Source organism: Xenopus laevis, chromosome 9_10S (assembly GCF_017654675.1).
Source record: "Xenopus laevis strain J_2021 chromosome 9_10S, Xenopus_laevis_v10.1, whole genome shotgun sequence".
Classification (NCBI taxonomy): domain Eukaryota; kingdom Metazoa; phylum Chordata; class Amphibia; order Anura; family Pipidae; genus Xenopus; species Xenopus laevis.
This window is the reverse complement of record NC_054388.1, coordinates 73,573,822-73,644,154: the sequence shown is the minus strand read 5'-3', so window position 1 is coordinate 73,644,154 and position 70,333 is coordinate 73,573,822. Positions and strand designations below refer to the sequence as shown.

At 40.2% G+C, this 70,333-nt stretch overlaps 1 protein-coding gene across 2 annotated transcripts; it reads right to left on the bottom strand.

Annotated features, from left to right (window-relative positions):
* Positions 1 to 9,676: 9,676 nt before the first annotated feature.
* Positions 9,677 to 33,588, bottom strand: sh3bp4.S (SH3-domain binding protein 4 S homeolog). Of its 2 annotated transcripts, NM_001091203.1 has the most exon segments (6): positions 10,485 to 11,130; positions 11,236 to 11,646; positions 13,497 to 13,685; positions 15,527 to 17,871; positions 18,631 to 18,838; positions 33,433 to 33,488. In NM_001091203.1, coding segments are annotated over 4 exon segments (2,874 nt in total). In that variant the 5' UTR covers positions 18,746 to 18,838; positions 33,433 to 33,488; the 3' UTR covers positions 10,485 to 11,130; positions 11,236 to 11,421.
* Between the last annotated feature and the right edge of the window lie 36,745 nt (positions 33,589 to 70,333).

The following is a 70,333-nucleotide window of genomic DNA, read 5'->3' as shown; positions in this document are numbered from 1 at the left end:
CTACGGCATATGTGGTGTTTCTTTTCCTAATAAAATTACAGGTATTTTCAAGTACAAATATTATGCTCCCTAGAAATGGTGCAGATATTAAATTATTTACATTTCTTAAGTATTTTATGCTCAGCTGCAATTTGTGTTCCAATTGCCATTATCTTTATTTCTTCTTGTAACCTTGTGTCCCATTTTCTATTTCTAGTTTTACATATAAACTTTCTCTTTTATTTTCACCTAATTTTCCTGTCCAGAGTCGTAAGCCAGGCCTACCCTCACACATATTTGTCAGTGTCCCATTTTTTGTGGATAGGAGATGCAAGGGGGAAAGGGTGTAAATTTGGAGTAGAATGTCCATGTCCAAAGCAAAGTCCTACAGGTTCTAAACTTGTTATTTGTAAAACAGCCAACAGCCACTTCATCTGCATAGAGGTAAATCAGAGTCACATATCCACTAGGGGTCCTCAGCTGCTTATGATTTAATGCAGGTTTCCTTCTGCTCCCAATATGGATCAGCAGTGGTTTATGTATACTGGCAACATGTTAATGACATCAGCATGCAGATGCATTGGCACACTCAACATCTTGATGCCAGCTGCAGCTGTATTGATATTCTTTCACTTGCTAATTCACATTTTAGGCTTGGACTGGCAGTGGGCTGTTTGTGACTGGTAGAACTGTGTACTTGGAATGCCAGGGCCGATATTGACTCCTATTTCAGAACTAAGTGTAGGAGAAGCTTTACCTCTATGGACACTCCAGTCAAGATCCTATGGCATACTCAGGCAGAATTGTTGGTTGTCCCATGCTGTTTGGAAACTGACAATATTAAAAATACTACAAAACCTTGAATGCAAGCAAATTGCAAGGAAAACCTAGTTCCTGTGAAAAAGATATGAAGCGGTAGAGTTCTTAATGAATCAAACGAAATTAAGTATAGGATTGGCCAGACCAGGGATGATCTTGACATAGTTGACCAGCTTAAATATATGGACAAACAATCCCTCAGGGCTATATGGGTTCCCTTTTTATTTCTTAGTATTAAAAAGTTGCTTGGCATGAAAAGTGGATCATATGAAATCCTAAATCCATCATTGGCCTCATCCGATAGGCCTATGATCGATCAATCCAATTTGGCTCAGCACATAAAGGTGGCCATACACGGGCCGATAAAAGCTGCCGACAGACTGTGTCGGCAGCTTATTGGCCCGTGTATGGGGGCCCCCGACGGGCTTCCCCGATCGAGATCTGGCCGAAAGTCGGCCAGATCTCGATCGGATGGGTTTAAAAATCCCGTCGGATCGCGGCCGCATCTGTTCGTTGATGCGGTCCCGCGATCCGACCGCCCGTTTGCCGAATGCTAGGATCCGATCGTTGGGCCCTAGGGCCCACGATCGGATCTGCCCGATATTGCCCACCTCAAGGTGGGCATATCGGAGGGAGATCCGCTCGTTTGGCGACATCACCAAACGAGCGGATCTATCCATGTATGGCCACCTTAAGAGGCTAAATCTGGCTCTCCAGATAAGCAGACCTCAATGTTTATGGCCACTTTTAGCTTCTTTCTTGCCTTTGTGGCACTGGCATAACTGTGCATTGACATTTGCACATATATTGTTTTTAAACACACCGATTCGTGCAGTACTTTATTGTTTTACTTCAATTTAGGATCTCTTTCTCAACTCATAAGGACAATGATACACATAGTGCTTAGTCACCCATGAATAATCGCCTCTCTCCCAATCAACGAAGCAACCTTTTAATCTGTAAGGGCTCATAATGATGAGCACTTAAACCTGTTTTCCCATGCATTCCGTTTTTAATCCCTCAGTCGCAGGGAAGTGCAGGAAGCAACGCAGACTACAGTATTCATTTAAAGGGGCACATACTGACACAGGCTTATGTTCCGGTCCACCTGCGTTAGGCACTTACATGTGCCTGTGTCAGTACAGTCCCATTTAAAAGAGTTGGCTGCATTCTTGTCTGTGCTCCCCTGTGGCTGAGCGCTTTAAAACTGCAAGGGAGTACACTCAGGTTTAAGCACTCGTATGTACGAGCCCTAATAATTGTGATCCCCACATGTAAAACGCCTTGCTAAAAGAAGCCAATTTTCAGAAAAGTGTTTAACATACAATAATCACCATTCATCAATATTAAAAGCTTCATTGCCCAAGGGAGACTGGCAACACTAACATCAAAGTGTCATTGCCTTTTAAACTAGCCAAATTTGTAAAATTTTGCGGGTAATACAGAGCTGATGGCACTACTCTGTAGTTCTATAGTAGACAAAGCATAGATCTCTTGAGAGGGAACATTGCTAACTGAAGTGAGCACAGTAGTGGAGCATAGGTTCTCCTTACTAGTTATCACAGGTCATTGTGGATAAAAGAGGCAAGTATTATTACAGTTTCCATGGAAAGATGAAGAAAATAATTGTAGCCTACAGCAGATGGACAATAAAATAAAAATAGATGTTTAACCCTCAAAATTCCAGGCTACTATGAGTATAGTGTACAGTGCAACCCTACACTCTAGACAAAATTTATATTATTGTGAGGTAACTGAGGCTAATGTAGACCGATAGTACTACACTGAAATAAAGGATCTTTCCCCTAAATCCCTTTCAGATTGTAGCAAATGTTCATAGAAGCAGGGTTTAGTGACCCATAGCAGTGTTTCAAGGGTTAAGAGTTTTATCCTTCTCAGCTGTCAGAAGTTTGTTTGTGACGCACAAGCTTAGGAGATACTTCCAGTGAATTTTTAGAATGGATTTTCCATAGAACCTGGTGTCAAGTGCAAAAGGCTGTTCACTTGGTCAGTATAATAATCCTCACAATAAGATTTACTTGACTAGACAGGAGCAGGACTGGTAAAGTAAAGATAACATGCAAGTCATTGCACAAGAACAATGTAAACATATCTTTTACAGTAACAATAAAAGCTAAAAAACACATCACTTACCATTATCTTGATATGCATGTAGCAAGGAACTGTTGTACACTTGTGCTAGTTGTATATGTTTGTATAACCTATGTAACTTATCAATCATATTTCATTTCATTGTTATTTCACTAAAATAACTTCACTACACAATTGAAACATCTGGGCAGCCTTACTTTAAAAGATTGATTGGACATTCCAAAAGTTGTTTTCAAGGCATTGAATATGCTGGAGAGCCAGCCCACATGTTGGATTGTTTATTTGAAAATGTCACCTCAAAACCATAAAACACACAATGACTGTCACCCCTTTAATACAGATAAGGCTCCTCATCCACTGTAGTACTAATGGCAGCACCCCATGTAGTGGAATTAAGGATTATTCCTTTGACTATTGTCAGAGAGCTCTTTTGGAACAGGGGTGTTGTGGGTAGTCTAAAAAGGGGATGTGATTCCAAAGTGAAGGAGGATTTAACGTGACAGTAGCTCCTGGGACAATAGAGAAAGGGAATATGATGTAAAGGGTGCTCTATCTTGAGAACAACTGAAGCTATTTAAAGAAAAAGTAACATCAAACAATGAAAGTGTTTTAAAGGAATGATAATATAATGTTCCAGTGCCCTGCGCTGGTAAAACTGGTGTCTTTGCTTTAGAAACACTACTACAGTTTATATAAATGAGCTGCTGTGTAGCCAAGGGGGCAGCCATCCCAGCACAGGCTGCACAGTAGATAACAGTTACATTCTTAAGAATCCCATTGTATAACACGAGTTTATGTTATCTGCTGTGTATCCTGTGCCTTTTCTCTTTTTTTAGCTTAGCTTTGACTGGCTGCTCCATGGCTTCACAGCATATTTATATAAATGATTGTAGTGTTTCTGAAGGAAACACACCAGCTATACCATTACAGCAAAACAGTACATTATATTATCATTACTTTAAAACACTTTCATGTTTTGGTGTTACTGTTCCTTTAAGTAAAGCATACATCCATTTCACCATGGGATGGCATTAGAGTTTCCAGAATACGTTCCAGCTACATGTGAGAAAAATGCTATGTATGAGCAAAAATTATCTGCAAACTGAAGAAAACTGGGGCGACAATTGCACGTGCCAAAATGTCACTGTTAATGCACATGCATTGCATCGCGCCCTAAAATACAGAGCCATTCCATACTGTGGTAGCATAGAGCATGAGATGATGCAGGAATAGGTTGGGTACGGTTTCTACAATAGCAACAATTTGTGGGTTAGGGTTGGGTGCGGGTTGAGTTTTTCCTGCTACTCTGCAGCATAAGAAGAAGTTTTTTTATGTGAATCGTGGTGACATGCACATCACACACAAATATTCATGAATGTATTGGATGGTTCGCATGCAGAGTCATTGGTCACGAATATAGCATTGATGGTAGGTTTGCAAATATAAATTTACAGTTTGCCCAAACTGTTTAAAGAATATTTGTGGCTTAAAGGGAACCTGTCACCTTAAGAAATTATTCCAAATCCTATTTTTTGATGTAAGTCAAGCAAAATAAACTTCACTTACACTAAAACAATTATTTAAATCTTGTTTTATTAGTCTTGGAATTCACAATCACAGCAAGCAGACAGGTGCCATTTTGTAGACACTGTTATTAAGGCAAGCTTTGTATCATGCAAAAATCTTGTTTATGTGCGCAAATAGGGGGACCTAATACCCCTGCCCATTCACTGGCTACACAATTAGATGGTGAGGACTAGGGAATGGGAATGTGGGGAGTGCAATAAAATCCAGGAAGTGTAGAATGGAAAGGGAAAGTAATTGCCTGCGCCACCCCTATGTCAAAGGCATGGCATTGAGGAGGCAATATATGATTGACAGCTGAGAATTATAAACAAGTTTATAACAGGTATGGATGTTTTAATAACAAAAAGGTTTTGGGATTCATGTTTAATTCAAAAAGGACTTTTATTATACTGTTTTTATTTCTGGGTCCCTTTAATGCAAAGTGTGTGTGTGCATTAATATTCACAAAATTGTAATTATGCCATATTTAAAAGGCTCTTAAGGGCAGCTGCAATGCAAATACAAAATTACAATTATGTTTGAACATTAAATACAACAGTGTCAAGCTTTATAAAAATAAACATGTCGTGTAGGCAAATATGTTCGCTGTGCAAATCATTCTAAATGATCCCCAATGTGTTTTCCTGGTTGCCAACAAATTCTAGTAGTTCAGTTGAGTAGTGAACTGGGGCCTGTCCTTAACATTGGGCCCCTCTTCCCTCTATGGCAGAAACTTGCCACCTCATGGTTGTGGAACCAGTTCCTGCTGTAGTACTGCAAGACTATCTGTGGGACCCATGGGGGGCAGCCGATCTCTGTGCAGTTGTCCCTCCTGCTTGCCAAAGGTTCAGTTCAGATAGACCATGAGGGCAACAGGCTGGGCATATGTTTACAGTGGTGGATGTAATCCTACAAGACACAAGACATTGTATTTAGAAATTAATTAGAAATTTGCAATTTGTATTTCCACTGGTGGTTCTGACTTTTGAAACAATGTACCAGAAGCCAGCTGACTAACAATACTTGTAAATAACCATTCAAGTCTGACTTCTGCTACATTTAGTTTCAAAAGTCAGAAACAGAAAGGGACAGAGATATCAACATATATTTGAAAGTTGCTTGAAATTATATTGTATTTCTTTTTAATGTGTTTTGGGGTTTACATGCCATTTAACAGCAGAACCTAGTCTTACTCCTGCAGGAACCATGGCTGTCCGAGAGGGTTGTGAGCCCTACATGATGGCACAGTGCCTGTTCTACAGAAGGAGGAGACTGTGGCCTCTGTTCTTTCAGCAAGTCAGAATCATATGGACACATTGTTCTTCTGTCACCTTGTTTACAAACTCCCTTCCTCCCCAGCACGGTCTGTCTGTGTCCCCTGCAAGCACAGGAAACCTTTTCCCAGCCAAACTGAGTTGCAGCACAATGCCTTGTTTTCTCTCAACCCTTTCTGGAAAGAAGACACAAAAGCATTATAAGAATAATAACACCAAAAAAGTGCTCTTGGGTTTAAAAACAGGCCTACATCATATTAGAGTCAGCTGACCCCTGGTAAAACTCTGACAAAAGGCCACTGTAATGGGACCTGTAGCCGGGCACAGGTAAACGAATGCAGCTGTTGCCTAGCAACATGCAGTTGCCATTTTATTGTCTCTCAGTGAAACGAGGCAAGAGGAACACAAACAAGGCATCCAGTGCTTATTTACACTTCTGGGTGACCATGGCAATCTACTTAATGCGGAATTTTTAAAATCCTATTAGTCTTTTAACAAAAGGATGTTAAAGGATCCCCCCCCATTTCTTCTCTTCCTTCTTTGTTACTTTTTTATGTAAATTGAAGTGCATGCAATAGCAAACCCTTGCTTCATCTGCAGATATGGTAGTTACAGTTCAACAACAGATGAAAGACTGCCAATTATATCTGGTGATACGTTTTTTGTATTTTTATCCTCTATACACACATATAGCGTATAAATGCTGCTGCTTTGTGACAGTAATCAAATCATGCTTCCTTCCCCATGTCACTGGGGCACATTTATATCTCATTTATATTTATGAGAGCTGATCACATGGTTGACTTATGGTTATTTTAATACTGGGCAATCCATTCACTTACCTACTTGCCTATTGGCAATCATCTTTTTATCCCTCTATATATATATATATATATAATGTAGTTTACAGATTGTATGTCTAGCCTCCCCACATTACACAGTCTTTGGCTATTAGAAGCTATAAGAAAGCAACAATTAACAGTTGTGAGCATGGGATAGCAAAGCTTCCACCCTGGCTTCTCTATAAGGGTCAGTTCACACGAGCAGATTCGGGGAGATTTAGTTGCCAGGCGACTAATCGCCTCTACTTCTGGGCGACAATCTTCCTGAACTGCCTTTGCGTGTCTTCCCGTCTGCCATAATGAAAAGTCGCCTGCGCTAAAGCACACACGGCGCTTCGGTTTCCAAGGTCGCCCGGTTTCCTCGTGAGGCAACTTCACACGCAGCGCTTCATTTTCCAAAGTCGCCCGAAGTTGCCTCACGCGGAAACCGGGCGACTTCAGAAACTGAAGCACCGCGTATTCTTTAGCGCAGGTGACTTTTCATTGGAGACTAGCAACCATTACCCTAGCAACCATGTACTGATTTAAGTGAGAGACTGGCATATGAATAGAAGAGGAACTGAATAGAAAGCTCAGTTATAAAGAGTTGCAATAGCAAAAAAAGGTGTTGCCTTACGGAGCATTTGTTTTCTGGGGTCAGTGACCCCATTTTGAAAGCTGAAAAGAGTCAGAAGAAGGATGTCCAATTGAAAAGTGATAATATACTAAACGTTTTAGAAGTTAATACGTTTTAAGTTTAGTAAACCACCCCTTCAAATTCACTCATGTTGTACAGTGGTGTACATGTTGTATAGCAAACAGAGAATGAAGGTATGCTTTGGCAATTGCTTGTCTTGTTTCCATGCCCCAGAGCAGGAACTGGCACAGATGACTTGTATTTATGTGAAGCCAAGTGAGTGAACTTTGGGAAGGTCAGGGCCTATCAGGAAATCACTGCTGGTTTAATTGCCTGCAAAAACAATGCCATGTTTTCCCAATGGTTCAATGCAATAATTTTCCCAGGATGCTACATTTGAGTGAATCATTTCACCAGCCACAATACCCACTGTCATTAGTCACATGCCAAGTAGATGAGGGCATCTGTTATTTCAGTAGCTGCTGCTCCTTCATTCTTGGCTTATTCCTTATGGCTATACAGTAAATAGAACCAAATAAATTGATAGTAATCTTTAAATCTGAGAACCTTTAGAGAAATAACTGGCTGTAAAACAAATGTTTTAATTTGTATGTAACATGTGCATCTATCTTTTTTATGTGTTTGTTTTGGGCTAGAGCCAGACAATAGAGATGACTGCAAATTCTCAGCAAGCAGAGGATCCATTGCCCTGCTGCTCCCTTTGTATTCTGAAGGCAAGATGGGTTTTGGCATGAAATGCAAAATGTTGCGTTTCTGCACCGAATTCCGCTGCACCTGAGCGGAAACAATGCTTCCGGATGCAGGCAGAGCAGAAGCGGATTCTCGGCCTGCGTTCTGCAGTCGTCTGGCCCTAGCCTTATGCACTCTGGGGGATCAAAACACACAAACAAGAATCAGCATAAACTCACCTTAAAGGAAAACTATACCTCCAAAATGAATACTTAAGCAACAGATAGTTTATATCAAATTGAATGACATTAAAGAATCTTACCAAACTGGAATATATATTTACATAAATATTGCCCTTTTACATCTATTGCCTTGAACCACCATTTTGTGACTCTATCTGTGCTGCCTCAGAGATCACCTGACCAGAAATACTACAACACTAACTGTAACAGGAAGAAGTGAGGAAGCAAAAGGCAGAACTCTGTCTGTTAATTGGCTCATGTGACCTTACATGTGGTTTTTATGTGTGCACAGTGAATCTTACGATCTCAGGGGGCGGCCCTTTTTTTTTTTTTAAAACGGCAATTTTCTATTTATGATTACCCAATGGCACATACTACTAAAAAAGTATATTATTATGATAATGGTTCATTTACATGAAGCAGGGTTTTACACGTGAGCTATTTTACTCAGTATCTTTTAATAGAGACCTACATTGTTTGGGGGGTATAGTTTCCCTTTAAGCTATCCTTTACGTAACATTTGTGCAATTACACTAAATGCTCCATTGTGGTTTCTCAGATAGTTTTAGAAAACCAGTGGGCAGAGAGGAAGAGCAGACACTGGGAACACAAACAGCAAGTGGTAAAATAACTTTTCCACCTCGATGACCAGTTTTAAGTTGCAGAGTATGTACTCCGCCAAACACGTTTCCCTTAACAATAAGTCAGTGTAAGCCTATTGTGGGATCCGTTTCAGGTTATGTTAATATTTGATGTGAAGAGCTACAAAGCCTAGGGAAACACCAGAAACACAGGATAAGCACAACTTAAACAGAAACCAAAAATGCAAGACACACAAAAATGTCTATCTATTCCACCTCACCCTGCTTAACTACAGAAATGAAAAATAAAGAAACTGATGCATGCACCAATGTTAAAACATGTCTGAGACTCTTTCTTCTCTACCCAGGCAAGGGCAACTACAGCTCCTAGGAGACAAAATCTGACAGGGTTCTATGAAAGTTGTAGCCAAAACATTGTTGCTCCTGTTTTCTCTCTTTAATTCCACCATTCAAAATCAGTAATTGAATTAGGAATGTACTGTATAGATTGTCCATTTCCAAGATTTGACAAATTCCAAGGACTTTTCATGCTGCATTTATTAACTGAACTTAGGAAAATAAAGGTGGAAAACACCCGCCCCCCCCCTGATAATAAGCACAGACAGTTATGGCATCTGCAGCAGCGATTGTAATAGAAGTCCCAGACCACCCCTCCTTTCCCAGCATTCGTATGCCGAGACGTAACTTCACATTTTGATGAATTAGTGTATGCGCTGCGAATTAACGTCGACGTGGCGCGAAGTGTGGTAAAGCGTTTTGAGGCGAAAATTCACCCATTAGTGAATTTGCCCCATTGAATCAACCACATCCCTATTTTTATACAAATAGCTGCCCTGTAGCAATAAATTATTCCCACATGCATCCATCAAAAATTACGATAACCTCAGAGAATAATAGAATACAAAAACAATAAAAACCTAAATGCAACATTTGGTTCTGTGACGATAGAAGTTTATTAGATTGTTAAGGAAAATGAAGGTGAGGTAGTTAGAAATCTGTCAGAAATGAAAACAAAAGGTAAAGAAACATAAAAGAATCCAGTGACAGACACCTGGCACATTCCCCCTGATTGTCACTGCAGAAAAATAGGAGAAATCAGCTCTCAACTATAAGAATAGTGTAGGAGAAAGAACAGGCTCTATAGCTCCCCTCAACCAGGGAGCACAGGCAATGATTTCCATTCAAAAGTGAGTGTGTCACCAGCACAAGATGTTTAAGGCACAAGGAGAACCAGTGTCCTACAGAAACCTGAGGCGAGAGGTGTTATCGCCCATGTGTTTACACTTCTTTGCGGGTTTTCATTAACTCCGTTGTGTCCCCTGTTACAGTGTCGGTGTAATGATAACCTCACGTATTCCGTTATTGCTCCAGCAGTGTCTATGAGGAGCTCATTCTGATGCGGTCAGTAGAAGGAAGGGCTTCTGGATTTATATAAATATGTACATCTCTTATTGTCAGCTGAAGAGATAAATTAAAAACTGATAATCAGGTAATGTCTTTGTGAAACCATTGCACAGTACTATGCACATTAGGTATTTAGTCTCTAGGGTCTCTTTAAAGTCTAATCAAGTACAAAATATTTCTGGTACAAAAGTGGAAAAAAAAGAGTCCATAATTAACTCCTTTGTGCTTGTCAAAGATCCAGAGATGAAAGCACAAAGCTTGTGCCTTTGGCTTATGTCCACATTATTTTACACTATGCACATGTCACACATAAAACTGCTAATATTTATCTAAAATACTTTTTTTTTTTTTTTTTTACTGCAGGGCTCTTGCACTGCCAAAGAGGACAGTAGCTAAATGTATCAAAGTGTGCAGATCTATTTCTGGTTCATTCAACAGTTATGGTTCTTTGATATGTTCTTACTCCTTTTAGCTAGTCAAAACCAAAATCTTTCAGAAGCGGGTTAAACATCAGTCCTTAAAGTCAATTGTGCAGCAGCAAATACACCAGAGCAGATCCACAGGTTTCTGTCTCTGTGAGCAGTCCTCAGATGATGCAGTCCTCAGATGATGCAGTCCTCAGATGATGCAGTCCTCAGATGATGCAGTCCTCAGATGATGCAGTCCTCAGATGATGCAGTCCTCAGATGATGCAGTCCTCAGATGATGCAGTCCTCAGTCCTCAGATGATGCAGTCCTCAGTCCTCAGATGATGCAGTCCTCAGTCCTCAGATGATGCAGTCCTCAGTCCTCAGATGATGCAGTCCTCAGTCCTCAGATGATGCAGTCCTCAGTCCTCAGATGATGCAGTCCTCAGATGATGCAGTCCTCAGATGATGCAGTCCTCAGATGATGCAGTCCTCAGATGATGCAGTCCTCAGATGATGCAGTCCTCAGATGATGCAGTCCTCAGATGATGCAGTCCTCAGATGATGCAGTCCTCAGATGATGCAGTCCTCAGATGATGCAGTCCTCAGATGATGCAGTCCTCAGATGATGCAGTCCTCAGATGATGCAGTCCTCAGATGATGCAGTCCTCAGATGATGCAGTCCTCAGATGATGCAGTCCTCAGATGATGCAGTCCTCAGATGATGCAGTCCTCAGATGATGCAGTCCTCAGATGATGCAGTCCTCAGATGATGCAGTCCTCAGATGATGCAGTCCTCAGATGATGCAGTCCTCAGATGATGCAGTCCTCAGATGATGCAGTCCTCAGATGATGCAGTCCTCAGTCCTCAGATGATGCAGTCCTCTGGTGCCTCAGTACTGAAGGCTGTAGCTCTAAGAATGTCCAAAGAATTGACAAGGATAAGGGTTCCAGTCAGATGTTTCCACCGTTTGGTGATTGGACTTCGCATCTTGTCTAGACCTGTGTGTAACTCTTGGATGACATCTCGGTAACTTTCTCCTATTTGTGCACTCCATGTCAAGAGAAAGTCGTAAGCTGGTTTCCACATGGCCTTGTTAAAAACAAAAAAACACAAGACAAGTCAGAATAAGTGACAACTCATAATCCACAGTCTTAAACTGAACATACAAAGGAAAATAATTGAATTTAAATTTAAGATTACAACATGCAAGGAGATTGAAAGCATTAAATTAAAAGGAGCCACCACAATTTGATTTTTGCTGTTTTTAGATGTCTGAAATTTACAGATTTTTCTTCCTTTTTGACCTTTCTACTCTCGTCATAGAAAACTGCATTTGCAGCCAGCCACTGCATCCGTTTTTCTAAAGCTACAGTATTCATTTATGTACCACATATGCCACAGCTCCTCTTCACTTCCTGCTATGCCAAACTATTGGAACTACAGAAAGGCCACCATACAGTGTATGGCCCCACAGACAGCCTCCATAAATTTAGCCCATGGGTTGATGCGTCATACAGCAGGGCTTCCAATAATATAATGAACAGCACCTTAAGTTGAAATTAAAAAGCCTTTATTTAAATATGGCAACGTTTTAAGCCGTTCCCCATCTTTTTTTCCCAAGAGCAGACCCCCACATGAAAATCTACCTGCTGGGGTTCCTTAAAATTTAAAAGGTAACAGTACTGAGATTAACTGGTCCCTGCATTGTTTACACCTCAAATTCAGACTGTAAACTCCTGCATTAACACCATTAATCCCCCCTTCATTCATTGCTCATACCTGTAACACCTCTATTGCTCACACCCCCTAAAGCCCTGTACTGTTCACACCTCAGACCCAGACTGCAAATGCCCACATTATTCACACCTAAACTGCTGGAGGGGCATCAGCATTGTGTCACAGTATGTAGCAGAATATGAACTGTCCATTTTAGAGTCCTGATAGTTATCCGCGTCTCTTGCTCTATTCAGCCTGCCTGGATGCACCATACTTGGTCTGCCCTACTCTGTACCCTGTGGAATGTGAGCCTGGAAGGGTTTGATCTGGGGTGTGTTAGCATTTGGAAATTGTTGTTCGGGGACCCTAAGGTGTTTTAACATGTGCTGGGGGATGCTGTGTTATTCACAGGGGAAAAGACGGCATATGGATTTATATTTATGGTATATTTAAGGGTATGACTTACAATTTTGCACATATGAGTGATGAGTGAAATCCCTGCAGTGAGGTATATCACCAACCATTTGGTTTTTTTTGGTGTGTTATCACTATTAATGTGGACATGGTCTTAAAAGTTCTTTAGAAAACATGGGTGTGGTTGAAAAAGACTGGTCAACACTGGCTTCCATTATTGGCCCTCCACCATGTAGGCCAGAAAAATTCTGTCCCTCGGTACCACAGAAGTTGGACAGCACTGTCATAGAGCATAACAAATTGGCCAACACATCAGCATAAAGACATCCTACACAGCCCTCCTCCTCTAGGGCAGGGGTCCCTAACTTTTTTTTACCCGTGAGCCCCATTCAATTGTAAAAAGAGCTAGGGAGCAATACAAGCATGAAAAATTCCTGGGGATGCCAAATACATGATTGGCTATATGGCACCCCTATTTGGACTGGCAGCCTACAGGATGCAACAAAAAACGACCGCCACGCCAAGAATTAAAAAAAGCACCTGCTTCGAGGACACTGGAGCAACAGCCAATCGGTTGGTGAGCAACATGTTGCTCGAGTCACTAAAATACTATAGCAATGTAAGTAATTCCCTATACTATAAGGTTTTCAGAGGAAATTTTTATGCAAGATTATGATCCTTACTCAAGGGGGTTTAAATACTCTAAATAAAAAAATACTGTCAAATGCACATGTAACAGTGTACCACTGGAACTGAATTCCACTTTGCTTATACCTTTGGTTCATCACTTGCACATTGGTTACCCTTACCTCGCTATCCAACATTCCATTCCGATCACGATGTGGGGCTTCATAGCCATCCATTTGTTGCTTGGACACTCTTGCCAGTTTCTCCGATAGCTCTCTCCAACGCGCGGCAACTTCCACTGCTGTTGTAAGCAGAACAAAGTCCTGAATGAGCCGTACAACCAAACCCTGGCAGTCGATTTTTAGCAAGGCCTATGAGCAGAAAATATAGTGGTGAAGGAAAGACATGTGTCATGTTCCAAAGACAATTAGAATGCACAAGTACTATTATTAACTTTAAAAAGTTAACTTTTTTAAAGTCCTTTAATGTTAAGATACCCTTTTGTGGCCTAATCACCAAATATTCCCTATCACTTGATTCAAATTCTCCTATTTTCCTATTGGGCCATATACAAAGCACACAGGTGGAGGTGATATTTATCTGAAAACAGGGCCAACATCTGCTTGATCTCTTACTATCCTGAAATCCCATTTCTCTCCCCTTCAATCAATCTTAAATTCCACTACCAGGATCCTCCTGCTCTCTCCTAAGAGGGAACCTGTTCAACCCAAACTAAAATCTTTAGCATGGCTGTCTGTTTAGTAAAGGATAGCATATAAAATCCTTCTGCTAACATTCACTCCTAGCCCTTCACTCCTCTGCTCCTCACTACATTTCCTCACTTGTCTCACTGTAGGTTCCTGGTCATCTTCTCTGCTCCTCTCAGAGCCACCTTCTTCATCCACTGCAACCTCTCATCTCAAACCTTTCTATCTTGCTGAGCCTTACCTAATTCCATCCTTGAATTCCTCTGTAAGGAGTACTTGCTCAATCTCTTCAAGAAAATAAAAACCTAAAAGTCTTTGGAGCAATAAAACATAAGTCTAGTCCTGGTACCTATTAAACACTGGGGCTCATTTATCAACACTGGGCAAATTTGCCCATGGGCAGTTACCTATAGCAACCAATCAATGATTAGCTTTTTAAAGCCAGCTTCAAGCAGAACAATGAATGCAGCAATCTGATTGGTCGCCATGGGTTACTGCCCATGGGCAAATTTGCCCAGTGTTGATAAATAACCCCCAATGTCTTTACCTTGTGCACATTTTCCCTTCCAATTTGTGCCTGTATGTTATAGACCCATCCACCCACTTAGACTGTAAAGCTCTACAGGGCAGTGACCGCCTTCCCACTGTTTCTCTTACCAGATATCACTTAAGCTCTGTGTCCTATACGAGCTCTGTGTACTGTGCATATTTATTATGTTTTTTTATATATTGTACTTTTATGCATTGTATGGTGCTAGGGCTCCTTAACAGCGCTTTACAAATAAAAGTTATACATACATGTGCGGGCAGCTTAACGTTTTCCACAGTTTCTAGAAAAAAATGTAAATAGTCTTTGTGTTGCAATACCGGTGAAGGCAAAAATCCGAATGTAAGGTTCAAAGGACACCAAAAAGTCAAAGGGGCCAGTGAAAAGTCAGGCAGAAAGTTTTGTTTTAATCAACTGTATGCTGGGGGCAGGGCTCCCATAATTTTAAAACTGAAATGGAGGACAGATGGCAGCTGGGAGAAAATATAATGCGGCCACATATAGGTGCTGAAACACTACCTAAACTTCCAAAAAATTGTCAAAGGAGCTAAGGTGTGTGTGTGTGTGTGTGTGTGTGTGTGTGTGTGGACTTCATATGAGTATCATATGGCATTAGATCGGTGTACAAAAAAAATGCTTTTTACAAATTTACTTACGGATAGTGAGCTAATACCAAAAAATAACTATATTTTCCTTTTAAGACTACAAAAAACATACGATTCTATTAATAAAGTACAGTGTAACCTCAATTTTACATCCCCTGAAGTTTTCCCTAATTTTACATTCTTGTTTTGTGGTCCCACCTATTTATTACGCATAATACATTTGCCTGATTTTACACCATTTTTTTCTGGTCCCCTGAAAAATGTAAAATGGGGATTCTACTGTACATAACAAACCCCACAGGTAGAACTCCCAGAACAAACAAAATTGAACATTGCACCAGGATTCACTTTACCATGATCAACTCCTTCTGGAAGGATTTTTTCTCTTTGCCTTCACTGTTACACTCCTCTTTAAGTTTCTCCAGGACAGATGCCACTCTTTCTGTCTCGCTCTCCAATTCTACACGACAGAAGTAGGAAAGTGGTAAGTTTCCATAACCCAGGGCATCTGCAAAACATCTCCAGCTCCCAATGTTTTCCATTAGCAAGGTTCGGACAGAAGCATAGATGTAGGTTAGGAACTTGCAAGGACGCAAGATCTGTTCCAGCAGAAGCCCTGTAGTCAGTTCTGGGCCAGAGAAAAAGCTTGGCTTCACTTTACCCACAACAAGTACATTCTTGGCATGAACCAGTCCCAATTTACCCTGGTAATATCCTATATACCATTCCTTGTTCCACAATTGTCCTTTAAGTCTGATCTTCTCCTCACTCAGCAACCCTATTACATCACCTTTTTTGTACTCCAGCAGATAGGGATTCTTGCTTTGCCTCACCACAGTTTTTAAGAGTTTCCCATACTTCAGACTGGTCACTGGTCGGTCTTGGAAAGTTGGGTACTTGCATGTAATAGCAAGTGGAGACAGAACTATTTTTCCTAACTCCTTCTTCTTCAGGAATCTTCTTGGTCCAGTGGACTTGGTCCCAGTTTTTGGAAGTGGTCGAGGGGTTTGAACACAGTACTGGGATAGAACTCCTCCAAATTCATCTCTCACTTGAACTCTTAGCGTAAAATCAGAGAGCTGATCAGGGTCTTGGCAAATAATTGGAAAGATAAGTCTACTGACCTTACCAAGTTTTAGCTGAAAGCCACGCACGATTTTGCCCTGGTCACCAGCATCCACTCTATAGTTAGTCATATTAGAGAAAAGGCAAAGTTGTACGTCCTGAGGCTTGGGTAAGACAAATTGCTGTTTACCCCACAGCTGCAAGGTCACTGGAGCAGGGTTGTTGGCTTGCTGCCCTACCTCATTGACCAGCAGACTTTTTGGGGCACAGTCATGACCAAATATGGCTAAAACAGCCTTAAATGAGGGATGTATGTGTTTGGGGCCATAAAGTCCCACAGTAACCTTCTTATTAATATACTCCCACACAGAGGAAGGAGACACAATGCCCTGTCCTTGAGCCACCATTACTACATACATGACTGGCTCTAAGTTGTCTAGTTTTACCTGAACTGTATCTCCATACATATAAATCTGTGTCACTGGGTTGTATGGCCCTTCCCTAGCATCACTCCGCAGGCACTTTATTCCTACCATATTCAATGCAGAAGCATTACCCCCTAGTGCCACAGAAATTCTCAATTCCAAGGTAAGAGGACAATGCACATCCATATTGCTTAGTTTAATCTCCAGCACAGGGCTAACAGTAGTGCACTTGTCATTATTAAGTTCCAGTGGTGGATCAAGCAGGGCTTTTAGGGAGATCTGCTGAGTTTCACCTGAAGCAACATGTTTCTCTGGGACATGAATGCTGATGTTCGTGTCTGGCAGCTGAACGGCACCCCCTGAGCTGTCCAGCCTGCAGACTATGCTCGTCTCCACAGGCTGCGTTTGACCCCAGCCAGGATTTTGGCCAAGCAGGTCCAGATCATGGCAGGACCTGGCTAGTTTGCGATGGTTAAGCCAAGCAGTTCTGAAGTCCTCCCTACTCTGGAACTGCTCAGGTGCTGGGGACTTAAGGCCAGCAAAGAAGCTGCCTGTAGTTGGGCCCTCAGATTTTGCCTGGAGGACAGACAGCTCGGAGAGGCTGTAGGAACGCTTGCTCCGGAAAAATGAATTGTCCCTCTTAACCGCTACAGCTACTTTATTTGGGGTGGTGTTAGGGAGCAAATTTACAAGCATGTCTGTACTGGTTTCAGAAGCTATAACATGACTAGGAGCCAGTGGATCAAAGAGAAGTAAATCCACAGAGTTTTCGGTATCTGCAGCATGGGTTTGGGACACCAAAGGGCCGTTAAGAAATGGATTAGAAACAGAGGGTCGTAGGAAGGGATTATTGTGACTTTTTTTAACAGAGTCCTGATTGAAGGAATCAGTCCAGTCTCCCAAGAGGTCCAGTTCCTTTACTCCCTCATCCACATTTTCCAGAAGTCCATCTATCATTCCACTGTCACTTAGGCAGGAGTCTCTATAGTTGAGTGGCTGCACATAAGAAGAGGGAATGTAACCCATTTCTGTTGAGTTATGTGCATACCACCAGTCACCACCAGAAGCATCAAGTACATACAAGTGCTCCCCTTTGGAGAACTTCAGAGTAGTGAAATTGTTGGGGCAATAGTCCTTAATGGCCACAACCTCCTTTACATTTTCCAAAGATGCAGGATTGTCAATGCGCAGGGAACTAGGAGACAGCACTATGAAAAAAGGGGATAAGGAAAACAAGTGAGCAACCAGATATATGCCTATAATACCTGTGCTTTTGGTTAGAACAGTCATGAGTATTAATTTTGCTTTATGAAGTAGTTTCTTTTCAATTGTATAGTATAGTATTCTATTATTCCCAAAACAAAGTAAGGCTTATGTGAATATGATGTTCTTAAAATGACTATTTCACACCAAAAATCTCTCTCTCCAGCTGCAGTTTACTCCACTTTTGTGAATTCCCTCTTGGTGTGCCATTAGCCTAAGTGAGAGACAGTATAACCTGTATGCATTTCTAGACAAGGTTACATTTTTAATGGCCAAAGCAATGTTTAAGCTATTTTTACACTAAGTGGAGGTGCATGGGAAGCAGTTGTTGATTTACATTTGACCTTGGCAAAGAGTGTCTATCTCCAGGCAGAAGAAACTACGGTAGTTGCATTCTGTGACATTTGCCCTGACAAAGAGGAAAATTGATCTTAACCCAGACTAAATACCTTCAATTAATTCCGTCCAGGAATGAATAAATATTAAACTAATTGTCTACTACTACAGTGTGAAAAATACAATACACACTGTATTACTAAAGGAAAACTATTACACTTTTTTTTTTTTTTTATAATGTACTACTGTGATTTATATTGAAAAGTTGCAAATAATTTATATTATTATGGAAAATGTAATATAGTTCTCCTTTAAATTCTCAATAGTCTATTGCTACTTTTTCTAATTTGATTGTACTGTACACTCACCTTTAACTTCGCTGAGGCTGGGGTCAGGAACCCCACTGAAGTCAATCAGGGTACCCTCAGACTTGCAGCGTGGGAGGCCATTGATGTTTGCAGATCTTATCTTCTGTGCTGCCATTTTGCACACTCACCAGCACTCAGAGTGACATACTTTCAATACATTGTCACCAAGGGTCAGTTAGAAGAGAAGCAATCCAGAGGAACCAGGCAGCTGCAGGGATTAAAGATGTGAAGTTAAAAATATATGGCAGGACCAAATTACATTACATTTTTTAAATACAAATTCCTAACGGAAACGGAAAGTAACCCTTTACATCTATGTAATTGCAATCTACTTCCCCCTGTACATGTACACTTATACAACATTAAATCAGCAGCCAGTTAACCTACCAGTATATTTTTGTTTTGTACTGTAGAAAAAAAAAAACTGGAGTTAAAAAGTAACACATACACAGTGCCCGGTCTGAATCAAGCCCTCATGCTGCAGGGGAGAAATGTTATCTGCTGCACCACAGGGCTATCCAGAAGAAAGTCAAAGAGCATAGTCTGTTAAATGTTATAGCATCAGGATTTACAACCTCATGTGTTACAGTGTCAAATGTGTCATATATGCTCCTGTTATTTAAATGAATACCCCATTCACAGCCTCTCCAATTTGCCATTCCTGAATGCAATCGGACCAGTTCCCAGTATAACGTTTTACAACAAGATGTGTTCAGTAATCCTGTATTTGCCCCTTGCTAAAAAGCATTCTCAACCCCTTAATAAAAGATATATTATGTATCTGTCAGCACACCACTTCAGAGAGAAAACACTATAATTTTATAGCTCTCACTTTAAAAAGCACCTTAATATTCAATATTACATTTGATGCACTAGTTACAAGCAATATGGCACTTCCTACTTGTATATCAATAACCTGTAGTTTAATGTGAAAACCCAGTTAAAAGTACAGATAAAAAGGCAGCCAAGAAATGCAACAAGGAGTTGGAATGTGCATTAAATCCTCAACCTGAACAACAGGAAGGAGTGAGAGTTAAGCAGGACATGATATTTCCTGTTGCCATTTATGACCAGCAGCTTCTCTGTAGCTATGTCTTTGGCGAGAGGGATATGCCAAGAACTGCTATGCCCTACTGTTTGTGGCAGCTTTATGTGATAGGGACCTTAGACTGTAAGCTCCACTGAGACAGAAATTGCTTGAGATATATTTCAATACTATTTATAAGGAACCCCTTTAATGTTTTTCCCAATTGGTAGCCTGCATTCTCATTAACTATTAGTAGGATATAGAATGGCCAATTCTTAGCAGCTTTTCAATTGGTCTTAATTTTTTTTCTAATAGTTTTTCTCAATTATGTGCCTTCTTCTTGTGACTCTTTGCATCTTTCAATAGGGGGTCACTGACCCTAGCAACAAAAAAACTATTACTCTGTGAGGTTACAATTTTATTCTTACTTTTTTTTTTTTAACTTATCTTTCTATTCTGCCCAACTCTTATTCCAGCCTTTTATTCAAAGCACTGCCTTGTTGCTAGATTAGATATCTGCTGAAATTCCATACTGGAGAGCTGCTTAACAAATAAGCTAAAATAATAAAATAAAAACAGTGAAATAATAAGTGAAGACCAATTGGAATTTGCAAAATATCAATGTCTATACATCATACTACAAATTAAAGGGGTTGTTCGCCTTCTAAACAAGTTTATTTTTAGTTCAGTCGTTTCCATATTGTTTGCCTAAAGAAATACTTTTTCGAACCGTTTCACATATTTTATTTTGACAGTTTCCCTCAAAATATAAGTTAATATTCCGGTCTCTGGTGTTTCAGTCTGGAAGCTCAGTGAACCAGGTTCAGATTCTGAATGGTTACAATTTGCTATATTAGTTGATACACTTCTCAGCAGCATCTCTGAATATTAGCAACTATTGTATCAATTATATCAATTGACTTTAATGAAACTCAGGGATTGGCCAAATATAAGAAATATATCCACTCATATAAAAAAATTAAAAAAAATAAACTGATGTGCAGTATATGTAGAAAAGTTACAGTCAGTAAACCCCCATTAGAGAGATTCTTCAGAAAGACTGAAGAAGGCTAAAACAAAACTTTAAAGCGGTTGTTCGCCTTCAAAACACTTTTTTCAGTTCAGTTTGTTTCGGATTGTAGAAATAAAGACTTTTTCTAATTACGGTCTCTCTTCTATTTGTAACTGTTCTTCTAATATTAAAATGTAAAGTTACATTTTTTTCATCTTCTAAAGCAGCCGGGGGGGGGGGGGTGCGCCAACCGTTTTAAATTGATACATTTAGTTGACACATTTGTTATACTAGTCCCTGCTGTTATTCTTGTGTAAGGCACGGAGCACCACATAGAGTAAAATTTTCAATATTTATTTGTCCATTAAAATAGTACAAAAAAAAAAATCACTGCCAAAAATCGCCTGTAGTGCACAGAACCATTACGATTGACGCGTTTCGTAGCCCTCCAGCCACTTTCTCAAAAGCTTTGTCCCTGCTGAGCAGAATGCCAGAGTTTCATTACAGGCAGCTGTTAGAATTAATACAATAGTTGCTAATACTCCAGAGATGCTGCTGAGAAATGTATCAACTAAACTGTAGTAAATTGTAACAGTTCAGGATTTGTTCCTGGATCACAACTGCCAGACAGACAACAGAGACACGAACATTAAACTTTAAACTTACATTTTGGGAAAACAGAAAAAAAAAAAAATGGAAAACAACTGAAAAAAAAGTCTTTATGGTGAACAATCTGAAAGCAACTCAACTGAAAAAAGTGTTTCGAAGGTGAACAACTCCTTTAATATTAGAATGTAATTGTAAAAAGTATCTATTTCTGGTGAACTATCTGAAAACAATTAAACTGAAAAAAAGTTTTGGAAGGTGAACAATCCCTTCAATTTAAAGGTGAACAGTTCCTTTATTATAGGTAATAACCAAGCAAACCCTGCTCCTACACATGCTTTGACCCATAAAGGACAAAGGGTCCATTCTGAGAAAATCTAGTCACCTGCATGACTTTGCACTCCAAAGAATTTCTGGTCATGAGCAAAGACAAAAACTTCTTTCTTTACTTAAAGGCATTTTAACTACTGCCCCCATTATTAAGGTAAACATGCACATTTCAATATTGGTTCTGCAATTAAGAATAATTTCCCATTTATCAACATTAGTATTTTAGTGGTTTTACCCCTCCCCCCCATATGTAATACAAGGCACCAAGTTTGCCCAGGAGCAGTAACCCATAGCACCAATAAGATGTTTGCTTTTAAACAGGTGACCAGTAATTGCTACCTGCTAATTGGTTAATATGGGTTACTGCTCCTGGGCAAACTTAGTGCCTTGTATTACATATGGGGTTAGGGTTTAAACTCTGTAGGGGTTATGTAATAAAAGCCACTAAGATTGCCTAGAATCAGTAACCTATAGCAACCAATCAGCAGGTAGCATTTACTGGTTACTGGTTTAAAAGTAAATACCTTAATGGTTACTATGGGTTACTGCTCCTGGGCAAACTTAGTGCCTGCTATTTCAAGCAATGGTCATAGAAGCCACTAGAGGAGTGGTGGCTGGTTTGGCCCTGCATGTTTGCTCCATTTGGTTTTTAGTAGTTTCCCCATGTGCAATTACCATTCCATGTGTCCCAAAAAATTTATTTTCAACTAAACTGATCTTACTAACAATGTCCATCTAAATCAGTGCACATTTGCTTTTTGACTTTAGTGGGCCAATTACAAGATACAGGTATGGGCTCTATCATTCAGAACACTTCAGAACTTGGGGATGAGGATCACTATAGCTCAAGTCTACTCCAAAAAATTTAAACATTCAATAAACCCAATTGTTTTGCAAGCAATATTAGGCAATTAAGTACAAGGTACTGACTGTTGGGCCTTTTCATAATTCTGATCTTTCTGGGAAACGAGTTTCCAGATAAGGAATCCCATACCTATATAGAATATGCTCAAAGGGCATTATACAGTGTATATTAAAACTGTGATGTCATACAAACATTTACTGAGCCTGGGAGTAATGCGTCATGCGGCATTGCTGCATTATTTTCAATCTGAATAAATAAGAGGTAACTAAATAACAGATCCTACAATGAATTTAAACATAATGAACACTTAGGAATAAAATTATAATATGTCCCAAATAATGAATATATTTCTGCAGTTCCACTGGAAAAAAAATGTGCAGAAGAAAAGTTAACAAATAATAGAAACTGCACACACAGCAGAAAGAAAATTAGAGGGAACAGTGTACAAAAGGCTAGATGGGCTGTGTTTGTTATTACAAAACACATCAGCAATTAGTGAAAAGAGTATAGTCAATCAGAAATGATGGAAATGTCAAATCAATTGTAGCAATTTTGTTATTCCATGCTGCAAGAAGACACAGTACCCACTCAGACCCAGAACTTGTCCTGGGAAATGATTAAAATTGTATCCAATATAGACTATAAAGACGGGGAAAACAAACAGAAACCCTATCTGGCACAATACAGAAGCAACGCTAAGCAGGCAAACGCACATGATCTACCGTACATACAATGAATAGAACTAAACTGCAATACAATGCCCACTACAATTTCCCACCACTCGCTGTGACAAATCCACCCTGCCCCTAGGACATGTATGGTGCTTGTCACGCTCATCTGGGACTACAAGGGACTTTAAAGCCATCAGGAAAGCATATTGGTTTGTGCAGACACATTCTTCAGAGGCATACAAAGGGATTAGACAAATTTTATTGCAGCATAAATCTGGATAAACAAACACACCACAGCAACAAAAAAATAACCCAATCCATGGTCTATTCCTCGCGTAGTATGTGAGTTTATTTTATATGAACTGTTATCTGTTATTTTACTACTGTGATCTTGTTTGCTTTTGTTGCATATCTTCATATTCTAGTTGATTATTGATAGTGGATAATGTTACACGTGCCATTTCATACCAGCAGAGAAAACGCCATCAGCTGCCATCAGCATAACTGTGGGCCAAAAATCTACCCTGTGGGTGCAGCTAGAACTCATGGCGGATGGAAATGGATTGGCATTTTGTCTACTGGATTGTTCACACCTGCAATGTGACATTATTCTGAGACTATATGGCATATGAATTGACTGTTCACTTGCCTTTCCCTGGTGGATTTTGATTTGGCCAAAATCCACCTGTACAATCAGTGGCAGGCAAGTGCCATCACGAGTTTCTTCACTAATGTACACCCATAGAGGAAATATCTGGTGAGCGATTGGCCTTAGCTGGGCCCAGACAGAAAATATTCACAACATATATTCTATAGGGTTGCCTTGTGGCCTTTTGCCCGGCACAAGTTTTATCAGCCTGCTTTAAGATGTTATTCAATTAGTTTTAGACTTTAAATCTCCTTTTCAATACCATAGAAGTCTTTATGTATAAGAGCAAAAGCTACTGTATTTATGAGCCAGATGCAGTCCTTAAAGGAACACTCCCAGAGGCTATTATCCACACTGCTCCTATAGATACCATCTCCCCCTATTATACCTGCTATCCAACAGCCACAGTCCCTTCCCAGATGCTATTATCCCCACTGCTTCTATAGACACCATCTCCCCCTACTATACCTGCTATCCCACAGCCACGGTACCTTTCCAGAGACTATTATCCCCACTGCTACCATAGGCACTATATCTTCCTACTATACCTGCTATCCCACAGCCCCTTCCCAGAGGCTGTGATTCCCACTTCTACTTAAGGCACCATATCCCTCTATTATCCCACAGCCACACTCCCTTCCCAGAGGCTATGATCCCCACTGCTACTATAAGCAACATCTCTCCCTACTATACCCGCTATCCCACAGCGCCTTCCCAGAGACTATTATCCCACTGTTTGTGAAGATTCTCATTCATCCAGGTCATGGTATATCTGTAGAAATAAGTCAAATCAACTGGACTTGCTGTGCTTTTTCCTTGTAAACGTTTCATCAGTCATTCAACTGGCTTTCTCAATTCAGAATAACTTGTAAATGAGATCTTTTTTATTTGTTACATTATAATGCATTTCAGTGGGAGCATTTCCCTGATTTTAAGTAATGTTTTTCCTGGATTTTGCATCAAAATTTTGTCCTGATGTTCCCAAAAATTGTTTTTTTCCTCTTTGTATGTTATTTGTGAAAAAGAGGTTTATTTTTTATTTTGCCAAGATTCTGCCTGTAAATGGTCTTCCAATTAGTCTGCCCCTTATACAGTCCTGCACCAATCACTTATTGCTTTAGGTTGTGTATGTGACTGTCAGAGAGGCCTTGCACATGCCCCCAATAGTGTAACACAGGGCTCCCCAATCTGTGAGCCACATTCAAATATAAAAAGAGTCGGGGAGCAACACAAGTATGAAAATGCCCCTGGGATGCCAAATAAGGGCTGTGATTGGCTATTTGGTAGCCCCTATATAGACTGGTAGCCTACAAGGGGCTCTACTTGGCACTATACTTAGTTTTTATGCAATTAAAACTTGCTTTCAAGCTTTAATGACCCAGAGAGCAACATCCAAGTGGTTGGAGAGCAACATGTTGCTTACGAGCTACTGGTTGGGGGATCACTGGTGTAACATTAACGCTGAAATGGTTAACCCTTTTTATTAACACAGTAAATATTGTATCTCAAAGTAAAACGGACTCCTGTGCTTATATCCTTTCAGTACTTTAACACATTTCCCTGATTTTACATTTTCCTGGAATTTACATAATTTTTTCCTGGTCCCCTGAAAAACGTAAAACGGGGGTTCTACTGTATTTCCTCTGTAATGTTGCTCCAATCAGCATAATCTGTTTATCATAATCCGCAAGGATGTCATGGAGTTAGGTGTTGATTGTATTAGCATGATTGGAGCTTTGAGGTGTTAATAAACCTTCCAGGGAGAGGTGCCAAAACAGCATTGTATGTGAAAAAGATCTTATTTACAAATTATTCTGAGTTGAGAAAGTCAGTTGGATGACTGGTGAAACGTCTCCAAGGAAAAAAAAACGCAGCAAATCCAGTTGATTTGACTTATTTCTACAGATATCCCACTGCTACAATAGGCTCTCCCTACTTTGCAGGATATCCCACAGCCCCTTCCCAGAGGCTCCGATCTCCACTGTTACTACAGTATAGGCACCATCTCTCCCTACTATCCCACATCCACTGTCCCTTTCCAGAGGCTATTATTTTAGTAAGTAGGCAAAAGAAACCCTTTCACAGGACCCACCAGATCCAGGCTTGGAGGAATCAGCAGCTTTCCACCAGCAATATCCACTGCATACAGCAGATAGGTCAGATGGGTGCACCTATGCATTAGTAGTCAACTGACAAGCTGGTACACCCCTGATTCAGGAAAACTGCTGTTCAAGTCAGCGTGGAGAATTTTTTAGTTATTATGTCAACTGCATGTGAATCTATAATCACCAAAATAGAATATATAACATTGGCCTAAACAGCTGATCTCAAGAATATTTTCAGACTTTAGGAAAAGAACCTATAATTAATTAAAAACTCACACTGAACAGAGTAACATAAGGAATATGCTCTCAACAGTATGAAAATAATAAACCCACCTAACCCAGTTTCTTCAGATATTTTACATGGCTGCAGTGCTTGACCTTTAGACGAATAAACACATTTTCCATGGCAGGAAACACTGGGTATAATGTACATAAAACTAAATAGAAGGACTACAATACAAAAGGAGTAATACACAAGGAAGGCAAAGAGCAGATGTCCATAAACAAAGCTTTGAGCGCCTTAGGTTTCCCCTTTTCCTGGCTCCTATAAAACTCTAAAAAGGACAAGGTTTACCTCTACAATCTTCCAGTAGCCATTAGAACATTTATCCAGCTTCCTGTAAACGACATACATGCTCAGTTGGATACTTTAGAACAAACATCTCAATAGATTAAGAGGCTATGTATTTCCTATTGGCCCTGCACAACAGAAGAACAGGCTGATATTGACAATGATTCACAAGCCAACAGTCCCGTTGCTGTGGGCAATACTGTCAAGGATACTGAACAAGTGTATGACATAGAGCAGAGCTTGCTTTGGGTCAAGGATGAGAGTGGCAGAGGCCTTTAAATGCAGGGGCAGACCCACAAAGAAACAAGGGAATCAGCAAGCTACAATGTTTGAAAGGCAGGTGACAAAAGGCTGATATGTCTTCATTGCACGTGGCATATTCTGCACTGGCACAGACTGTCCTATGTGCCATCATCCAAACATCTTTCATTTCATTACTACTAAACACAGATGCTTAAATAATCATTTCCAGAAACACAAACATCAGATATTTTTTAATTAAAACAACAGCATACGTTAAAGAAAGCATATCCAACACATGGCTTTTTCACTGAATTCAGGTATAGCCATTTAAGAGTCAAGAGCAAGTTCATTCTGAAGACAAAATTATGATGAAAAAGAAGCAAATTAGTCCAGAGTCACAATAGTCACTTCAAAACTTGTGTCACGTTGCTATTATGAGGGAGCAGGGCCGCCATCAGGGGGGGACAAGCGTACCGGGCCCGGGCGTGAAGGGGGGCCCGGCAGCGCTGCATTTTTTGGAGATCCGGGACCCCCTTACGATGGCCCGCGCCGTACGTCCTCCCTCTGCGTTGCCGATGCGGAAGTGCCGAAAAGCCGAAGCCGAAAAGACCCGAAGTCACGGAAAAAGCTGAAGTCCCGAAGCGCTGAAAAGACCCGAAGTCACGAAGCGCCGAAAAGACCCGAAGTCACGAAAACAGCTGTAGTCCTGAAGCGGCGCAAAGACCCGAAGTCACGAAAGGAGGTGAAGTTGAAGTACTGAAGCCATGAGTTCAATTCTACTGAACACCAGTTTGTGTCTTTTTTTTTTTTGTTTTAATCCCCTGCCACCAATGTATTATTTTAATATTCTATAGGCCCCTGCCACCAATCTTTTTGCAAAACATTTTTTTTTGGGGCCCCAATTTTTTTTAACTTGTAAGGGGCCCCTTGCCACCAATGTTTTTTTTTTTTTTTTTTTTTTTTTTTTTTTTTTTTTAAATTTTTGGGGGCCCCAATTGTTTTTTTAACTTGTAAGGGGGCCCCTGCCACTTATTTTTTTTTTAAAAAAAAATTATTTTTTTTTAATTTTTTTTGGGGCCCCAATTTGTTTTTAACTTATAAGGGGGCCCCTGCCACCAATGGTTTTTTTTTTCCAGTTTTTTTAAAAAAAACATTTTTTTTTTCCTTTTTTTTTTTTTTTTGGGGCCCCAATTTTTTTTATAAGGGGGCCCTGACCATCAATAGCTTTTTATAACTTGTGTGGGGGGGTTACTTTTTAAGCACTGATGTCTGTGTGGTCTTTTAACTGCGATGTGGAGTGGGCGGCATATGGGGTGGAGCTTGGTTGTCAGTGTGGGCGGGGCCCAGGGGGCCCCAAAAATTTTGTTGTACGGGGCCCCGTGATTTCAAATGGCGGCCCTGTGAGGGAGTGCTGGGAACTTCCCCTAAAGAATGATCTTTGATGTGAAAATCATAACTAACAAATGGTCTTCAAGGCATATTCAGGTTCCCTAAGACTGATATCAAGCTATAGGAACGTGGTTCTCTCATCTTCCTTCACCACTGACTACAATAGTGGGAATACCTTGCAACACAACTTTGGGTGACTTCTGAAAACAAAATGATTGGTTTGTTTACCTACCATTTACATTATTGTCGGTGGGAAATCATTTTTGGGAGACTTGTTGCCCAATCTGTTGCAGTGGTAAAAATCTCTGTGCCATTGTCCTAACAATCTGCTCATTGTGACAGGTCACCAAAACGGTGGATCTTTCCTTGATGTACCAACCTTGAGGTGGGTGATCAGGCCAATCCGATCCTATGGCCCTCAGTGATGGTAAATGCAGGCCGTTGAGGACCACATCAATGCCTTGTACCAACAGCATTTTAAACCTGATTAATATATGGCTGATTTTATGGAAGGACATAATCCGCAGTTTTTATCAGCCTGTGTTGGCTACCTGACTAATGGCAATATGGTGATTAAACGTGGATTTGAGTGTCCACTAAAAGTTTCTGTTCCTTTTCAGTTTCTTTTATGAAATTTGCTCATAAGAGCAACCATGGCTGCTTTCATACGAGGAAAAAAGAACAAAAAACACACAATGATCATCTGCTCTATAGAACTATGGCAAAATATTTGTATAAAAAAAAACAACAAAAAACACAATTTCAATATAAACCCTGTTTACATATAGGGCATGTCGTTCAACAATGACTAGACAACATAATGCTGACATTTGCCAAGGCTTACTGCATATAAATAGTTACAGTAGCTCTGGGGCAAACAACCAGCCGCATCAAGTCCAAACAATCCAGAAAGCCACATTTCCACATAACTGACATAGCATAATGTTGAAAAATAAACACCAATACTGCGCCAGGTACAGGCAATGCATTTTTTGTTGTCTCCTGTTACCTAAACACAGACGGTCAGGAACATATGCTTTGGGTGTTTCAACAGCAGTTATTTACAGAAGAGCAGCTGCGCCTCAAGCACTTGACCTGTACCCCTCTTGGGAAAGCGCAGATACTATAACCCCATTAGCCTGTGATACTGTCTGATACTGGTATCATAATGAGTTTGTAGAAAAGTCTTTTGTTTCTCTAAAAATAACAGTAAGGTCTGATGCAAAGGATATAAAAATGTAAAATCGTGTGAGCAGGAGCCACACTGCCTGATACCAGTAGACTGAAGCACAAGTTGCAAGTAGCAGAAGGGTTAATGTTTCGGAAGTACGAAGCACAGAAAAGATTTGGGAGTCTGGCCTTAATCCTCTCATCAAGAGAGAAAGACAGCCAAGCATGCTCTCCCTCCTGGTATACAGTGTCCACATGCTGCAAGATTAACCCTGTCACTGTACTATGAAAACCTGGGCATTTTACATCTAAATTAAACCTCACATTCTCAGAAAACAAGATGGCTACAGGTCACGTCAAAACAATAAGGGGGTTTAGAAATTTCTATATTCATTATTGAAACTGCAGCTTTTGCCAAACTACAAATCCAGTTTGAGGGTGTATGTTGGACAGTAGGAATAGAATGACTCCATCTTCAAAGAAAAAAAAAAAATCTGGATTGGATGCCTGCCCCTTTTTTGCAGCCCTTAAATACAGCGCTGACAATGATTGCTGTGAATGACAGACACTGCTCTTTTTACAAGATGAAACTACACAGAGAATCTCTAAGAATATTGTTGTGTGGTCTGGATAAGCAGCCTGACAAAGAGATCCATTCCATATCATACTGTCATCCATCAATTCCTACAAATAAGAAATGCACCCATATGTGGGCAGCCAGGAGAGAGGAAATACCAGAGCCGTGATGGAAAATTACCAGCCTGAATAGAAGGGAAATTAATCCATGACCAGCTTTGTGAGGGACACCACAGTCTGTATTGTGGGAGAGAAACAACAGAAAGAAAACAGTTGGATATTGCCCTGTCCCGGAGATTAAATGATCTACCTGATAAGCAATTCTGCCCATATAATAACTGGGCCTTCTGCTTTCTATACAAAAAATACTGCAGCACCCTACCACACATAGGAGATACAATACCACAGAATAGAACATCAAATACAGATTTTGGGAGCAAGGAAAGAACACTCCCACAGGTGCTTAACGCACATGTCACCCTCTGAGACGTGGCAAAAATTATTCAAAGGTAAAGCAGCAGCAGAGGAGGAGGTGCTTTTTGCCTTGTACAAGTGTGAAAAGAAACCTTTTGTGAAGTAGAACGTGTCCTTTGTTGTGGTTATTGTGCTAGAAAAAATCCTATAGATTTATCTTTTTTCCCTATTAATAGCATTGGGATCAAACAACATTTTTACCGACCAGGCTGGTAAAATACCGGCCAGGTGGCAACCCTAGCTACAGGTAGTGAAAGTACATAGGGGCAGCTGCTAGGTTGGAAGTAAAACACAACACACTGCAAAAAATGCCATTTAGAATAGTGGTTAAAACGCTGGGCTGTTGTATTGGTTTGATTGAAATTCTAATTTCCAGCATCAGTGAACATCCAGTAAATATAAAGGGCTGCTGGGAGCTTTGACTGGGAGTTTAAATTGTGTTTAACTCTTGTCCAATGAGTCTGATTCTTCTCACAGCCACAAATACTTAGTAAAACACAAGGGGGTTGCTGCCAGGCAGCAAAATGTGTATTTACCCTCATGGACCTGCTCTTCGCTGCTGCTGGCACATCTTCACTCCCTCAGCCTGGCCCTTACAATTAAAAACATTTCCATGGATACATCCCCTACTGCCCTGACATCTGCTTTGCTCTTGTCTCCACTGGAAGCCTCATTTACACAAACATTGTAGTGCCAATAAAACCAGCAAGAACTGGATGGCTGAGGCAAAAAGTGAACAGAGCATTAGAGGTTAACCAAAAATGTAGTTTCCACCAGGGACATGTATATTTAATCTTCAGGCACTAACTTAGAATTATTCAAAAGCGCACTAGCTATGGGTTTTGTGGTTCAGGTACTTTAGACACAGAGGTGTGCCCAGAAGCAGGGTTGCACAGGGAGCCAGCAATTCCATAGAAATGGAGTTTTGCTGTAATTGCCCTGAATAACAAACGGTATAACCCATTCATAACAAGGGAGCCACAGAGCACAACACAACCCAAACACAGGTTCTTTCAGGAATGATAACATTAAAAGGAAAAGGTCCCTATGGGGGGTAAGAACCAAGGGCACACAACTGTGCCCTGAAGGCCAGACATCAGATACAACCAGTTCATGGCTGCTGACATACAGGTGTGGACAGAAAAACAAACATTTGCACAGAAGCCAAAGAGAACAATTATTCCAAAGCAGGACTGCCCATAATCACAATAGACTGCAAGCTCAACTTCAGATCAGTAAAATTGTTCTAGTTCTTATGGTAACTGGTTGAGCCGTAAAAATGTTCTATCTACAGAGGTGCAACTACGAAGGACACAAGTAATGAAAAAGGACCTCAATATTTCACAAGCTAATGAAGTCCAGAAAAACAAAGTCTGACTGCTGGGAAAGAGGCCTTGGCCTCTGGGACATTCAACATTTTCCATGAGCACCTAATCACAGGCTAAAGTTGGCCATACACAGGCAGATTTAAGATGCTGATTTTGGGACCTTTGGACCGTGTATAATGGCCTCCAACTGGCCGAAAATTGGCCAGATATTGATCAGGCAAGTTTAAAAATTATGGCCTGCATTACAGTCTTTGCAACTTCATCAAACAAGCAGATATTTTAGTGCATGGCCAAAATTAAAATCAGATTTAAACTGGTCATATACCGACTGCTCAAACCCACCAGACCAAGTGTTTGTGTTTTGGTCTGCCTCCCCTCGGACGTCTGGTAGGGCTAAAAAAAACGAATGGGAGATGAGCACATCAGTGTGCATAATGGCCCGAAAAACTGTACAATCAGATCAGTCCATCTGCCCCCAAACATAGGTGTCCACATTGGGCAAAGATCCACTGGTTTGGTGACACCTCTAATAAGATACACCCCTGAATACAGGTGGTGTAGTCGGGGGTGAAGTTTATGGGGGGCTGTGAAACTGAGTAACTGCCAACTTCTGGGTGCAGAGTGACGGATCTGGTATTATCTGATAACATACTCTCAGCTAATACTCATAGAGGTCCAAAAGAGCTACTGGGATTGAGAGCTACTGGGATTGAGAGCTACTGGGAATGGGAGATACTGGGATTGAGAGCTACTGGGATTGAGAGCTACTGGGATTGAGAGCTACTGGGATTGAGAGCTACTGGGATTGAGAGCTACTGGGATTACATTTGTGGGACATGGGACATGAAGAGTTCTGCTTCAGATGTTATGAAGACATAAAGCAATGACAAGCAGGTTTGGACTTGTGCACATTTACATTCACACTTTGGGAGAAAAGCTAAAGCAACAAGTTTAATTTCAAGTCCATACAAACTCAAGAGTATGAATAAGAAATAGTTAGTAAGGGTTAATATAGTATGAATAAGAAAACATCCTGTGGCAGCTCTTGTGTATTGGTCTACAGACCAATATCATTGTGCCCCTCAGCACCGACACAGTTAATGGAAGGAGCTGTATCACTGGCCCAAGGTGGCTGCACACAGGAGGATTCGAGGGAACATTCCAATGACATGAGCTTTCCGGAGGTTCCTCACAGAGGACATACGTGGGGGGTTGAATCAGTCAGACTAAGCTGTAGCTGAAGCGGGGCTTATAGGGTTAATAGCTGCAGGGAAAGAAAGGCGATTCAGAAGAGGAATGTGGCAACTGAACTCCAGTGAGGTACCGCTGCAAAGCCCATCTAAGTATCTCAAACACAAACAATTGGGTTTTGGCAGTTGTAGTTTTGGAGGCCCATGGGATAAACTGGAAGTTGTGTGACCTCGGTGCAATAACATTCACACTGCACAGCAGAATGTTCCCAGAGACAGCGGAACATTAAGACGTACGATCACGTCTCACTCCGCACATCACCTACAGGCACAAAACAATCAGCTGCGCTCAGGTACACTACACTGTGTTACTCCGCGCGACCGGACTGCACCAAACAGCCAAAGGGGGTTCCGCACACTGACCATACCCATCACACGGCGCACAGTTCTGAGCTGTCATAATGCTGCGTTACACGGCAAGAAACCGGTGATGAGTAGCAGACAGTTGTAGTAGAACATACTCCCCGGTTACTGCTGCAGGGAGTAGATCTAGGGACAGTTCTGAGCTGCGGCTCCCCCCGGGAAAGTTGACTTACCCCTTGTAGTGATCATACTCGACTCCTCTCCCGAGGTCACCTCCGCTCATCACTTCTCTCCACTTGTTGTACTGGAAGGAACTGCCCGGCTCAATCGGCTCTCAGAGGCGGGGAAGGGAATAGATCCGGCCCTGGGGGGTGGGCTTTATGGAGGGGGAGTTTCAGTGATGGAAACAAATTATTAACCCCTTGGTTGCCCCGGATATATGGCATGTGGGTGACCTCTGTGGTATCGCTTTTCAAATCCCTTATTTCTCCGTTGTGAAAAGAGCGTATATGTGAGTGAATAGGGAGAGGTACAAGGCTTTCTAGCTACTAGTGGAAACAATGGAAGCACCTAAGTCTTTTTTATGACAAAGTCACTTTACATCCCAATTAGAACCGGACCAAGGAGCGTTGGCACCAGGCCTGCACTGGTATTCAAAATAGGCCCTGGCATTTCAAGTAAACAGAGGCCCAAACAGCCCCTCCCCAGCCCAATAAAAGGTAACTGTCTATGGCATCTTACAGCAGCCCCTCTTGTAATTGCCAGAACCCACACCTTGCCAGTCTGGGCTTGTTTGGCACCCAAAACAAGGCTGTCAATCAGTGCAGTCCCCACTCCCATCTGTGATATCATATACCCATAAATAATTTAGGGTTGCCACCTGGCCATTATTTTACCGGCCTGGCCAGCAATAATGATGGCCTATACCAATGTTATTAATAGGGAAAAAAGATAAATATATAGGAAGGCTAGTATTTTTTTCCAGTAAAGGTGGCAACCCTAATCATACTATAGCACCCATTGTCTGGATAGAGATAGTGATAGAGACCGTAAACCTTATACAGGAAAGGAAAGGAGAAACAAGGAGCATTTGTTGGGTTTGGACAATAAAACTGCAATAAACATTATCTGCTACCTTTACCAAAATGACTGCACCACAAGCATATGCCCCAAGCAAAATAAACCAATTAATAGAATTAGCACCTCAGTGGGGGGCAGGCCTGTAATCTGTGTAATCTGCCAAATGCCAGAGGGGCTGCTGTAAATTGATATAGATAGTCACTATTTATTGGGCTGGTGGGTGGCTGTTTGGGCCTCTATGCAATTAAAATGCCAGGGCCTGTTTTAAATCGCAGTCCAGACCTTAGTGGGATTGGAGTTTTAATAATAATATGAGTGTGGGGAGACTTTAAGGTGGACACGTATAGGCAGGCCCAGATTTGTGTAGAGGACACCAAGGCCCGGGACTAGGGCAGCATGCTGCCCAACCACACCTCCATTGGTTCAGAAACACTGGGGAGCAATCCCCATTGCTCTGGTCCCGATGCTTAAATAAAAGGGAGGGAACGGGGCGATGAACGACAGCAGGCACCTGTTATGTAAATCTGGCCCTGTGTATAAGGCTGCTTTGCCAGACATGCAACTACCTGGGCCCAATAGCTGAACAAGTGATCTGACTGGCCAACAAATATTGATTTGTATATTACTCGGTTAGTGCTAGGGGAAAACATACACCAGTGTTTTGTACCGCAACTGCCTCAAATAACTGTCGATAGCATACGACTGTACGTCATATGCAAAGGTCTAAAGGTGTGTGAAAAAACACTAAAGCATGCTAGCACTGATAAATATATAATTATTTAATAACTGGACTCGGATGGCTTGGTACAAGAGGCAGAGTCCCCTTTGGAGCCTCACAGTGTCGGACTGGGATACCAGGGGCCTACCAAAAACCCTTAGATCACGGGCCCACCCAAAAACCTTTAGACCAGGGGCCCACTATAAATACTATTTTCTTCCTCTCCTCACTCAACCTCTATTCTCCTAGTCTCTTTTCTTTACACACTTTAACCTATTATTCCATGTATTTATTCCTATTATTCTATGGTAACAACAACCGCACGGCTAAGATATGGGCACATTAGACTGATTTATATAATTTTTTAGATGTCAATTTAGGGCCTCAGCCTTCTCATGTTGTTATGTTCTAGCCTTTTAAATGATATTGACACAGCCTTATTCCTGCAAGGAACAGCACAAGTCTCAGGAATGAAAACATACACACTGTCCATGACCTAAAGGTAAAATGCAGACTGTTCTATTAATATAATTGCTCAGCTCTGTTTATAGTAAATAAGTAAATTGTGCAGTCTGTGTGTCACAACCAGTAGAATGCAGAATGCACACTATCTATTTACTGGCAATAAGGACAAAAGAGGATATATATATATATATATATATATATATATATTTATATATATATATATAAATAAGGGGCAGATTTACTAAGCTCGAGTGAATAATTCGAATAAAAAAATATTCGGATTTCGAAGTAATTTTTTGGGTACTTCAACCATCGAATTGGTCAAATTCGATCGAATCGACTGATTCGTACGATTCGAAGTAAAAATTGTTCAACCATTCGATAATCGAAGTACTGTCTCTTTAAAAAAAACTTCAACTTCATAATTCGCCACTTTAAACCTACAGAAGTCCAATGTTAGCCTATGAGAACCTTCCCCGGCACTTTTCTAAGCTTTTTTTGATCGAATAAAAATCCTTTGATTGCTTCGAAACGTTCGATCGAACGATTTTTGTTCGATCAAAGCTTTTGCGGTAAAATCGTTCGAATTCAAAATTGGAATTCGAAGGATTTTACTTTGTGGGTCGAATTTGAGGGTTTATTAACCCTCGAAATTCGAACCTTGATAAATCTGCCCCTAACAGTATAAAACTTTATTTATAAATAAAGGAACTTACTTGCATTGGTGCAGTTACCTGTAACAAGCAATCAGAAAATTGTTTTGAACAGTTTGCAGTCTACATCTAACATGAAAGCAAATATTTAATTGGTTGCAATGGGAAACTCTGAGGCTCAATTTAAATTGCAGGTTGGAAGGGGGTAAAGGTGGTGTGTATTAATTTTATTAATGTAATGAATTAATTAGCAGTGCTGAGCTCTGTCTCTTTCTGGAAATATAATAATTTAAACATTAAACATACCTCCCATGTGCATTGTACATGAGGATTATGTCTGATAGGGTAATGTAGTAAGGTATGTTGTTTCTGGTTCCCATGTTAAATGCTAACAGATTGGTGCAGAGTGATTTATATTGGTGCTGGTGATTCAGCTTCGGAACACTGCTCACTGTACATTCCTATCCTCTTACTCTTATCTTTCATGTTTTTCCAGATAATGATGGGAAGCTCACTAACAATATTTATTCATGGTTACCCCCCCAGTAAAATAATATAATGTTCTAAATATAATATAGTGTTGCCCTGCACTGGTACAACTGGTGTGTTTGCTTTAGAAACTATTATATTTTGTATAAACAAGCTGCCGTGTTGCTACGGGGGCAGCCAGATACCCAGTTGATAACAGATACTTCTTAAGAATCCCATTGTATACTATAGAGCGTATCTGTTATCTGCTAAGTAACCTGTGCCTTTTCTCCTTTTTCAGTTTTGAATGGCTAGAAATACCAGTGCAAAGCAACACTACAATATATTGTCATTCCTTCAAAACACTTTCATTTTTTGGTGTTACTGTTCCTTTAAGGCAGTCCTCTGCATTTCACCACTTCTAAAGCAGTTAAAAGTAGCCAATGGAATTTGGTTTTTATGTCAGAAGCTCAGTCAGCTGAATTGTTATATGTGTAAACCCTCGTCCTATCTTTATTTTAGGAACATGTAAGTCTTTATGTAGTCATTGTAGGCAAGTCATGTGAGGTTAGCCCTCTGTCTTCAGACTCAGTTTCCCACTCATGGAGATTTGCAAAGTATCAAGCATTTATTGAGACAGCAAATAGCTTATCTTTCCAGCGTTTCTGGCCTCTCCATAAATATTTTGCTGTGTGGCCTAGTAACTTTTGGTTATGAAACACACGTTGTTTTCCCCACTCTATTCACAGCAGGCTGGTAAATTCAGTGCAAATGTGCAAAAATGATTTCTCTGTGAAACATGTTCATTTGGCAATAATGTGTCTGAATGCAGAGAAACACCCAAACAAACATGCTTTATATATATAAGTACACATAAAAAATTCTCTTTTATTCATATTTCCCACCAGTGCTTACAACATTTTATGTCCAGCTTGTAAACAACAAGGAAATGTCACACCCCTCCTAGTTCTCACCATGGGATATATGACCTTTTTAAGACCAATTTCCAATAAATTGTTACCACAGAGGCTGGATATTGCCATCATTTCAGAAACACAATAGATTATATGCTGCTATGATGCCTGTCAGTACTTGGCAAAAAGGGCATCTAAGCTTAGAAGAGAGCAATATATTCATAAGAACATGGTTGGGTCAGTGGACTGAAGAACAGTCGATGCTGCAATTGTAGCTATACTGCATAATGTATGTTTTAAAATACAACTGGACCGAAATGCTGCGGGGCCTGTGAAGCCACAAATCAAGAGGGTTCTAGGACAGGACCGCCATCAGAAATCGCAGGGCCCCATACGACAAAATTTCCTGGGCTGCGCCCACTGCAAGCTCCACCTACAGGTCTGCCCTCCCCACCCCAAAAAAAAAAACAAAAAAAAAATATTGGTGGCTAGGGTTCCCACATGTTAATAAAAAATAAAAAGATATTGGTGGTCAGGGCCCCCCATAAAAAAACATTTGTGATCAGGGCTCCCCATTAAAAAATATTGGTGGGCTAGGACACCACATGACAAAAAAATTGGTGGCCAGGCCCCCACCCAGGGCTGGTCCTATCACATGTGGGGCCCAATTGGGACCATGTTGGCGGGGCCCCTAGACAAAGTGTTGCTGGCTACTGACACACCAAGTATTTAGGAAAATAAGGGCATACAGGCACAAAATAGAAAGGAAAGGGGCAGACAAGGTAACATAATAGGGGCACACAGGGTAAGAGAGAGAGGGAGGAAATAGGAGAGTGGACTGGGCCAATTAGTGTGGGGCTGGGCCGATTCAGCTTGGAAGCAGGCTTGGTTGGATTGGGGGCAGGCAGGGCCTAGCAAGGTTGGAGGAAAGCTGGGCCTATGAGAGTTGGGGGCAGGCTAGACCTATGGATTTGGGGATGGGCTGGACTCTCAAAGTTGGGGGCAGGCCAGGCAGCATCATGTGCTGAGGGAAATATTATCTGTGGTGCGGGGCCCCCCAGAGGTGCGGGGCCCAATTGGGCCCAATTGGTCCAATTGGCCTAAGGCCGGCCCTGCCCCCACCCCCCACATTATAAGAAAATTGGTGGCCAGGGCCCCTTAAACATCCATGCCTTCCCGAAGTCAGCAGCTCTCAGAAAGATGGGGGGCCCGACTAATCAAGTAAGCGTGGCGTGGCTGGGCCCCCCCCTTACCCTCGGGCCCCCTACAACTCTCCCCCATGTCCCCCCCTGATGGCTGCCCTGTTCTAGGATATACTGTAGTGGCAGTACTGTACAAACCCTAAATTCAAATTAATAAGGTGCCAACTGAATAACATTAAAAGTGAGAAGTTGGTTTGCAATAAGAATTTACACTAACTCTAATCTGTAATGTATAAATCCATTATATCCAATCCATTATACTGTAGGGCCTTGATATCCCTAAATTCATCTGAAAGGAAAGCAGCGCAAAAAGGTCTAAAAATAAAACCATGCTCCCCTTTAGTGTATTTAGTATGCAACAGCTCCAGTTTGTATTTATATAAAGGTGCACAATACTACAATGCAGGAAATGCTACCAATATTTTCCAGTGTTCTATTGCAAGCAATGACAAGAAAAGTATAGAAACAATGTAGGTAAAATATTGTAGATTTTCTTATTCAAGCATGAAAATAGGTGTTTTACAATATCCAGGTTTTCACGCATGGCTACACACTTGTGAAAAATATTTACAGAGCTTAACTATTACAATTCTTTTACACAGCATAGTGCAGTGTAAATACAGAACTCTTATGCTTAGCCCAAAGGGAAAACATTGGCGCTTTCTCTTAAACTAGCAGTGCCAGAACTACATAAATGTATAATGGAGAAACTATACACACTACTTCTAAACACTGTATAATTAGCCTTTAACAACTGCTTACTGCACATAGATATTTTATATTTATTCTGAATGTACCAGTGTATATTACTACATATTACTGGCTATGCAAATATGTTGCACAAGCATTTATGAAACTGTTAATATAGATTTGTCAGACAGGTTAAAGATTTTCCAAGTGCAGGTGTGTCTGTTCCCAGACCTTGGATTTTGTATCAGGAAAATTAAACTCTTTTAGAACATCAAAATCCAAATGATAAATTCCCACATCACTTCGGATTTACATCATTATATTGAGGAATATTTTTTGCATAACTGCACAGCTGATGTTTCCCCTCTTATGATTTGGGCAGCGTTTAAACCGTTTTTGCGGGGCCATTTAATTCGGTTAGGATCCCAAGCTAAGAAACGTAGATTGGCCCACTGTCAACTGTTAACAACTCAGTTGTCTCAATGTTATAAAAGCCCTTCTTGGAAACGGTCTCCCACTGTTCTTCAAGATATACAGAGATTGAAACGGGAACTTGCTGATTTACAGCTTGCTGAGGCAGAAAAATGCTTAAAATGGTCAAAACATAAATTTTATGCCTTTTCTAATAAAGCTTCCACTCAGTTTGCTAGGCGGCTCCGATTGGATGATCATGGGCCTCCGATATCCAATATATTTGATAGTGCTGGTAATTCTGTTGTTGATCCTACCACTATCTCGAATGTTTTTCGACAATATTATGTTACATTGTATAATCAGGAAGTTGCCTTGGATAAAGCACAGTGTCTGGTAGATTTGGCCCCCCTGAAATTGCCATCTTTGGATCCGTCTCAACGTGAGCAGCTGAATGCTCCCATATCGGAGGAGGAATTGGAAATGGCAATAAGTAGGTTGAAGAACAATAAAGCTCCAGGTCCAGATGGATATTCCTCTAAATTTTATAAATATTTCTCGAAATTGCTTATTCCCCATCTACTAGCTGCTTTTAATAGTATACTTCAGGGCACCTCTCTCCCTCCGGAGCTTTTGGAGGCGATTATTTCTCCTATTCCTAAACCGCACACTGATCGTCACCATTATGCTAATTATAGGCCTATTTCTATGATTAACGTTGATTTGAAGTTATTTACTTCAATATTGGCATCTAGATTAGCTGCATATTTGCCACTGTTGATCCATCCTGACCAGACTGGTTTTATCCCCATGCGCAACACAGCGGATAATATTCGGAGAATTCTTAATGTCATACAGCGGGTGAACCAAACTGGGGAGCAAGTGTTGATAGTTAGTTTAGATATTCAAAAGGCCTTTGATTCCTTACAATGGTCCTATATGATTACTGTTCTACAAAATTTTGGGATCACGGGAGCATTTTTGACTGCAATACGAGGCCTATATTCCACTCCTATTGCTCGCGCTAAAGTTAGAGGTCACTTATCTGACCGGTTTGCAATTAACAATGGCACCCGACAAGGGTGTCCATTGTCGCCACTGTTGTTTGCATTGTCCATGGAGCCGTTGGCCCAAATGATTCGGGATGACCCTATGATTATCGGCTATAATTGGAAGGGGGCTAAGGACTATACTATCAGTCTTTATGCAGATGATATATTATTGACTTTAACTAAGCCACTGACTAGTTTACCCACCCTATTTGCATTACTCTCCCGGTTCTCCCGTTATTCAGGTTTGACGGTTAACCCACGTAAATCGGAGATGATGGGGGTTAACATTGATGGGTCTATGCTTCAATTAATACAACTCAATTTTCATTTGTTGCCCAGAGCGGTAGCTCTTAGGTATTTAGGCATTCAGATTTCTCCGAAATATTCCCAATTGTATCAGGTTAATTATTGCCCTCTTATGACTCGCTTATTGAAATTGTTAGAGTGTTGGAAACGTTATGCTATCTCATGGCTAGGTCGTATCTGTGCTATTAAAATGTCTTGGCTCCCTAAGTTGCTATATTATTTCCGTGTTCTTCCCATTGCTGTTCGGACTCAGGACATTGTACGTTTGCAGAAACAAATTTCGGCCTATATTTGGCACTACAAAACTCCCAGAATCTCCACTACTGTGTTGCAGCGGAAACCCGGCAATGGTGGACTTGGTGTTCCAAACATTTCGCTATATTACAAGGCGGCGCAAATTGGGCAATTGGTTAAATGGCAGCTCACTCCCTCTTCAACTGTCTGGGTCGAAATGGAATCGTTGGATTGTCATCCAGTATCAACAGTTAATTTGCTTTGGTCGGATCGTAAGGCTCGAATTTTATACCCGAATTCTAATTTGATTGTTCGCCATTCTCTACAAATTTGGGACTCTTGTAAGTTTCATTATTCACTTAGCAAACCTGGTTCTCTTATGCAAACAATAGTGGGCAACCCCTCATTTCCTCCTGGATTGCAATCTCGAGCTTTTGAAAAATGGACACAGCATCATCTGGTCTCTATTGGATCCCTTTTGAGCACGACTAATATGAAATCTTTTCAGATTTTTCAGTATACTTATGATTTCACGGATGCAGATCGGTATGCCTATACCCAGGTTCGGCACTTTGTGCAGTCCACGGTACAGAATATGGCTTCTCGGGATCTAACGGTGTTTGAAACCATTTGTCATAATTGTCCGCTGGCCAAAGGGATGATTTCTCTACTTTATACTCAATTGCTGGGGGTTACTCTTGCTTCACAACCTGCGTACTGTGCTGCTTGGGAACGTGACTTGTTGGTTCCGTTACAAGGGGATGGCTGGAATAAAATTTGGGCATCCACCAAAGGAGTTTCTGAAAATGTGGCGACTAAGGAGCTCTCTTATAAACTTCTTACTAGATGGTACATGACCCCACAAAGGAAACACAAAATTTCGGCTGTACACTCCCCTTTGTGTTTTAGGGGTTGTCCTGATGTTGGTACTTTGGTTCATGTTTGGTGGGATTGCCCTATTGCACAAGCTCACTGGATTAAGGTACATTTGTTGTTACAAGAGCTGTTTTCCGTTTCATTTCCACTGAACCCCTGGGAGCTCTTACATAATCATCCAATCACAGCTTTGAAGAAACGGTCCAGGCAGTTAACTAAGCATGTCCTTTTGGCTGCTAAATGGAGTTTGGCTATTAGTTGGTTGTCCCCAGTCATAGCATGGCAACAGACCTTGCGGAAAATACAGGCTATCTATGTCATGGAACAGCTTTCAGCTCGTGTTCAGGGAACCTTGGATGGCTTTTCGGAAATTTGGGCTCCGTGGATTAGCTATGTGGCAACTGCACAGCTCCTTTTATAGCATTGTCTCTATAATGGATCTTTGAAAGATATTCTGTGTACATCCCTGTGTTTATTGTTACATGTGTGGGGGACCCTATTCTCTGAACTCTTTCTTTCTTTCTTTCTTTTCCTCTCTTATCTGTTTTATTTATTTATTTATTTTTTTTTTTCTATTCTTCAATAATTGGAGATTGTGTGGCATTGTTTCACTTTGCGATTATTTTGTGATGACTTAAGCTATTAATATTGTATTGCATGCAATGTTTATGAGGCTTTATGTGGAATGCTGTCCACTATGTGATCGTGTATTATTTTGTTTTGTTTTCTTTTCTTTTTGTAAAACTAATAAAAATTTTGAGTAAAAAAAAAAAAATCCAAATGATATCTCACTAAACTGCTAGAAGGACTATACAAAGTTAATAATTACATTATTCCATATGGGGTGGTCCTTGTAGTTATTTTGGAGTTATAAGTATTTATTTATATATTAATTAATGCATAAGCCATAATGATTGAGATCCCACAGATGCACTTTGAAAAGTATCCTTTTGAACTGAATATTATATCATACTGTCCAACATTCCCCATTTAAAAGAAAAATTAAGCAGCAGTGCAAGCTGTGTTTAACTTTCTGGCTAGTAGTATGGGGCAAATTCACCAAGTGCCGAAAATGGGCTAGCGATGCCTTTGCCGCACTTCACCGGACGAAGTTTAGACAGGGCACCGCTAATTCACTAAAATCCGAAGTTGCGCTCAGGGAGGTGAAAGGTAGCGAAGTTGCTCTACCGTTAATTCGTCAAGCAAAGTGAAGTTACGATAGCGATGCCTAATTTGCATACAGCGCCAAGTTAAAGTACAGACGTGTGACCTTACCCTTATGCAGCAGAAGTGTGCAAGTGAATATTTAAAGGGTGTTAATCCATTTTACATAATTATGTCAAATGCTTCTGCCACAAATCATTTCCCCCAACGCTGTAAATAAGGACTCTTACGCGCGGGCGTTTTTTCAAATGCATGTTGAGTGCGAAAAAACATATTAGCGTATTAGCATATTGGTCCACCCGTGACAGTACTAGATTTTATCTAAAGGGTAAGGCATTTTTCAGTAGCAGTATGCACAAAATGTCTCTGTCTTAAATATATTAATAATGGGTTGAGTGCAGAGGACTCTTGTATTTGTCTATATGTATTTTGTGGTCATAGCCTAATTGCACCCCTGCCTAATGGTTTCAAAACATTAATGGTGAGCACAACTGTTCCTTGTTTGCAAAAATGTAGCAGATTAGCACTTTTGCAATAATCAGTTCTCTTCTCTGAGAGAATTCTAAAAAAAATTTAAAAATCTCAACATGGCCAGCTTTAGAGGGTGGATCCAACATAATTTGAATAATATCTTAACTTGCACCCAAAATACCCCCACCCATTATCTTCCCTGTCCACTGCAAACAATGCGCTTTCTGTTCCAAAATTTGGTAATCCCTTCCCCCTTTACAGCAAAGCAAATATATAAAGATATACTGTATGAATGCATTGTTGCATGTCACCTTAATACTGATCTAGAAGAGTATGTATATATGGATTGCACCAAATTTTACTCTAAACTGTCCTTTATACTGGAACCTCTAGAGATCTGATGACAGCCCATTTTCTGTTAGAGTTAAGCTGGCCACAGACGCCAAGATCCGATCGTACGAATCAACGTATGATCGGACTTTCCCAACTCCCGACCTGTCACTATCCCTTCAGATCAAATAAAGTACAAAAGAACAGATCAGCCAATGTTCTGCCCCTTACAGCAGTCGTAAGAAAGTTATGTCTGACCAAAGCTGGTGACAGTCTCCTTCTGAAAATCGTACGATCGGCAATACATGCAGAGATATTACCCGCGGCTGACAGAAATCTTTTAACCTGTCCGATCGACCAAATTACCGATCTCCACCGGACGAAAAATGTTGGGACTTTCCACACACGGTCCGAAAATCGTACGAATCCTCGATTCGTACGATCAGATCTTTGTGTCTATGGCCAGCTTAAGCCACTAGGGTTTCAGTTGCCCAAAACAGAGTAAGATTGTCCAAAAATATTAACAAAACTATTAACATATACTGAGAGACACACAGTTAGGTCCATAAATATATTTTCTAATTTTTGGTCTGTACATTACCACAATGAATTTTAAATGAAACTGATTGGGAGGAGTTTCATAATACAAATAGACAATGACCCAAAACATACAGCCAAAGCAACCCAGGAGTTTATTAAAGCAAAGAAGTGGAATATTCTTGAATGGCCAAGTCAGTCACCTGATCTGAACCCAATTGAGCTGCATTTCACTTGTTGAAGACTAAACTTCGGACAGAGAGTCCCACAGACATACAGTAACTAAAAGCCGCTGCAGTAAAGGCCTGGCAGAGCATTAAAAAGGAGGAGACCCAGAATCTGGTGATGTCCATGAGTTCAAGACTTCAGGCTGTCATTACCAGCAAAGGGTTTTCAACCAACTATTAGAAATGAACATTTTATTTTCAGTTTTTTAATTTGTCCAATTACTTTTGAGCCCCTGAAATGAAGTGATTGTGTTAAAAAAAGGCTTTAGTTCCTCACATATTTATGCAATCTTTTTGTTCAACCCACTGAATTAAAGCTGAAAGTCTGCAGTTCAACTGCATCTGAGTTGTTTAATTTAAAATTCATTGTGGTAATGTACAGAACCAAAATTAGAAAAAAAGTTGTCTTTGTAGAAAGATTTATGAACCTTACTGTAACTGTACGCAAGCCTTAGTAATATGCAATTTGCAGATTTACTCATGTAATAATCTATGAAATAGCAGAAAAATCCATATTGGTATCTGCAAAGGATATCACTAAATTGGTGTGCAGTCGTGTGAACACATATCATATACTGCAAGGCATTCCTCTTTAGTATAATCTATATTTACATACACAGACACACAATGTTTACACTTTTGAACAAAGCCATTATACATACAGTATATATGACAATGGAGCTTACTGAATCTATATAAAAGGGATCTGATTATATACTGTACCGGAAGTGGTCAAGCTGCAGCCCCCAAATATTACTGAATCTTCCAACATTCCTGTAAAGGTCAAAGATGGTCAGTCTCTAGTATACTGCATATGTAGGTCTTTGCTGGAATTCTTTGGGATCACAGTGATCTGCATTGCAGTGTTTTCCCTTAATATTGTGAATAGAGGAGACCATGTTTTTATGAGGTTATAAAGTAGATTTATTCCTCAGCCATGAGAAACAAAGAATGTATTCCTGAACAGAATAAAGCGCATTACAACTGCTGGCCATGATCTCAGTTCCACAGTTTAATACTGGATTATAGTGCTCTGAATGAAAACAAAACAGTACACAGTGAGCAGCCTGATATAAAACCATTCACTGGAAAACATGGGAGGCTCAGTTACAACCACAATTGCAATAGGGAGCATGCGCTTTTCCCTGCAGTGAGCTGAACATAAAAAAAAACAAATACTTAATTACAGAGACTTTCATCAAATACACTCTTTGCACTTCCATATAGTTGTGCTTGGCACCAGGGGTGCACCAGCCATGAGGCAAGGTAAAAACCTTGCCTCAGACGGCATTCGCCTGCGAGTTATCAGGGGCAGCAAAAAGCCACTCCAGAGTTTTAAACTGCAATTGCACTCTCTGCAGTAGCATTGTGCCCCCCGTGGACCCACTCTGACGGAATTTAGGAAGAAGAGAGGGGACGGCATCTGCCTTAGGGAGGCTTAGGGGCCCAAATTGCCCCTGCTTGGCACCCCTCATTACTTCATGCCTTTCATTCTGAATCAGGTGCTGCTGCACCTATTGACGCAGGGGAACCTTGAATCTACCATCACTTCCTGACCAGGAGGAAGCTCCAGTGTTCCCACAGTGCCGTGCATCAATCACCGCAGCAAGTTTTGCCAAACTAATAGGGTGTAAAAGTTCAAACACACTCACGATACTTTGTAGAACTTCTCAGCTTACAGCCCAGCGTTTCCTCAAATCACGTGACCCAGCGTGATATATCAAACATAGCAATAACGATGAAGACGTGATGCTGCTTTGAAATGGTGTACCTACAGTACTTCCAGATTTTTATTGGTGTGGAATATGGCCCAAATGTTTCAGGAGCCTCACGCTCCTTTCCTCAGTACTTATCCACTGAGGAAAGGAGCGTGAGGCTCCTGAAACGTTTGGGCCACATTCCGCGCCAATAAAAATCTGGAGGTACCGCAGGTACACAATTTCAAAGCAGCATTGCGTCTTTATCGTTATTGCTAAAACTAATAGGACAAACACATCACTCGCACACCAAACACAAGAAGTTACACCAGATTTCAAAAATATTAATCATATTTGTGTCCGATTAGCAAAGCTCACATGCAATTATGTTAATTTTAGCAAATCTGGGCCAAGCAAAATTGTACCAGATTCCATGCTCCTTTGTAAATGCAATGATGCTGAATGTCTGGGAAAATGTATGCATTATGGAAAATGGAATGTCTATTGCTCTCAAAATTGCACTTTGCTCATTGCACTTGCAGATGTAAGTGATATAATTCCTCACAATTATATACAGACACTAATGGATTATATGTATAAATATGGAAATAAGAGCAAGGCCATTTTGAAATATAATTAATGCACAAGTGGCCTCCGTGGTAGATTATATTGTATCCCTTACACTCTGAGCCCTCATATCGGAGTAGGTGTTTAGCTGTTAATGTAGATCTGGAGTCAGAGGTTTGTAGCTGTTTAATCACAATTTACTAAACAAATTATGGTGTCACGGTAGAATCTTGTAATAGTGGCCATAAATTAAAAATATATTCAACAATGTTTCTTAGTCACATGCCACATCATCAAGGAGAATTCTCCCCCCCCCCCAGAACTGCACAAATTGGGGTCCCTATTCTTCTTATAATCACCTTGGGCACTAGCACCACTAATTCTCCTCAGTGGAACTATGAGCTGCTCAGTATCTGTGTGCTATAGACAAAGGGAGCACACACCAAATGTTTAACTGGCTGTAGTTAGAAAGGTGATATAGAACCGATATTCAATTTTCATTTTCATGGTAGTTCCCCTTTAAGCCATACAGGCACAGTCGAACAGTGGATGGAATCACCATGACCCAGCGAAACTCGACATTATGACTTTAGCGCAGAAGAGGTCTTTGGGTTGCTGCCAACATTCCAGGATCTCTCTGAAATATCTTGTGCCTGAGAGGAGCATTAAATGAAATATTTTTGTAATTATTTTCTTGGAAGATGCATTTATTCTTCCTAGCCCCAGTTCTTTGTTATCTATAGCAGCTGCCATATGAATTGTGAGTCAAGGCATTTCCTGGAGATGATGAAGGTTCATGTGAGAGACTTGATAAGAGGCGACTGCAAGATACAAGGACATTTCCCTGTAGGAGAGCTAGGGAAACAGAGATAGATAAAGGATTGTGCTGGTTATGGTATTCATTTCTGCTTCTATAAGCAAAGGTTAGGGTGAGACGGGCTAAAAGCAGCCAAAAAGCCCTTTATGATGCATAGTTGGCATAAACTAGTGATTTTCATGTCTCCGCCCAGAATGCCTTAATGCCTTATGTTAGAGTTAAACTCTCATTTTTGGTATTAAAGGGGTGGTTCACCTTTAAGGCAACTGTTCGTATGCTATAGAATGACCAGTTCTAAGCAACTTTTTAGTTGATTTTTATTATTTATTGTTAATAGTTTTTTTATGTGCCTGTCAGTTGGGAGAAAACAGCATTGATGCAGTCCGCACCTGACTGACCACCCATATCATGTGATTGTAGGCCACAGAGGCCAAACAATCAGCCGAATCTGGCACACTGTGTGGGTGCCCAAATCTGGAAAAGATAAAATTGTTTAGTGATCTAAAATAGTAATGTGCAGGCTGGCCCAGTACTCACGGGATGGGTCAGACTTCCACATTTATTTTGAGGGTTATGGCCAGTCGGGGTTGAGCTCTTCTTCCTCTCTCCCTGCCCACACCTTACATTGCTGACTTTCGGCTCTGACAGCCTCCATTTATAGGTTCATGCCTACCCCTGCCCCTTTGTGTTACATCAGAGAGAAGCACCATATTTTCCTTTATTTTCTTCACCAATAAATGTGTTGTTGTTGGTTTAATAACCATTGGTACCCAAGATTGGTAACTATTCCTGTGAGGGCCCAGTTGAAAGAGAGACAAGCTTTTCCTGGAGAGAACCAGGATAAAATACCCTTATTAGAAAATGATACAGGCTGTTTTTTTAAACCTGGGTCTGGATGAACCATGAGATGACTTCTTGTCCAGCTACCGTCAGGTGATCCCAGTGGGGGTCAATAAAAGGGCAACTATTTTTGGGAGTTTTAACCTTGAAAGCAAGCAAATTGCAGTCCCTGTGTAAAATGTAATGGGAGACTTCAGAAAACGAATCGCTCCGAGTGCCAGTTCCCTGGAATTTTAGCATGTGTCGCCACCATTAATGAATCAGATGAAAGTTGAGTGTAGGGCTGGCTGACCAGGGATGACTTTGACTTAGTTGGCCATCTTAAATATAATGCAATATATGGGCAATCAATCCCAGTTTTGTTTAAAGGGATAGGCATTTTTAGTATCTTAATGCACAAAATATCTCAATATATTGATAATGGGTTGAGTGCATAGGACCTCTTGTATTTGTTTTTATGAACCATGAGATCTTTTACTTCCCAGAGAATAACGTTAATTTCTACACAAATTGTAATCCCCAGTTATACACCCAACTTTTTAAAGAAGGCTGGCTCATAAAGTGTAATCCCAAATGTAATTCCTAAACAAAAAGAGAACATTTTTGAGGCCTCTCTTTATAGATGCTTTGGTTATAAAATGACTATGTTTTGGGATGAGTGTACAGTTTTTGTTGAGTGCATTTGAGGCTTTGCTTACATTATTCATTGTGATAATAAAGTTTTTTAAAATCTAGAGTAACCTGGATTGTTCTGCAATGATGTACAGCATAGGTAACCCCTCTACACCTTGTCAGTTTGCCAACACAAGGTTTAAATGCCCAAGAATACTACTTGACATTGGTAGTGACGCACAGCACCTCTTATTAACTTAAGCTCTCTACTCTCTTTCTGTAAAATGAAGGGTTAAACAGTGAGTAATGTTTGTTTCTCTCCCTCCAAAGACTAATCTGCTCTTTCATCCCTGTTTCAGATTAGCAGCCACATAATTTCTATATAAAGCCCCTATACCCTGCAGACTGCATTATCCAGAACTCTGTAATGCTAATTCACCATCTGTTAATTAATTCAGAGTGTTTCAGATTTCGACCCTAAAGAAAATATATCCTCTCGACTTGTATTTCCAATTAACAAGTAACCACATTACGGCAAATGTGCAGATGCACACACACAATTACAAAGCTTTTGTGTTTATAAACCAGCATACACACCTTCTGTTATTGCACAGAAGTTGTTTATAACTTGTATTTTTAGCAGAACCCTTCCCAAAATCAAGGAAGGTTAGAAATGAACTATGTAGGAACCCGGTCCATATGTTCATAAAGTAAATAAATTACCTATTTCCCCATCTGATCTAATATTCCAGGTAATCAAAACAAAACCAAAAACTGGACCTGTTTGGCCCACTAAATCAGCAACCAAATGTGCTAATGGTCTGGCCATATGTACTAAGCTTACGCATGTCCATTCCTTTTTATTAAATTGTCTCTAAAGACAGATTTCATTCATTTACCAATGCGTCATGTTAGCCAAATCATTGTACAATAGCAGATAAGGAAGTGAAGAGGAGCCGTGTCTCTTCGTATACTCTTCTACACCATAGCCATAGCTGTATACTGTTCTACACCATAGCCATAGCTGTATACTCTTCTACACCATAGCTTAACAAACTTAAGGTGGCCATAGATGTTAATATTTTTAAAAGATCTTTTCGTTATTGATGACCAAGCTTATCTTGAAACGATTGTTTAAATGTACAATTTGTCCATTAACAAAAACTACTATTTCAATCGATATCGTCTACTTGAAGCTAGGAAAACTGTGGGTAGCTTCCTTCTTGGCCCTGGAAACAATTGGACAATGCATACATTGCACTGTGAAAATCTTCTAACCTGACAGATTGATTTTCTGACCATGTCGGACGAAAAATGGTTAGATGCATGATCGTTCGGTGATCACTAACTTTGCGATAATTTAACCGGATTTGTTGGATCACACTAAAATCAGTCTTTAGGGAGAGAAAAATCTATGGCCACCTTTACTTGCTTCCCTCAGACCAATTAAATTCCAGTACTAGAGACCATTGTTCCACAAAAGATATGCAGGGTGTAACCATACAGTAGACCCTGTGAATGTCCTGGCCCTCTCCCCCCCAGGCACCCTTCAGTTTGGTAGTTATGTTGCTGCCATCTACCCTTAAATAACTCCAAATCTCACTTTAACAGCAAACCCTCATTGTGGTAAATACATATAGAAATTGCTTTATAAATAGGGATGGGCAAATTTGACCCGTTTCGTTTTGACAAAAATTCGCTGCCGCCGAAATGTCGCCGACGCCCATTAAAGTCTATGGGCGTCAAAAGAATTTGGTTGTGCGGCAAAATGTTTTTTGGCACGCGGTATAAACCTTGTTCCCTAATTCCAGAAAGTTTTGACAAAATTTTACATCCTCAGCAGCCCAAGGTAAACCTAAATACATACCTCCAGATTGAATATGAGCCCTCCTCTCCCAATAAACATGAGAATTGACAGAGACCAAAAACCTGCAGTGTTAAAATATGGTAAACTAGCAATTAGCCTTTACCAAAATGTAGATAATAAGATGGCAAGAAACCGATTTTACACATGGTTTTTACTAATGTTACATTTAAACGGGCACACTAAATTTTCCAATTTTCTTCCGTCTGTGCACCTTCTGTTAAAAAGGAATTGTTATGGAACAATTTACATAGAAATTACTGAAGGCAGGTTTCACAGGAAACAGATGATTGGATTATACATATGGAGCGCCAGACTCTCTGATAGATCATGCGTCTTGCAAATACCACCAAATGTGTGGTACTGACTTGTTCCATGTTACCTGTGTTGGACTATTGTATTCATTCTTCAACTGCTGTTGTACTGTGCATGCAGCTGTGATGTTGGCCCTCACTTGGCAAAGAGGCAAAGGCAATGTATACTTTGGTACGACAACCTGTTGTGACTGGGGGATTAAAGGGGACAAAATTATTTATTTTTTATTTTTTGCACTGACATATTCTGGAAAAAAACATCACTCAGGGGCATAACTACAGAAGAAGCAGACCCTGCAGCTGCAGGAGGGCCCAGGAGATATAGGGGCCCCATGAGACTCTAATTTATATACGATTTCAATAAATACTGTTAAAACAGGTCAACAGATGAACCTTTAGACATTTTGGGGGCCTGAAAAATAATTTGCTATGGGGCCCAGTAATATCTAGTTACGCCACTAGTATCATTGTTTAATGAAAACGTCATGTTGATTTTTTTTTATTAAATTCTTGTATTGTAATATTAAACTAGAGAGGTACATTTCCTGAAGAAAATGTGAGTGGTGCTTGCCGTGGCAAAACTCAGGCCCAAATCTGATTGGCTGTTGTTGCCCCGCCCCTTTTTTTCCTAATTGTGAACCACAGTCACTCAGTGACTAACATACCAAAGTTTGGGAATGCTGTCATTTAATGTGTAAAAATGGCAGCATTTCTATTTTTTTCTATTGAAAATCAATGAATGAAATTTGATTGGTTGTTGGTGGCTCCGTCCACTTTTTCTAAACTTGAAGTGGAAACCCCCAGCGACCACATTTGTGATATTCAAGGTCCCTGACATCAATACTGAGAGAATGGCAGCCTTCTTTATTTTTCCCATTAAAACCAATCAAAGAAATCTGATTGGTTGGTTTTGGCTCCACCCACTTTTCTTAATTTTAATCCCAGTCCCCCAGTGACCAACTGTGCCAACTTTGAGGAGGCTGCCATTAACCGTCTAAGAGCGGCAGCAGTTTAAAATTTTCCTATTTAATTGAATGGCTGAAATTTGATTGGCTGTTGTAGACTCCGCCCACTTTTTGTAAATTTTGGCCGCAGTCACCCAGTGACCCACGGTGCCAAGTTTGGGAGCTCTGGCTTTATTACTGTGAGAATTACAGCTGTTTACATTTTCTCATTGAAGTCAATAGGGAAAATCTGATTGGTTGTTTGCGGCTCCGCTCACTTTTTTGGGTCCCCAAAATAGGACAGAAAAGTCACAACACCCCATTCCCGAATAAGCTGAACGGTTTGACACCTCATTCATGGGTCTGCGACAAACTAATTATTCGATAAATTCCCCATTATAAGTCAATGGGGCAAATTTGGGGACCTCTCCTGCCCCGGGGGTAAAACTTATACCCTCGTGTGGGGTATCATCTGACACAGGTCGCAAACCTCTTCAAATGTGGTAAATTTAACGTTTCTACAAGATTCCCTCTCTGCGCTAGAATCCGTCAAAAGTTGGCCTCAATGTTAATCTATGGGACTTTTCGGGGTGGTTAATTGCCCCCGCAAGGGGCAATTAACCACCCACCCCTTAGAAAAGTCATACCACCTCATTCCCGATTAAGCCGCACGATTTGACACCTCATTCATGGGTCTAGGACAAACGGTGCGGGACTAGTTACGCGCCAAACTTTCATACGGAAGAAGAATAAAAATAAGTTTGCAAGATAACAGTAGTGATGCTTTGCTTCGCAAGCACCACTAAATATTGATTTGAAAACTTACTGATCTATTCTATTCTCAATTTAAAAGAAAAGTATCATGGATTTGTAACTTGGAAATGTAATTAACTATGAAGATTTTCATTCATCCAGGTCATAGTATATCTAAAGGTCCCCATAGACGCAAAGATTTCTCTTGCTGAACGACCGATTTTAGGGAAGCCCGACCAATCCTTCGAAATTATCGTGCGGTTAGTGGGATTCGAATGATCGTACATGTTACGATTTTTCGGCCGACATCTGCAAGGTCAAAAAATCTTTGTCGGTCCCAGTGCAATCTATTTATGTTTGCAGGACCAAGCAGGCAGCTCCCCTTTGTTTTCCTGGCAAATTGGTCTTTTTAGTTGATGGTAAATTCGTATGATCGTACGATCGTTCCGAGAAGATCGTGGTTTCACGATCAGGATCTGATCTTTTAAAAATCTCAACATCTATGGCCATCTTAATATAGGAAGTCCTCGGCATATAAACTCTTCCACTATTCCAATCACAATGGCATATTGTAACTCTTCAGAGAGGTGACATCTGAAATTCACAGAGGTGTTGATTCTGTTTAGTTACTGTGATAGGATTATCCAATGTGTCATGCAACTCTTGGAAACAGGTGTTACTTGTGAGAGTCGTATGAATGGATGTGTGAAGTGTTTTGAAACTGCTGGGGTACAGATTATAGAACTGCATTGTATGTAGCATACAGGTGGTGTCGAAGGTGTTCTCCACCTTGACATGAATTGCCTCTTTCACGTCTCGTTCAAACCATCGGTCTTCTTTATCCAAGATTTGGACATTGCTATCTTTAAAGGAGTGTCCCTTAGGTGTAAAAAGACAGCTGAGTCTTGCCCTGTGGAGTTCTCCCTCCTATGCTGAGCCAATTCACTTGGTTAGCAGTTGTTTACAAGTTTTTAACAGAACATTCTTTCTTTTTACTGGAGTGACTAATCTGGACTTTATTGGATTAAATTGATTAATTTTGGAGAAATTGTTTGGAGAAATATTTTTTTTCCTCTGCCTTTCTTTCACCTCTAGCTGTTGCAAGAGGTGCATTATGGGCTAATTGACTCTTGTTAAATCAAGTAATTTGGCAGTGTTCTCATCACAAATACCTGAGACGTCCTGCAGTAAACTCACAGCCCTGGGGGCAGATTGACTTACTGCTACAGCTGGTAAACACACCCATCCCTCCCCTGCAGCTCTCTTTTCTGCTCCTTCTCCTACCAGAGCCAGGTTAAAACTAAAAAGGCAGCTGAGCAAGTCAGTGCTCAATTTTCTTCTCCCCTCCACAATGCTCACCAAAAACATCCCTTTGCGCATTAAAGGCTCTTCAATTCACAGAAATATGGCCCAGTCCAAGGCTCATTGCATCAAGCGGGTCCTAGGCCTAGTTAATCTCAAAAATACTGCAATCCGCTTTTCCTGTTAAATATATTGTATGGTAAATATGGACCATATGTTCTTCTATCCATGCAGTCATGATATAGTTTCTATCTGAAATCATATTAGGAAATCCTGTTCATGGCCATGTTTTCATATAACAGCAACCTTGTTGTGAGCTACATGGTGACCTAAATAAATATTACCCTGCAACTGTTTTATACAGGTCCTGGTGGGGCATGCACAGTGCAGTCTTTCCCCCTGCTCCCCCCAAAATTACACAACTGCATCAAGCATATACAACACAAAGATATTGGTACCAGTTAGTACTATATATAAATATTTGTTAAATATTTATTTTGAGTCAGTTAGTAATATAAAAAAAGGGAGTTCTAAAAAAAATTAGCATAGCGGCCTGTAGCCAAGGAAATCAGTAATGGGGGTCTGGGGATGTTTGCTTTTCTTTTGTTCCTATTCTTAGTTGTACTGTCCTTGATTCCTGTGAGGTTTAATTTTAATTTTCAAAATGCATACATCTGGGTGTGTGAAACCAAAGGAAAGAAAATAAAAGAAATGACCTTGGTTGAAGGTTGAAAGAGACTAATTGAAATTGCCAGCATTTTTGCTCTAGAGAATGCATGCAAGCATTATTATTAGCAATAATAATAATAATAATACATTTACAGTATAAAATTCCAACATATTCCACCAGACTCTACATCATCATCTTTATGTTATGTCTGAAGATAATTTGCATTTCACACTGCAATTTAAACAGAAGGTTCTACAGTTTAGTCCTTTATCTATCCATTCTTAAATAACTTATCTGTTTGACTTTCTACTGAAAGTAAAGTATATCCGCATGCACCCCTTTTAAATATGAGCTTATGCTATGGGGCATGTGCTAAACATATAGCCTATTGTTTCAATTATTAAACCAGTTTCATTTTAGCACTTCCTGTCACTTCTGAGCTAATAAAACCAGTATAACCAGTACATTATTAAGCCTCTGATAATGAACTGCTCAAGAATCAAGACAAACGCTCAGATTCTGGGAGATTAGTCGCCCAGCAACAAATCTCCTCTTTTTAGGGGCAACTAATCTCCCTGAACTGCCTCCCACCAGCTAGAATGTAAATCGCCGGTGGGATGGCACTCGGAGCACTTTGTTTTCCGAAGTTTCCTTGTGAGGCAACTTCGGATGACTTCGGAAAATGAAGCACTCCGAGTACCCTCCCAGTTCGAGGAGACTAGTCGCCCCGAAGAAGAGAAGAGAAGATTTGTCGCTGGGCGACTAATCTCCCTGAATACGAGCGTGTGCCCTGACCCCAAAGGTTTAGCTTTGGCTTTGTTTGTTCAAATGTAGATAAGGAGGTCTGCTCTAACTGCACTTTTTGTAAAGGGAGAGGGGGGAGGAAGTTTAGTGAAAAAACAGTTTTAATTAGTGCCTTATTAAAAGACCAGTAACATTTTTTTTTTTTAAATCGTTTCTACTTAACGAAAAAAAAACACCAAGGCAGTTTTAACTTTCAATTCGCAAAGTCTTTTTTAAGAAATTACCAATTCTCTGCTTGCGCTCCTCTTCCGAAACTGCGACAGCCGACGATCCATTTTGTGGTGCTCCTACCTGGCTATCTCCTATAGAAGGCAGGGAGGAGAAATCAAGCGCCGCACGATGGATCATCGCCGTGTCGCCATTTCTGAAGAGGAGCGCAAGCAGAGAATCGGTAAGTAATTTCTTAATAGAGACTTTGCTAAATGAAAGTTAAAAATGCCTTGGTGTTTTGTTTTTTTTTATTTCGTTAAGTAGATACAATTTAAAAAAAAAAATTATGTTACTGGTCCTTTAAGCCTCCTATTTATTGTACTCATTTTTAGCATAGGTGTTTTTCGGGATATACTGTAAACCTGAACCAGCAGACTTTATCCATTTATTTCTCGCTTGGAGTTGGTCCGTATCAAAGAGGATAACAAGTTAGACCAACAGACAAGATGACGCACCTGTCAATCATAGCTGGGCACAAACACGTCCTTTTCTAATATCCCACCCTATTGAAACTCTATAGAGGTAAAAGCTCACTCTGTTTGGAGGGGTGTTAGATCTGTGGTGAGCTTAAAAACATGTTTTGCAAACTTACTTTACAACATGGTAAATTTGAATTTGTTAAATAATTAACCTATGGGCAGAAAATATTTGTACAGTGTATATTGTGTCTACGTGGACTACTCATAGACTAGTGTCTAACAGCCAGTTTATTCTTAATTATTTTGAAAGAGCCCAGGATTAGTTAATAACTAACCATTTTATGTAAAGGAAACAGGGTGAAGGAGGAAAAGGTGGAAAATGTTTGGGAGAAATACCTTGTGGGTTATTCCACTATGAACTTCAAATATGTATATTTCTTTGTATTGCTTTAGGGTGCAGTATGAGAGGAAAATGCAAATAGGGACAGGTTTCAGGAAGGTCAGATGGTTTACTAGTTTTAATATGAAATTAGACCATTTGTTTTATAGATGATGGTTTTAGAAATATGTTGTCTTGTCATTGCCTACTGAGCTAATTTTATCCTAGATGATTATATGGAGTATGAAGAAGCCACACAATTGTGAATAAGTATACAGGTATGGGACCTTTTTTCCAAAATGCTCAGCATAATTTGGATCTTCATACCTTAATCGAACAGTAAAATCAACAAATGAAAGTGTTTTAAAGGAATGACAAAATATTGTACTAATACCCTGCACTGGTAAAACTTATGTGTTTGGTTCAGAAACACAACTATAGTTTTTATAAACAAGCTGTCCTGTAGCCACATGGATGCAGCCATTCAAGCACACGATACACAGTAGATAAAAGAAAAGTTTTGAAAAATCCCATCATAGACTACAGAGCTTATCTGTTATCTCCTGTGTATCCTGTGCTTTTTCTCCTTTTTCATTTCTGAATGGCTGAATAAACTATTGTAGAATTTCTGAAGCAAAAACACCCGTTTTACTAATGCAGCACAAAAGTATTTTATATTTTCATTACTTTAATCCAGTTTCATAATTTGGTGTTACTGTCCCTTCAAGCAGCGCCGATTCGGACCTAAGCGCCGCCTGAGGCGGCTCCTGCAATGCCGCCCCCCCTCGCCGACTTACTTGTCGGGAGGGGAGGCAGGAACACTAATGCGGAGAGCGCAATTGCGCTCTCTCGCATTAGTAAAGCCGAATTTCCGGTTTAAAAACCGGAAATTCGGCTCTTAAAGGTGCAGGAGCGGCTTTTTGCCGCCCCTGGAAACCGCTTCGGCGTTGCCGCCTGAGGCGAGCGTCTCAGCTCGCCTCATTGGCGGCGCGCCCCTGCCTTCAAGTCTACTAGAAAATCATTCAAACATTAAATAAACCCAATAGGCTGGTTTTGCTTTCAATAAGGATTAATTATATCTTTGTTGGGATCAAGTACTAGGTACTGTTTTATGATTACACAGAAAAAGGAAAATGTTTTAAAAAATATGAATCATTCGGATAAAGTGGAGTCTATGGGAAATGGCCTTTCCATAATTGGGAGCTTTCTGGATAATGGGTTTCCGGATAACAGATCCCATAGCTCTACTTGTATTCAGTAGTGATTCTGGAGCTGCTGCCGCCTGAGGCAGCTGCCCAGATGCCACCCCCCTCCTCTCCTACCCCGCGCTAAAAAATTTGCATTGCCAGGAGCGGCCCTGCTTGTATTGGTTTATTACCTGGCTAGAATTATAAATCTTCAGAAAATAGCAGCACCAATATCTGTATGATGCAGCAAACGGGGTGACCCCAAGTTTATAACATGGTGCTCATAACACTTCACACACAATCAAACGTTTTACGACTACATGTCCATGATAGTGAACTAGTGATACTGTACAAGTTTTTTCAAGGTGTGTGTAATTTTATGCCATGCAAACACCAGATTTGACGTCTGTTATTTTATAAATGCTTCCAGCGGAAGTCACGCTAAGAAAAAAATGCCGGCTGTTTTTTTACATAGTGAAGTGTGGGTGTATTATCCCTCTGTTTTTTACACAGTATAATAAATATGCCCCTAAGAATTTGGTGCAAACCTACACAATGTTTTCACAAACTTCTGTCTCTACTTTTGCGTGTGTCATTTAAAAAGACAATTTTCAGATTTGTCCTTGACTTTTAGAAACACGTTTTTATAAACTTCTCTTTAGCTTTTCCTAAACATGTCAAGTTGACATCAAGTAATTCTCAGATCTACTTGTAATAATGCCTGTTTGTTTCAGAGAGAATATTCCCTTCCTCTTTTTATGGCTAAATGTGGGTTAACACACGAGTTACCCCATGAAATTAATTTAAAATTCTGCAAATATGAAGTAAAAATTGCTATAAAATACACTTTGTTATGAAACAGTTTGTTCAGTTGTTTATAAAAATGAGTCTTTTTACACCTACTATTATTCCAAGGTTTTGTACACTGACATTGGGCTGCTATTTCCCATTACTATGCTAATGCAACTTCTATACTGCAACTGAATTGGGTGAAACAGCACAAAGCAGAAGAGCTGACAATTGAGCTGACCCAGGGAAAGTGTTACTGTGAATGTTAAATTATTTTCAAAATGGAGCAGGGTTTTGCTGTATAAAATGTTGGTTTTTATTGTTTAAATAATAAATGTCTTTCTTTCACCAAAAAAAATTAAATCTAGAGAATCCAGTGACATAGAACCTGAACATGTTCTGCTTTTGGGCTGTGCTGAGAAAGCTGTATGAGAGAATGCTGGGGCAATGTGACCCAGACTGGAGTACTCCCTCCTCCACACCACATCTCCTAACAAACACTGATTACTCTCTATTCTACAGAGTCACTTTGTACATGACAAAAAGCAAAGCCCATTATCCCTATCATCTTTAAGCACTGTCACCATGGAAACCTTAAAACCTTGTAGCATTTGGAGCACCTGATGTAGTCAGTGTTACGTTCTTTTGAGACAAGATTGTCAGCTTATTGCACCATGAAATTCAAAGAGATGATGTGGAGGCACAAACCTAGTAGAAAATACATAAACGTCATGACAGTCTAACAGTAAGGCAAATCACAGTGCACTCAAGATACAATGAAGTTTATAGAAGATACAATGTTGTTATTCAAGGTATGGGGGGTTGTACTGACAATTTGTTTTTGCAGGAACACAAATGATAAAAATAAATACTCCTGCATACCCCAGGCTCACATCATGGGCACATAAGGTTTTAACGCTGTCTGTACTGTGGGGCTGGGGAAAAATACAGTTCAGTTTGTTATAGGTCACTATATAGACATTCACAATCCATTGAAGTTCCTTATATTGGCCACACATATTGGCTAAAATAAAATGTTAATTCAGTCCCATCCATGTATGGCATGTCCAATGGCCTACCCAACTGAATAGTAGACATATATTGACTATCAAGGACCACACTGAACTAAGTCAGTCCTCACCCTATGTATCTACGGTATGATCTGATGTTTGTCCCAGGGGCCAAGCAATGGGATCAGCATGATACAGTCCAACATGTGGTGGCCAAACTGGGCACATAATCTGCTTGTTCGGTGATCTTATTTTCTGTACATGTATGGCTAATTTTAGTTTTAGAATGTGTAAACTGAGGAATTTTCCATTAAAGTACTCAGAAAGAAGCGTTTATATGAGATTATGTGGAGGCACAAACCTATTAGGGGCCCTAGCTGAAATACACGGGCAGTAGCCTCCTCTCTTTTTCTCATTTAGAAGTGTTGAATAGAGATGGGCGAATTTGGGACGTTTCGCTTTGCTGAAATTCGCGAAACGGCGAAAAATTCATGAAACTGCGCCGGAGTCTCGTTTTTGATGCTGACTTCCATTTTTGACGCGCCGTCCGTTTTTTTTGGACGCCGGTGTCCGTTTTTGGCGAAATTGCACTGACGCCAGCAAATTTTCATTGCGGTTTTGTGAATTTATTCGCCAGCGGCGAATTGCAGGCATTTGCCGTGAATTTGCGCCTGGTGAATAAATTCGCCCATCACTAGTGTTGCATCAGCTCCTGCATGAACAGACTCAGATTTCAGAGAAGAAGCTAGAGTCTCTGCAAATTGGGCTAAAATCTGCTGGCACAGGAGCCAGTGCAACACTTCTGAGTGAGAAAAAGAGGAGGCTCTCAGGCAGAATATTTCAGATAGCTGATTTCAGCCCCATGTGACCCTAGCCTATAAGGGCCATTGCTAATGAGGAGATTTGTTGCCTGTGATAAAAAGGCAAAACTGCAACTGCAAAAATCACTGATGGTAAAACCAACACATATTTTTGTTCTTCCAAAGTCACCTGAAGTTGCCTTGGGAGGAAACTTTGGGTGACTTCACGATGTGTAGGTTTTACCACTGGCAATTTCACTTGTTGCCTGTGGAGAGGCATTTTCAGGAGATTTTGCAGATGACAAATCTCCCCATCGCCCATTACCCTAATACAGAACCATTTTCCTTAGTGCAGGGGGACAGGTCTGGTATCTCTCCATCACAAAATGTACTTCTGCTTCATTAAAAGACACTTTCTTTTTACACAACCTACATTAGCTGATGTTCACACCCTTTATTCTATACAGTTTAGATCATCTTCTTTATAATTTCATTTTGCTAACACATTCTGACATTTTAATTAAACATTTCTCTCCTGGCAGGTGTGATATCAACCTAGGGAATGTGTTGTTCCCTTGCGCCTATCACAAATTCACACCAGCCTAAAATAACCGTGAATATCCAACACCACAAAATGAGTTGATTAAACCTTTATACTAGTGCGAGAGTTACTGCTTGTCTTAGGTTAACACTTTGGTGCATCACAAAGTATTAGAAAAGAACCTTAAAAGAACAGTAATGTCAAAAAATTAAAGTGTTTTAAAGAAATAAAAATATAATGCAGTGTTGTCCTGCACTGGTAAAACTGATCTGTTTTCTTCAGAAACACTACCATTGTTTATATAAATAAAAAATTGTTTATACTTAACGGAAAAAAACACTTTTAACTTTAAATTCGCAAAGTCTTTATTAAGAAATAACTTACAGATTTTCCGCTTGCGCTCCTCTTTAGAAACTGGGCCTATTTTTCTTTTTTCATGTGTTTAAAATATACTAATATGTTACTCTTGTGGCTGTTGTGCTGAAAATGTTACTCAATGTTGATGCTGCTGTGCCCATGGCCCATTGAATAGGACCTCACTCTGCACATCTCTTCCACTCTTCCTGGGGATTTTAGAATTGGACTCTGGAGGCAATGAGTTGCTGTCAAAATACATACACAGATTTACAACTAGTGATGAGCAAATCTGTCCCATTTAGCTTTGCTGAAAAATTTGCAAAATGCAAAAGAATCTGCGAAACAGTGAAATTTTTGCAAAACACTTTCGAAGTCAACAGGCGTACAATTTTTTTACACGCTTGCCAATTTTTTTTATCACTTTCAAGTCAATCAGCATTTTCTCATATTGACTTTTTTGGCTGAGCGACGTTTTTGTCCAAATGCATTAATGGGGTTTTTTCTTATTTCTTTTTGTTTTGGCAACAATATTGTCTTGGTAACTTTTTTTGTTGTGGTGAAATGTTTTTAGGCAGATTTTTGCCACCGTTTTGCGATAAAATTCACAGATTGCGAAATGCAGAATTTCACAGCAAATCCATACCTGGTAAAAAAAAAAAAATCTGCTCATCACTAATTACAACTCTAAAGCTGTTTTTCTCGAGGACTGCTTTCTAAACACTCACATGCTATAAAGAGGGTCCTATCAGAAATCTGACAGTGACCCAGTGGTGTTCTATGGCATTTTATATGGATTTTTTCTATGGTTTCTCCCCGAGTAGTGATGCTTCTCAGCATTGTGTTCATGTTAGACAGCTGTAAACAATATTTCCAGCATGTTGTGTATTTGATTCCCATCCTATTGTGCAGTGAAATCTCACTTATGCAGGTGTCAAAACATCCTGCAGATACCTTGCCTTTGTACTTAATGTAAATTGCCTTTTCACTTGTTTTGTCACCCCATCGGGGCTGTTGATCTGCAGAGGACTGGGTACTTTTCAAATTACTAATCTCTGCTATAGGATTTTACTATGGCCTTCTCTTTTTTCTTCAAATCTCCCAAGAAGCATTAATGATTGCATTAATACTGGGTGTCACAGGTTTGCACCTAAAGAGTAACCCATTCTGACGATATTTATTTTCCATTATCCTAACGATAATATGCCAGTCAAAGTTACTTGCTAATGTAATGCTACAGGTGGCTGCAAATCGCAATAAATCACACAGTTTGCCCCAACCGTTTTTTAGACCTTCACTAGAACTTCCAATTAGAACACATTTTTGTAATCACATGTTTCCAGACCAAGCACTTGCTTATTCGTGTAGTGATTCAGTGCTGCCTAGAGTGAAGGAACTTGCTCAGCTTTTTAGCTATTGGCTGCAGAGTAGAACAAATTTACACTAAATACATAGGTAAAGATACAGATGATTTACTTGGTCTTTGGGGTCTAACAAAAAGTGGCTTCTAGGAGGCCAGGAGTAAAGCGGTCCTAGTACGGTTCAACTGATTTGAGTTTTTAGTTTACCTTTGAATAAGCATATGTTTCACTTTGGTGGGTGTAAAACATTTGACATGTGAACCAGGAATGTGTAGCTGCCCTACTGTGTTCATTGTGCATTGATTCAGGTGTGTCTGGATTCACTTTACTCCACAAGGTTCTAACTATCCTATAGCCTTTACTCACAAAGGACATTACATTTACTCACTAATGAATATGCATAGCATTTTTACATCAAAACCCTGGTCATATACATACAGTTAATGAGCGGATATCCTTTTTTTACATTTTCCTTTAACAGGAAGAATTGTTATTTGGAGCAGGGCAAAGACTGGGATGCTTATGTAAAAGAGACAAATAGTTACAACCCTTTTAAAGTATGTAAACAATTCTGAATTAAAACTGTGAAATGTAGCTCCTCTTCATCAGCAAAGCCCACCCTGATGCACTAAAACTAAAGTCCACCAAAAAGAGAGACCTTTATTAACCCAATGTTAATTCCCCTTTATTCTTTTTTTGTGCCAGTCCAGTTGCCTTATACTAGTGAACCCCCCCCCCCCAGGCAGAATAGATGCCTCCATTTTTGTACACTTGCCAACAGGTCTGGACTGGGAGTCAAACTAGGCCCTGGCATTCCAAGTACAGAGAGGCCCAATCAGCTCCCCACCAGCCCACGAAATAGTGACTTTCTATGGCATCTTTTGGCAGCCCCTCTGGCACTTGTCAGAACCCACAGATTGCCAGTCCGGGCCTGCTTGCTAACCCCAGACATAGGATTTTCCATCAAGTAGATTTATTTTACTCCTGGGATGCTGAATGACACTAGAGAGTGTTATGAATTATTTCTACATGTCCATTCACAGTTTTTTTAGCCTTTGCTAAAGAAACACATTACTCTGCTTAATCTACAAACCTGCATTAATATTCTCCATGCAGCAGGAGAAATCATGTTTTTTTTAATGAATGTAGCTGCAAGTGAGCCAAATGTTACATGTATTGGAGCTATCCATTAAAGGTACTTAGACAGGTCTGACTGGGATTCATAATAGGTTCTGGCATTTCAAGTACAAAGAGGCCCAAACATTGCCCCACCAGTCCACTTAATAGTGACTTACTATGGTATCTTAAGCTGGTCATAAACGTAAAGATAAAGTCTTTGTACAATTTTTTTTGTGTGGATCGTCCTGAATTTTTTGTACTATGGCGATCGGTCATTTAGTCGATTGGACAGACCGAAGCACTGGTGTCCTGAAGTCCTGAAAACCCAAAGTCCCGAAGACCCCAAGTCCTGAAAACCCAAAGACCAGAAGTCCGGAAAACCCAGAAGTCCCGAAGTCCTGATGCAATGAAAGGAGCCAAAAGAAAATTGAAGAAGCTGTCATTGCCTGAAGAAGAACCTGAGGTAAGTTCCACTGAACACCAATATTTTTATTAAGCCCCAGGCCACCCATGTATTATTTTAATACTCTATTGGCCCCTGGCCAGCAATGTTTATTTAAAATATTGTATGGGGCCCCTGACCACCAATGTTTTTTTTTTAACTAGTGGGTGGGGGGCTGGCCACCAATGGGTTTTTAGCACCCATGTTTGTGTGACTTTTTTATTGTGGTATGGGGGTGTGGGTTCTATGGTGGGGCCTGTGGTGGTGGGTGGGGCCTGTGGTGGTGGGCTAGCTAGGGAAGCAGGTCTGGGTCCAGTCAGAGACTTACAGGCTTGAGCCAAAAGAAACCCATACTAATGCCAGTTTAATGCTGTGAATGCCAACTCATGCATATGCTTGCGATTTGCAAAAACAAGCACCTTTATTATGATCACAGAATGTTCCAGTCACTTAATAGGGCTCATTTATGTCCACAAATGCAGTGAGCCAAGTGCAATTTTGAGTGCCATTGCCATGTTTATTCCCCCATAATGTGTTTTCTGCCATAATTACAGCGTTGTTGCAGTTGTGGTTGTAAATGAACCTTATATTATCCATATATATTTTATATTAGGGGTGCATTATTTACTTATATAGTGCAGGCTTCAGTAGCAAATTGTTCATTCTCAGAGTCATATTAAAGGAAAACTATACCCCCAAAATGAATACTTAAGCAATAGATAGTTTATATCAAATAGAATGACATATTAAAGAATCTTACCAAACTGGACTATATATTTACATAAATATTGCCCTTTTACATCTCTTGCCTTGAACCACCATTTCGTGACTCTATCTGTGCTGCCTCAGAGATCACCTGACCAGAAATACTACAACACTAACTGTAACAGGAAGAAGTGAGGAAGCAAAAGGCAGAACTCTGTCTGTTAATTGGCTCATGTGACCTTACATGTGGTTTGTATGTGTGCACAATTAATCGTACGATCTCAGGGGGCGGCCCTTATTTTTTTAAATGGCAATTTTCTATTTATGATTACCCAATGGCACATACTACTAAAAAAGTATATTATTATGATAATGGTTCATTTACATGAAGCAGGGTTTTACACATAAGCTATTTTACTCAGTATCTTTTAATAGAGACCTACATTGTTTGGGGGGTATAGTTTTCCTTTAACTGCAGTTTAGCATCCATGCCTGTAGCTAAATGGCACACCATGTGAATGCTCAGTCATCCCTCCAAATGATCACGTTACTGAAGTACATCACAGCTGGCGGCCAGCTCATCTTTGTGCCAATTTTTCTGCACTATAATGTTGAAGGCTAGGATACAGTAATATGGGTAGAATATCCAGAGAAGCAGGTCCTTCATGTAGAGATGAGGTGTTCATGTCCAGTTCTGTAGATAGTTGTGGAAGTTCCTGGGCCTGTAATAATCTGTATTACACACTTCATAGTGATGAACTTTTTATCTCCAGTTTCACGTTCCCCGCTATTGTTGCAGGATTATCACTTTTTACTTTTTCTGTTTGATCCTTTGCTGTTCACCTACCTTATAAATAATGTTACAAAACAATTATAAAAGAACGAGTCACCTTTTCTACAGTGAACCTGTCAATATAACATATAAGGATATTAAAAGTCACCAAGCAGTTTCTGATTTTATAAATGACGGAAGAGGCACAAAATCAATTGTACAACACTAGTGTGAACACTAGATATAAATTATGACATCATTAATCACTTGATATAAAAATATATTTGCCATGCACAAAAAAGCTGGCTAGTTTGAAAGGTATACCCGACAAGCTTATCCTTGGCTGAATTAGCCATTGGATCAGAAAAAGAATTAATACAGACCCACTGGCCACATCCTCAGTCAATCAGATTTTTACATAATGCAGGTATGATTTCTCAACAATTATCAGTCTATTGCTAAGGGCAGTGGCTGACGGGGGATTTGTTAGCCACAATAAAAATGCACAAAATGTACAACACTCTCTGTAACATGTACCTGTGCGTTCTGAAATATGCAGTGGCATGTTACTTTAAAGGGATACTGTCATGGGAAAAAACATTTTTTTCAAAATGAATCAGTTTATAGTGCTGCTCCAGCAGAATTCTGCACTGAAATCCATTTTTCAAAAGAGCAAACAGATTTTTTAATATTCAATTTTGAAATCTGACATGGGGCTAGACATATTGTTAATTTCCCAGCTGCCTCAAGTCATGTGACTTGTGCTCTGATAAACTTCAATCACTCTTTACTGCTGTACTGCAAGTTGGAGTGATATCACCCCCTCCCTTTTCCCCCCCAGCAGCCAAACAAAAGAACAATGGGAAGGTAATCAGATAACACAAGATAACAGCTGCCTGGTAGATCTAAGAACAACACTCAATAGTAAAAACCCATGTCTCACTGAGACACATTCAAGGAAAAACAGCAGCCTGCCAGAAAGCATTTCTCTCCTAAAGTGCAGGCACAAGTCACATGACCAGGGGCAGCTGGGAAATTGACAAAATGTCTAGCCCCATGTCAGATTTCAAAATTGAATATAAAAAAATCTGTTTGCTCTTTTGAGAAATGGATTTCATATACATGCTATTCATTTATGAACAAGTAAAGATTTTGATCACATTCCCCTTCTGAAAGATTCAAGAGCTTTGTACCAAGCAATTATTGTCTATGTTGTTATGGGTTAGAAAGAACTCAGGTGCCCTCTGTTGGACACAAATGAAACATACTATGACAAAGAATCAATGTTGCATCGGTGTTCACATCAAATAGAAAACCCTGTGGCTGTCCAACTGCAAATATTTTTGCAAAATGTTTTCAAAAGTTAAGTGTCTCTGCCCCAGACCTTTGCAGAGATCTTTGTTAAAATTATTTTCCTTGAGCTTTGCTTTGGAAAATGTTATCAATTTCTCCTTAGCAGCAAGTGGACATCAAAAGGATTTAATCTTTTAAATGGTCAAAACAGGTCATAAGTACTGCACTAGCCTGATTTACCAGTATTTTGCCCAAGGTGCAAATCTGTGAGAGAACAGTATATGCGTCACAAGACAGTCGTAATCGTTGGCTTCAAAGAATCCCCACCCAGGGTGCTGAGTAGGTCATCATCCTTGTCCTGATTCCAATCTGCAGCCGGTACCTTTAATTACCCTTTCCTTCTTATGGACTAATCTGCTTTATTTGATTGAATTTCTGCCTGGTAAGTAAAAAGGTGAGTTTAGCATGTGCATGTGACACGTAGGTGCTTCCCTGAAGTCCTTTTGATTGGGCTCCCAGGCTCATTGTGTGGGATATCAGGGGTTGCTGAGAGATTACAATAGGCTTTGACATGTACTTAATCAGAGCACTTATAATTAAATTGAGATTATTTATACTATTTACTTAGTAAATAAACAAATAAATGTGAACAAAGGGCACCAATTGAGTTTGGAAATGTGCTTATTTTTCTCCATGAATAGGCTTTTTGTTTAATACAGTCATCTTTTATTTCCTGCAGTGATTTTCAAAGCACATGCTGCTGCACTGATGTCATATTATCCCCCATGATGGCTAATTTAAGGTGGCCATACACGGGCCGATAAAAGCTGCCGACAGACCGTGTCGGCAGCTTATTGGCCCGTGTATGGGGGCCCCCGACGGGCTTCCCCGATCGAGATCTGGCCGAAAGTCGGCCAGATCTCGATCGGATGGGATTAAAAATCCCGTCGGATCGCGGCCGCATCTGTTCGTTGATGCGGTCCCGCGATCCGACCGCCCGTTTGGCGAACGCTAGGATCCGATCGTTGGGCCCTAGGGCCCACGATCGGATCAGCCCGATATTGCCCACCTCAAGGTGGGCATATCGGAGGGAGATCCGCTCGTTTGGCGACATCGCCAAACGAGCGGATCTATCCGTGTATGGCCACCTTAAGTTATACACTTCCAGATTGTCTCATCTTCTTAGAACAGGAAAATCTGACCTGCCTGTTGGATATCTGAATAATTTTTGGCCAGATATCAGTCAGATAGGCCTGTAAGTGGGCCCCATACACAGCCAAATAAATTGCCAAATCAGTCTGAAAGGATAGAGTTGGTAGCTTTGTTACATGTATGGGCCCCAGTAGGGTTGTCACTTGCCTGGTATTTTACTTGCCTGGTGTAACCTGTTTGCTGCCTGATACCAATATTATAAATATGGAGGTAAATTAAAATATAGGGGCCAGTATTTTATTCCAAAAAAGCTGTCATCCCTATCCACAAGGCTAAAGAGTGCTTTGTAGAAGACAACAAAAACATGAAACTTTATGAATGTGCCCAGATCCATCCAAGGACATCTTTCCAGGCTCCTGTTCTATCACCTGCTACCTCAGCAAATATTTGGCTCAGTTATTCCTAACCTACAGCCATGCTGTTCAGGGTGGGTCTCCATTTTACCATTTAATTAGAACTTTTTGGTACAACAAGAATTGTAATAAAAATGAGATTTCTTAAAGGGATTGTTCACCTTTAAACTAACTTTTATTATGATGTAGAGAGTGATATTCTGAGGGAATTTACTATTGGTTTTAATTTTTTATTATTTGTGACGTTACTTAGTTCAGCAGCTCTTCAGTTTGCAGTTTCAGCAATCTGGTTGTTAGCAACCATGTACTGATTTGAATTGAAGACAGGGATATGAATAAGAGAGGGGCTGAATTGAAAGACAAGTAATAAACAGTAGCAATAACAATAAATTTGTAGCCTTACAGTGCATTTATTTTTAGATGGGTTCAGTGACCCCCATTTGAAAGCTGGAAAGAGTCAGAAGATCAAAAGAAGAAGAAGAAGGCAAATAATCCAAAAACTATAAAAAATAAATAAATAACATTAACATTGCCATTGTATAACATACTAGAAGTTAATTTAAAAGGTGCACCACCCCTTCAATTAATTTTCTACAAAATATTAGCTCTTGGGTGTAACTCCCATGCAATGGGGAATATTAATTAAAAAGTGAAACAGCTTGCCACTGAGGGTAAATCTGCTGCTCTTTATTCATTTGTATAGGATTTTAGGAGGCACATTTATCAAAGGGTGAACTCTCAGATATCGAGAGCACAGAGCTGAAGTTTTTTTTCCGACAGTGGTGTGGTATGCTTTGTTACACACCTTAATAAACATGGTCATTATGGGTTTCCTGGGGGAAAAAACCCAGTCTTGTCTCCTAAAACAGAGCAGCTGACAGTGGGATATAGGCAGTATATCTCAATAGTTTTAGCTCTGTAGGGTGAAATCACTCATGGACCCCCAACAAGCACCTTCCAATATGAAAAATGAGGCCAAGAGAATCTTTCTTTAGAGGAAAGATTAAGTGAGTTTGTGATGACCCTGGGCTGTAAGTATAGAACAATATAATACAGTTCTCACATTTTATACTCTAATATTATGATATTAGTTATTGTTTATTAGTTATTGGGCGGTGTCACATTCAAAAACAATTGATAACAGATAACTAAATCATTTAGAATTGTACTTACCAAATAACACAAAGGTGCATCCCAGTGCCACAT

Excerpts from the sequence above, each read along its gene's own strand:
- sh3bp4.S (XM_041577726.1), bottom strand. The coding sequence starts at position 18,745 with ATGGCAGCACAGAAGATAAGATCTGCAAACATCAATGGCCTCCCACGC. Across the intron at positions 13,686-15,526 it reads TCCAGAAGGAGTTGATCATG|GCCTTGCTAAAAATCGACTG; the intron begins GTAAAGTGAATC and ends TTCTGCTCATAG. Across the intron at positions 11,647-13,496 it reads ATGGAATGTTGGATAGCGAG|GCCATGTGGAAACCAGCTTA; the intron begins GTAAGGGTAACC and ends GTTTTTAACAAG.